The sequence below is a fragment of the Watersipora subatra genome, chromosome 6, assembly GCF_963576615.1.
Source record: "Watersipora subatra chromosome 6, tzWatSuba1.1, whole genome shotgun sequence".
NCBI classification, from domain to species: domain Eukaryota; kingdom Metazoa; phylum Bryozoa; class Gymnolaemata; order Cheilostomatida; family Watersiporidae; genus Watersipora; species Watersipora subatra.
The window spans coordinates 28456098-28528186 of NC_088713.1; the positions used below are offsets into that span (position 1 = coordinate 28456098).

At 35.8% G+C, this 72089-nt stretch overlaps 1 protein-coding gene across 1 annotated transcript; it reads left to right on the top strand.

Moving 5' to 3' along the window:
- Positions 1 to 904: 904 nt before the first annotated feature.
- On the top strand, positions 905 to 26544 carry LOC137398187 (uncharacterized). The gene is made up of 13 exons (XM_068084294.1): positions 905 to 992; positions 5137 to 5312; positions 5586 to 5687; positions 13190 to 13292; positions 13764 to 13952; positions 19728 to 19878; positions 20671 to 20845; positions 21973 to 22071; positions 22653 to 22727; positions 22958 to 23021; positions 23429 to 23485; positions 24964 to 25111; positions 26262 to 26544. The coding sequence occupies exons 1-13, from the start codon at positions 905 to 907 to the stop codon at positions 26359 to 26361; spliced, it is 1527 nt and encodes a 508-aa protein (XP_067940395.1). The 3' UTR covers positions 26362 to 26544.
- The last annotated feature ends 45545 nt before the right edge of the window (positions 26545 to 72089 follow it).

Below are 72089 nucleotides of genomic sequence, written 5' to 3' on the forward strand. Positions count from 1 at the left end.
TTCCTAGTTATTGCGTCCTACCTCTCTAGTTCTCGCAGTTAAGATGCCGCAATCCCCCTCTCTTGTCGCGAACCGGACATCCGGATCTCCGCATCACAAAACAATAATAATAAACAATAATAATAAACAATAATAATAAACAATAATAATGAACAATAATAATGAACAATAATAATAAACAATATTAATAAACAATAATAAACAATATTAATAGACAATAATAACAGACAATAATAAAAAACAATAATAATAAACAATATTAATAATCAATATTAATAAACAGTAATAATAAACAATAATAATAAACAATATTAATAATCAATATTAATAAACAATAATAATAAACAATAATAATAAACAATATAAATAAACAAAAATAATGAACAATAATAATAAACAATAATAATAACCAATACTAATAAACCATAATAATGAACAATAATAATAAACAATAATAATAAACAATAATAATAAACAATAAAAATAAACAACTAATATGTTGTACTATAAACCACCAACCATATACCATTAGATTCAGAGTTTGCCAACAACTATACATGGCAATTACTTTTTTCAATGCACATGCAACTGACCTTGATAGAGATCAAAAGATAATCTATTTACCTGCTTATTGTATTCTCAACTACGTGTAATTAATTTTGTGATGCTATTGCAACTCAATTTGAACAACTCTTTGATAATTGGTGACCCTGGGAAGGGCCATCAGAGTGTGTAAAGTGATTTTTGGGAGGATGCTAAGATGAACAAAGGAGTGAGTACTTGGGTGGTCTCATAATTTCTGACAGCGCTGTGCGTGTAGCTTAAACTGACCTGCTCTCAGAGTACTCCTGTAAAGCAGGTATATGAGTAGAGTAAAGGCAGCTCGGTTTGTCAGGTGCAGCCAATGAAAGGCTTCCATGAACCATCTTTCGGTGTCAACGACTACTTCTATCTACCGCAGGGCGAATACAGTATTTTAGTAAACTCTTCAGGTAAGCAGCAAGCTATTTGCCAAATTGTGGGACTTCCTATCTAAAATATTTCTTCCCTTTTCATTCTCAGGTGAGGCCGTTTAGATGGTGTGGAACGAACAAACATTATGTGTCTGCACCAATCGCATCTAAATATGGCAACCTTCCAAATTTCGTTGTCAAAGGTAAGCTATCTCTTACCTTTACACATGCCCTTCTCGGTCACCTTTGCTCACGCTAGTGTTTTACCCACAACACCTGTCCTTTGTTTGACATCCTTGTTTTTACACCTTTCCAAAAAGGTTTTAGTGGAGCAGCCAGAATAAGATTTTGAAGCGTTGTTGATGCTCAATGAGTCAATTTTATAATTATCTATCAATATCATACACCCTAATCAAAATTTTATGTGGTAGCACGAAACAACAGAAAAAACTGCATTATTCACTGTATTTCCATGCTTCAAATATGCTTCCTATATGTAATTGTATGTGTATATCTACTTATCCTTTGTTGGTCGTATATGTAATTGTACATGTATATCTACTTATCCTTTGTTGGTCCTATATGTAATTGTACATGTATATCTACTTATCCTTTACTGGTCCTATATGTAATTGTATATGTATATCTACTTATCCTTTACTGGTCCTATATATAATTGTATATGTACATCTACTAATCCTTTGTTGGTCCTATATGTAATTGTATATGTATATCTATTTATCTTTTACTGGTCCTGTATGTAATTGTACATGTATATCTACTTATCTTTTACTGGTCCTATATGTAATTGTACGTGTATATTTACTTATCCTTTGTTGGTTGTATATGTAATTGTACATGTATATCTACTTATCTTTTGTTGGTCCTATATGTAATTGTACATGTATATCTACTTATCCTTTACTGGTCCTATATGTAATTGTATATGTATATCTACTTATCCTTTACTGGTCCTATATATAATTGTATATGTATATCTACTTATCTTTTACTGGTCCTATATGTAATTGTACGTGTATATTTACTTATCCTTTGTTGGTTGTATATGTAATTGTACATGTATATCTACTTATCCTTTACTGGTCCTATATGTAATTGTATATGTATATCTACTTATCCTTTACTGGTCCTATATATAATTGTATATGTACATCTACTAATCCTTTGTTGGTCCTATAGGTAATTGTATATGTATATCTATTTATCTTTTACTGGTCCTGTATGTAATTGTACATGTATATCTACTTATCTTTTACTGGTCCTATATGTAATTGTACGTGTATATTTACTTATCCTTTGTTGGTTGTATATGTAATTGTACATGTATATCTACTTATCTTTTGTTGGTCCTATATGTAATTGTACATGTACATCTACTAATCCTTTGTTGGTCATATATGTAATTGTATATGTATATCTATTTATCTTTTACTGGTCCTGTATGTAATTGTACATGTATATCTACTTATCTTTTACTGGTCCTATATGTAATTGTACGTGTATATTTACTTATCCTTTGTTGGTTGTATATGTAATTGTACATGTATATCTACTTATCCTTTGTTGGTCCTATATGTAATTGTACAAATATATCTTCTTATCTTTTGTTGGTGTTATATGTATTTGTACATGTATATCTACTCATCCTTTGTAGGTTCTATATGTAATTGTACATGTATACCTACGTATCATGTACTGGCCCAGTATGTAATTGTTTATGTATATCTACTTATTCTTTACTAGTCCTATATATAATTGTATATGTATATCTACTTATCTTTTGTTGGTCCTATATGTATTTTTATATGTATATCTACTTATCCTTTGTTGGTCATATATGTAATTGTACATGTATATCTACTTATCCTTTACTGGTCCTATATGTAATTGTACATGTATATCTACTTATCCTTTACTGGTCCTATATGTAATTGTACATGTATATCTACTTATCCTTTACTGGTTCAATATTTAATTGTACATGTATATCTACTTATCCTTTACTGGTCCTATATGTAATTGTACATGTATATCTACTTATCCTTTACTGGTCCTATATGTAATTGTACATGTATCTTTAATTATCCTTTACTGGTCCTATATGTAATTGTATATGTATATCTACTTATCCTTTACTGGTCCTATATGTAATTGTATGTGTATCTTTAATTATCCTTTACTGGTCCTATATGTAATTGTCCATGTATATTTAATTATCCTTTACTGTTCTTATATGTAATTGTACATGTATATCTACTTATCCTTTACTGGTCCTATATGTAATTGTACATGTATATTTATTTATCCTTTACTGGTTCAATATTTAATTGTACATGTATATCTACTTATCCTTTACTGGTCCTATATGTAATTGTACATGCATCTTTAATTATCCTTTACTGGTCCTGTATGTAATTGTACATGTATATTTATTTATCCTTTACTGGTTCAATATTTAATTGTACATGTATATCTACTTATCCTTTACTGGTCCTATATGTAATTGTCCATGTATATTTAATTATCCTTTACTGTTCTTATATGTAATTGTACATGTATATCTACTTATCCTTTACTGGTCCTATATGTAATTGTACATGCATCTTTAATTATCCTTTACTGTTCCTATATGTAATTGTACATGTATATCTACTTATCCTTTACTGGTCCTATATGTAATTGTACATGTATCTTTAATTATCCTTTACTGGTCCTATATGTAATTGTATATGTATATCTACTTATCCTTTACTGGTCCTATATGTAATTGTATGTGTATCTTTAATTATCCTTTACTGGTCCTATATGTAATTGTCCATGTATATTTAATTATCCTTTACTGTTCTTATATGTAATTGTACATGTATATCTACTTATCCTTTACTGGTCCTATATGTAATTGTACATGTATATTTATTTATCCTTTACTGGTTCAATATTTAATTGTACATGTATATCTACTTATCCTTTACTGGTCCTATATGTAATTGTACATGTATCTTTAATTATCCTTTACTGGTCCTATATGTAATTGTATATGTATATCTACTTATCCTTTACTGGTCCTATATGTAATTGTATGTGTATCTTTAATTATCCTTTACTGGTCCTATATGTAATTGTCCATGTATATTTAATTATCCTTTACTGTTCTTATATGTAATTGTACATGTATATCTACTTATCCTTTACTGGTCCTATATGTAATTGTACATGTATATTTATTTATCCTTTACTGGTTCAATATTTAATTGTACATGTATATCTACTTATCCTTTACTGGTCCTATATGTAATTGTACATGTATCTTTAATTATCCTTTACTGGTCCTATATGTAATTGTATATGTATATCTACTTATCCTTTACTGGTCCTATATGTAATTGTATGTGTATCTTTAATTATCCTTTACTGGTCCTATATGTAATTGTCCATGTATATTTAAGTATCCTTTACTGTTCTTATATGTAATTGTACATGTATATCTACTTATCCTTTACTGGTCCTATATGTAATTGTACATGTATATTTAATTATCCTTTACTGTTCCTATATGTAATTGTACATGTATATCTACTTATCCTTTACTGGTCCTATATGTAATTGTACATGTATATTTAGTTATCCTTTACTAGTCCTATATGTAATTGTACATGTATATTTACTTATTCTTTACTGGTCCTATATGTAATTGTACATGTATATCTACTTATCCTTTGTTGGTCATATATGTAATTGTACATGTATATCTACTTATCTTTTACTGGTCCTATATGTAATTGTACATGTATATTTACTTATCCTTTACTGGTCCTATATGTAATTGTACATGTATATCTACCTATCCTTTGTTGGTTGTATATGTAGTTGTATATGTATATCTACTTATCCTTTACTGGTCCTATATGTAATTGTACATTTATGTTTACTTGTAAAATGAGTTAGCGAAAGTGATCATAATGTTGGTGAAAACAAGTCTTTTCAATCTGAGGTTGCAAGTGTTTAGTTTTTCATTAATTGTTTGAAAGACTCAACATCCCCAGAATTAATTGCTCGCTCAGTGAGTTCGTATTTTTATTGTAAAGCTGATAATCTCAATACTCAAATATTTCATCAAGTCTCTGTTAAGCTCCACTCAGGAAACAAAATGATTCCATTGCAGGTGCTGACTACAAACCTGAGGAGCGACCCAACCTGTCTATCTCCACAACAAATGACGCTCTCGTGAGATTCAAAGTAGCTCCCAAACTCTATTATATACTTTTCTACATTCTCCAATTCCAGAAGAATGATCCCGAAAATGGTCTTGGTTCTGAAACAGTTACTATTGTTACAAAGGTTTGGATCGTACCTTTGTCTGTCTGTCTGTCCGTATGTTGATGAAGACCGGTAGTTGCTGTAACAGTTGGTAATTGTTGTGATGGCTTAGACTAGAGAGTTAGTCCCGCTCATTGTTATTCTCATGAAATTTTATGTCACATTCGGATAATCAAGGTTTTTTTATTGCCATACAAACTTTTCTAAAACTAGTCTAGTAAAACTGGGTCAAATAAAATGAAATTAGCATTTGTCTACTTCTGGATGAAGTGAACAGGTGGTATCTATTTTTAGGTCTACCCAGAGGCGCGAGACGACTGGTCCTGGACAAACTTCACTCTAAATGGAAAGAATTTATCGAAGGTTTTCAAACCTGATGACGTAATTGTTGTAGAGGTGAGAGGTTATAGTAGTCGCTAGCTGTAACACGTGTTTTCAAATTTCTAATAAAGTATTCATAAATGCATTGGAAAACCTCTAATTGAACGTCAATTGCGCTCTATTTTTCAACTCTTCCCTCTCGTAGGGGCGTTCAAATAGAGGGGGCGTTCAAATAGAGGTGGCGTTCAATTAGAGGTGGCGTTCAAATAGAGGCTGGCGTTCATTTAGCATTCAATTTAAATGGTTGCGGTGCAGTTTTTACACGGCATCTAAAGATGTGTACCTGTAAACTTCTTTTTATGTTTGGGGTTAGAGTGATATGTGAGAAACTTAAACCATAACTGTCACGAACAACTTTTATTGTTTTTACAAAGTTGTTCGTGGCAGTTATGGTTTAATGTTGCATATAATAAAAAGGTATAAATATACATGTACTATATAAAAGAATTATATACAATATTAATAAATTTAAATAAGATTGTTTTATAATATGGTTGCTAATACGATTTTAACTATTCATCAAAATGTGCAAAGATTAAAAATCACTTATTCAACAATAAGACGCTAGGGATTATCCAGTACTTGTACACTTGTAATGAGGTCATTAGTTGAGGTTAATGTCATGCCACATCACCAGCATTGGATTCCTGTCGTCGAACTGCTTTTTGATGTTTTGTTTAAAACTGCAGAAAAATGTCGTATAGTAGTTTCCAAAGCTACATTCACAACTTCAAATTAAACCCAGGCGTCGTTTTCTGACCTACTTCATGACATGAGTTAAAAAATGTGCTTGCAGTTTTGGTACTTGTTCACTGCAGTTTACTGAATGCGTAACACTTTCTTTGGACTGATGAGAGCTCTCATAGGTTGATTGTCAGCCGTCATGTGACGACAGACACAGGAAGTAGACTTGACAAATGACTCGCATGGCTAGGTTGAATTAAATGTGTTAAGTGAATGGAAAAAAGGCAGACTCTGCTTGTACACACTCTCTGTAACTCAAACTCATTCAACAACAATTCAATGTTCAACATCAGCTTGGTAGACCAGAAAAAGAAAATATATGTTTACTATTCTAAAACCGCTGTCTGTCTGTTCATCTGTTTTTCCAAAGCCGAGGTTAGAGCTTAAATTAAAATAGCGGTTTCATCAAGAATCAAATTCGGCATATTCAGCTTGGTAGACCAGAAAAAGAGAAACCGATATTATTAAGGCTAACTATGGGACCCTTTTTATATAAATATCTCTTTAGTCACGGCAGGTCTATTTCCTGCTTCTGCGGTGTAACACCGGTGTAACTTCTGGTGGTGTAACACCGCCAGTCACCCGATACCAGATACACTTCTCGTCACCTGATACCAGATACGCCTCTAATCACCTGATACTAGATACACCACCAGTCACCTGATGCCAGATACACCACCAGTCACCTGATGCCAGATACACCACCAGTCACCTGATGCCAGATACGCCACCAGTCACTTGATGCCAGATACGCCACAAGTCACTTGATGCCAGATACGCCACCAGTCACTTGATGCCAGATACACCACCAGTCACCTGATACCAGATACACCACCAGTCACCTGATGCCAGATACGCCACAAGTCACCTGATGCCAGATACGCCACCAGTCATCTGAGAAATGCGAAAGTACGAAAGAGACCTGGCATGACTCCAGAGCAAAATGTCAACCTGGAAAAAGAAGTAACTTCAACCTATCCCGACACTAGTTATTTGTAACAATTCATACTTTTTGGTGCGTAAATGAATGTCGATCCATTGTAAGCCAAGTTTCGATAATCGCAAATGCTATCAAATAATATACTATAAATCTGAAATTTCATAAGTTATGTAATAGTAATCCATCAAATGCTACAAATATATATTCAAGAACAAGTGACATAAACAAACCGTATTTATAATACATTCAGAAACAAAAGCTTTTGCATCCCCTACTCGGCCAGTTGCATTCGAATTGCTGCTTTCGCTTGAAATCATTTCATAGTTTTCTGGCTGTTCAATACTTTCCACAATGTCTGCTGATCTCAACTCTTCTTCTTTTGCACTGCTTAACTTGTCAATTTTAGTGTCCAAACAGCTTAATTATCACAGCAATACTTTTACGTGTCGCTATTTAAACTACATTTTACCTAAAAAATGATAAACCTTTAGACGCATGCGTAACCTACAGTCTTTTCAAATGACAAGCACAATTTCTCTACTCTGAATCTTTAGCTATGTTCATTGATTGCTTTGAAACATCTTGGAATTTTAATAAACGAGTTTCTGTGATTTCAAATTAATTAAGCTACAAAAGAGAACTCTAAACTCGGATTTGAATATACCGTACTTTTAGGACTATAAACAGCACCCCTATATAAGCCGTATCTGCTTTATTTTCCAAAAAACGATAATAAAACAATACATAGGCTGCACCTTTGTATAGGCTGCAGAACTCAGGACGGTGCTTTTTAACGCGGCAGCAACTTTGCGTTTTAAAACGATGCTTTTAACCTAGTGTCTAACGGAACAGTACCATTAGGCATTGTTTCGTATTTTCTTTCACCGATAGAGGCGCACTAACCAGAGATTCTGGTTAATGCGCCCTAGCGGTGAAAGAAAAAGCCACTGTTCAGCCGCACCCTTATATAAGCCGCTTGGCTCAAATCGTCAAAAAAAGTAGCGGCTAATGGTCCGAAAAATACGGTAGCCTAAAAATTCCATCATAATTGTCATAAATATAATAAACCCTACTATATCTATGGTAATTGGTTTACGGGTTTTTCACATACGTCTGAGTAACACGACTGCATTAAAGATGTAGTTGCGTCAAATTTGAGTTGATTTTAAAAGAAAGTATTTTTCTATGTCTATCAGTTGATTTGTTGTTTGTTGTGTTAGGCGATCTCATTGTCAAGATATTTGAAGATTAAAATCGAAAAGACTCAATCGCGGTAAAAACGCTCAGGGCAAAAACCATGCCCAGACTTGCCCAAAGTGATGTAATGCGTGATACAACCTGTCACTAACTCTCGTAATCACATCGGCTATTGCGATAAAAGTCTAGTCCTACGTGGCTATATTGGCATAAATTTTATCTTATATTTGCTCGTGTTTGCTAGAATAAAATTTTAAATCCAGCTACAGATACATTATTACCAATGTCTCAAACGCCTCAAACAAAGCAAATTAAAAGCTTGTCATATTAGCTTTTTCTAAATGCTGTGTAAACATCTTTGTACCGACTACCAATTCTACCGGTCTACGGTAATTCTGCCAAGCAAACTATGTAGAAAAAGGTCTTTGTATCGGCACACTTCCGTCGCTACCCGCACTAATGATATACAGATCCCCAAAAGTCCCGCCCACAGGATGCCCACTGTCTATCCTTGGGGTGGTGCTGTATATCATTGCCCACACCGAAAACTAGTTTCTTACTAAGTAAAATAAGCTAGCTGCGTCTTTGAAAAGATTATGTGGCGAAACAAACTACATCCCTAAAAGTCATGTACATTGTATAGTCGACTGTCAACGTTATCGAGTCATTATTGGTATCAATTTGTAGAAAAAAAATTCACTGGTCACATTTGATTTGTTGATTCAAGTACTAAACCAATGGTCGAGCTATGCAAAAACGCCGGTCCAGGCAGCTCCGATTGCACTTCATAAATCCATCTATTAGACAAAATTTCAGCACAGGTGTCAACGGGGCTATGATGCATTCAATGTTCTGGAAATCATGTTTTGCATTATCTTCAACAATATTATTTTATTATATAATTTTTACAGGCAAAAAATTTTCGTCTCAGCAAAGCTTTTATTAAAAATATCCATCAAGTCGTGGCCACTCACATAGTTTCAGCTAATACAATAAGACAAACTCATCTACTGCAGCAAACTCAAACAAAACATCATGGTTTATGCAGCACACATTCAAGTCTCTCTCCCCATTTATGACAGTTTTCACACTGACAAAGCTGCTTCGGCTGGTGGGACCACATAAACATCCTGTAATCAATAAAACAAATTCAATAAATATATGTCATTCATAGATACGTCATTGTAACACGTATCTACTGATCAATCGATTTTCTTCACTTTCAACAAGTGAGAAGTAAACATCTAAAGTCAAATCATAAATCTAATTTACTAGATGAAACTGCCAAAGAAAATTAGACAAAAATATAGCTAGGTGAAACGATAAAAGATAATAACTATGATTGGTGATAGCATTAGGTTATAATATGATTAATTAGTACATGTATTAATAAGTACTAAAGTTATTACCTTTGGTATATTCATCAATCTAAGCCATTGTATTGCTAGATGCTATGGATTAAAAAGGAGCCATCAAGAACTCACTGTACATACGTCTCTTGCATGCGCGGGAAATTACATTATAACCTCAAACAATGAAATATAATCTGAATGTAAACTCAACAGTATATCTATAGGAGACTCAAAGTAAAAGATAAATTTACCTCCATTCTCCTATCTTCCTCCGTAGCACATTAACCACCTGATGCCCAGAAAACTCGAAGTCACCTTCGCAGTAACTTTACAATAATTTTTAGAATTTTGTTATTCGTCAATAAAACGTGTCGATCGGGTAATTCATTAAAGTAACGGTGTTAATTAATTTGGTAAATATCGATGTCCATGCGATTTAATAATAGAGTAAAATCCCTAAATTTGAGATCACAGACAACGCGTTTTACGAGTGATAATATTTATTACGACCTATATAAAAATTTCGTGCTGATGATTGGCTAATGAAGCGACCTTATATTTATCACTCGTGAACTCTTTTCAGATGTATCACTCACGTCACGAATGAAGCACCCGCTCGAATGTGAGCTTTTTAAAAGATGGCCTCATTCAAACGCATATATTTCTGGACAGGATTAGTCTCTAAAGACAAAAATGACATCAAATTGCAGCTGATGTTTTAGCCTTTTATTGGTCTTAATTTCATTAAATCGACCTTTTTGACGCAACCACATCTTTAATTAGGAAGCTACTATTAGCTTGTTACAGATGTTAATTGTTTCTGTAGGGTTGCTTTTAAATTTATAACAAAAAATCGTAAAGCTTTGGAGTTAGAAAAATGGACTTCGATATTAACAGCAACAACGAAGGGAATAATTGTTATTGATGTAACTAACTCATTATTAGTACGATTTTGTTGACAATTTAACTTTTTTACTGATCATTTTCTATGGGTTCGTAATGATCGAAGAATTTGGAAATGGCATGCAAATAAAGATGGCGTTCAAATATAGGTTTTATGGTGTATATCTGTATATATATTTCTCAGAGTTTGTCGTCTGTGACGTGTCCTTCGGTACGTCCAGCTATAGCTGTTAAAATTTTGGAATTAGAATTTCACATTCTGCTGAACTTCAATTCACGAAGATTGCCACCGCAAGTTTAAACTCCAGATAAGTGATAAAATTTTAGTTAAAGGTTTACTAAAATGTATACGAAAAACCTTTTTCAATTATGTTTTTATTAATCTAAATTCATATCAGTTACTTTATTCCTTATAGTTTCATGCTTGCTGTCAAAGTACTTTTCAAAGCTATCAGCAAGCATGAAACTATTAGTAATGAAATGTTTTGTCTAAAGTAATAGTCTGTTTTACTGATTTTATATATATACCAGCGGAATGCCCGGCGTTGCGCGAGTATTAAAAATTGGCTTATAAACAGTGAAAGGTAATGTAGTTGCTTACCACTTGCCATTAGCCTGGCACATTGCCAATGGCTAATTTGAGTAGACTAGCAACTTACTAATTAGAGCTGTTAGAGCAAGCTTAAAGAATAGAGAAAGCATAATATCATTATGCTTTATTAGTTATCTTGAGGTGTTGACTGATGTTCTAAAAAAAGAATCAAGAAAATTGACCCACTAGAAGCTGAGATATAGCCAGCCAAACACAGGTCTACCTAATAAAGAATCAGAGGAAAACCCTTCGAAAATCCCGAAAACTGTGACGTATAAAATCGAATTAATGTTCATGTGCCGGAGTTGTGCACCCTTACCGCCGTTACGCATAATGATTGTTTTGGCTACGAGATGTGAAAAGCTACTCGCGATAGTAAATAATTTACAGACTAGCTCTGGTTTCTCAGGAAAATCAAGCAAACATTATGTGGTAAAGGCATTTGCCCACAACCCCTCGACGTGATTTGTCAAAACAGAAGAGCATATTTTGACTATTGTGCTTCTAATTTTAACTCGATCTCTACGGATATGCTCCGAAGATCCTTTGTTCAACGAACGGCGCGTGTATAGTCTATATGCGACATCCGCGATTGCAAGTCGTTTAGAATAAGAAATGAGAATGTGAATTTTTGTTTATTCATCATTTTTCTATTGTGTATCTACCGCAGCATTTAGTTGATTTTCATGATTATCGTCACTATTAACGGACTGTAAGTTCACTACAGCCATAATCTTAAAAAGAATAACTTGACCGTGCTGCTCTTGCTGTAAAAAAAGAAAACGATAACTTTTGATTTGATTTTTCTATTGATCTATTATCTTATCTATGATTATTTTTTATGATAAATATTATAATCATAATGCATATTATACAAAATAATAATATAACTGTGTATAGAATAAATGATGTAACTAATATAATTTGTAGAAATTGATAGCAGAATGTTGCGAAATAATAGATGCGTGTAATTATTTTATTCTAAAACTAATCTACACGTCAGAGGGACTGGTTCGGAATTCTCAGAGCAATGATTGTTAGGCTCAATTTGATTGTTCTATACTTTCAGGGATTAAACCAATTAAAACGCCGTGATTGTTATAGGAGAGCGCATTAGTTGGCTTAATTGACCAATGGCACACGAGTCGATTTCATACGTCATATATTGATGACTACCAAAAAACTTATGTTTTTTGGTAGACCTGTGTTTGGCTGGCTATATCTCAGCTTCTGGTTGGTCAATTTCCTTGATTTTTTTTTAGAACATCAGTCAACACCTCAAGATAAATAATAAAGCATAAAAATATTATGCTTTCTCTATTCTTTAAATCACGTTGCGTAGAGCATAGCGGTGCTTTCACCCAAATAGTCACACATATCACCCCAAATATATCTATTAATCTCGTGTAGCGCAATGGTTTAGCTTCATCTGGTGAAGGAGAGGTTTTGAGATCAAATTTTCTGCAAAACAAATTCAAAAACGAAAGCAAAACAAATATTTTAACAGCTATAGCCTGACATACCAAAGGACATTTACACACACCAACACTGAGAAATATATATACATATATATGACACCTACAGCTATCAAACTGCGGACTGTGCATTGGAAAACAAAACATGTGTAGACCAGCTGTATGCATACCCGATTGCCTTTCATCTACTTTGTATAGGCATGTCACTGAAATCTGTATGAATTGTTTGTACATGTATTTAAGAACTTACATGGTTACATAGCTAGCATGAGTATAAGCACCTATAACTATAGATGTCTATACTCTGTATGCAGGTAAAACCACAGATGGCATTATGTCCTGTCGCAGGCCTTTGTGATATTGCTGGAGAGTGTAGACCTTGTTCTACAAGCAGGTCTTTAGGAGAAATAGTTCAAGGTAAATTTGTTTGAATTTGGTGAATTATCTACTCCTGATTATTACTATTTGTTATGATGTATGTATGCTTTGCTATATACTAGCATGCTGTTTAAAGTTTTACCTTTGTCTATATATGATATTGTACTGTACATAGTTATATTATTGCTGTTTGAAGTATTACCTTTGTCTATATATAATATTGTACTGTGTTTAGTTATGTTATTACTCTGTTTGAAGTATTACTTTTGTCTGTATATGATAGTTTAATTTGTACTGTATGTTTACATTGTAGACACCTTCTTACCAACTAAGGTTAACTCTCATTGAGCTCTCTTAGACTTTTAGTGCTTGTTTCTTTCTTTCCATCTGCCTGTGGATACCCAACCCAATTATAGTGCTTTATATGGCTCCGCTAAATGGTATTCACCATTACTTCCAGGAAGTACGCAAAGCACTCCATCTACACACACTCTCTCTCTCTCTCTGTAGACACAAGTACAGGAGAGCAAACAATTGGGATTGTGGCAGCAGTCCTCATGTTCATTGTCATAGTAGTTTTTGGCCTAATCACATTCATCTTGATTCGGAGGAGGCGCCGTTTACATCACGACTATGACTGTACACCTAAACTTTTCTTTTCTACAAAGAGATCAAATTACATGGCTCCTAAACCTGAAGGTAAGCAAAGAGAGCCAAGTACATGGCTCCCAATCCTGAAGGTGGGCAAATAGATCCCAGTACATGGTTCTCAATCCTGAAGGTAAGCAAAGAGACCCCAGTACATGGCTCCCAATCCTGAAGGTAAACAGAGAGATCCTAGTACATGACTCCCAATTCTGAAGGTAAGCAAAGAGACCCCAGTACATGGCTCCCAATTCTGAAGGTAAACAAAGAGACCCCAGTACATGACTCCCAATCCTGAAGGTAAGCAAAGAGATCCGAGTACATGGCTCCTGATTCTGAAGGTAAAAAAAGAGATCCTAGTACATGACTCCCAATCCTGAAGGTAAGCAAAGAGATACCAGTACATGGCTCCCAATCCTGAGGGTAAGCAAAGAGAGCCAAGTACATGGCTCCCAATCCGGAAGGTGGGCAAATAGATCCCAGTACATGGTTCCCAATTCTGAAGGTAAGCAAAGAGACCCCAGTACATGGCTCCCAATCCTGAAGGTAAGCAAAGAGATACCAGTACATGGCTCCCAATCCTGAAGGTAAGCAAAGAGACCCCAGTACATGGCTCCCAATCGTGAAGGTAAGCAAAGAATTCTACGGGCATGAGTACTCGGTTTGTGTGTTACCACCTCCTTTGTGTATTAACATGTGTCATTTAACTATGTTATATAGCTAGCCTCTAGCTGCCTAATCGAATATGTTATATAGCTGCCCTCTAGCTGCCTATTTGAATATGTTATGTAGCTGGCATCTAGCTGCCTAGGTGAATAGAAGTGTCGGCTTGATGTTCCAGTGTCTTGCACGCATATGTTAGACCAGTGTATCTATATATGGTAGACCAGTGTATTTATATAAGATAGACCAGTGTATCTATATATATTGTACCAGTGTATCTATATATGGTAGACCAGTGTATCCATATATGGTAGACTAGTGTATCTATATGTGGAAGACCAGTGTATCTATATATGGTAGACTAGTGTATCTATATATGTTAGACTAGTGTATCTATATATGTTAGACTGGTGTATCTATATATGATAGACCAGTGTATCTATATATGGTAGACCAGTGTATTTATATATGGTTGACCAGTGTCTCTATATATGGTAGACCAGTGTATCTATATATGGTAGACCAGTGTATCTACCTATATATGTTAGACCAGTGTGTATATATATGGTAGACCAGTGTATCTATATATGATAGACTAGTGCATCTATATATGGTAGACTAGTGTATCTATATATGATAGACCAGTGTATCTATATATGATAGACCAGTGTATCTATATATGGTAGACCAGTGTATCTATATATGGTAGACCAGTGTCTCTATATATGGTAGACCAGTGTATCTATATATGGTAGACCAGTGTATCTATATATGGTAGACCAGTGTATCTATATATGGTATACCAGTGTATCTATATATGGTAGACCAGTGTATCTATATATGGTAGACCAGTGTATCTATATATGATGGACCAGTGTATCTATAAATGGTAGACCAGTGTATCTATATATGGTACACCGGTGTATATATATATGGTAGACCAGTGTATTTATATATGGTAGACCAGTGTATCTATATATGGTAGACCAGTGTATCTATATATAGTAGACTAGTGTATCTATATATGGTAGACTAGTGTATCTATATATGTTAGACCAGTGTATCTATATATGGTAGACCAGTGTATCCATATATGGTAGACTAGTGTATCTATATTTGGTAGACTAGTGTATCTATATATGGTAGACCAGTGTGTATATATATGGTAGACTAGTGTATCTATATATGGTAGACTAGTGTATCTATATATGTTAGACTAGTGTATCTATATATGTTAGACTAGTGTATCTATATATGATAGACCAGTGTATCTATATATAGTAGACTAGTGTATCTATATATAGTAGACTAGTGTATCTATATATGGTAGACCAGTGTATCTATATATGGTAGACCAGTGTCTCTATATATGGTAGACCAGTGTATCTATATATGGTATACCAGTGTATCTATATATGGTAGACCAGTGTATCTATATATGGTAGACCAGTGTCTCTATATATGGTAGACCAGTGTATCTATATATGGTATACCAGTGTATCTATATATGGTAGACCAGTGTATCTACCTATATATGTTAGACCAGTGTGTATATATATGGTAGACTAGTGTATCTATATATGGTAGACCAGTGTATCTATATATGTTAGACTAGTGTATCTATATATGTTAGACTGGTGTATCTATATATGGTAGACCAGTGTATTTATATATGGTAGACCAGTGTATCTATATATGATAGACCAGTGTCTCTATATATGGTAGACCAGTGTATCTATATATGGTATACCAGTGTATCTATATATGGTAGACCAGTGTATCTATATATGGTAGACCAGTGTCTCTATATATGGTAGACCAGTGTATCTATATATGGTATACCAGTGTATCTATATATGGTAGACCAGTGTATCTACCTATATATGTTAGACCAGTGTGTATATATATGGTAGACTAGTGTATCTATATATGGTAGACCAGTGTATCTATATATGTTAGACTAGTGTATCTATATATGTTAGACCAGTGTGGATATATATGGTAGACTAGTGTATCTATATATGGTAGACCAGTGTATCTATATATGTTAGACTAGTGTATCTATATATGTTAGACTGGTGTATCTATATATGTTAGACTGGTGTATTTATATATGGTAGACCAGTGTATCTATATATGATAGACCAGTGTATCTATATATGGTAGACCAGTGTATCTATATATGGTAGACCAGTGTCTCTATATATGGTAGACCAGTGTATCTATATATGGTAGACCAGTGTATCTATATATGGTAGACCAGTGTATCTATATATGGTATACCAGTGTATCTATATATGGTAGACCAGTGTATCTATATATGGTAGACCAGTGTATCTATATATGATCGACCAGTGTATCTATAAATGGTAGACCAGTGTATCTATATATGGTACACCGGTGTATATATATATGGTAGACCAGTGTATTTATATATGGTAGACCAGTGTATCTATATATGGTAGACCAGTGTATCTATATATAGTAGACTAGTGTATCTATATATGGTAGACTAGTGTATCTATATATGTTAGACCAGTGTATCTATATATGGTAGACCAGTGTATTTATATAAGATAGACCAGTGTATCTATATATATTGTACCAGTGTATCTATATATGGTAGACCAGTGTATCCATATATGGTAGACTAGTGTATCTATATGCGGAAGACCAGTGTATCTATATATGGTAGACTAGAGTATCTATATATGTTAGACTAGTGTATCTATATATGTTAGACTAGTGTATCTATATATGATAGACCAGTGTATCTATATATGGTAGACCAGTGTATCTATATATGGTAGACCAGTGTCTCTATATATGGTAGACTAGTGCATCTATATATGGTAGACCAGTGTATCTACCTATATATGTTAGACCAGTGTGTATATATATGGTAGACTAGTGTATCTATATATGGTAGACCAGTGTATCTATATATGTTAGACTAGTGTGTCTATATATGGTAGACCAGTGTATCTATATATGATAGACCAGTGTATCTATATATGTTATACCAGTGTTTTTATATATGATAGACCAGTGTATTTATATATGGTAGATCAGTGTATCTATATATGGTAGACCAGTGTATCTATATATGGTAGACCAGTGTATCTATATATGGTAGACCAGTGTATCTATATATGGTAGACCAGTGTATCTATATATGGTAGACCAGTGTATCTATATATGGTAGATCAGTGTATCTATATATGGCAGACCAGTGTATCTATATATGGTAGATCAGTGTATCTATATATGGTAGACCAGTGTATCTATATATGGTTGACCAGTGTATCTGTATATGGTAGACCAGTGTATCTATATATGGTAGACCAGTGTATCTATATATGGTAGATCAGTGTATTTATATATGGTAGATCAGTGTATCTATATGTGGTAGACCAGTGTATCTATATATGGTAGACCAGTGTATCTATATATGGTAGACCAGTGTATCTATATATGGTAGACCAGTGTATCTATATATGGTAGACCAGTGTATCTATATATGGTAGACCAGTGCATCTATATATGGTAGACTAGTGTATCTATATATGGTAGACCAGTGTATTTATATATGGTAGACCAGTGTATCTATATATGGTAGACCAGTGTATCTATATATGGTAGACAAGTGTATCTATATATGGTAGATCAGTGTATCTATATATGGTAGACCAGTGTATCTATATATGGTAGAACAGTGTATTTATATATGGTAGATCAGTGTATCTATATGTGGTAGACCAGTGTATCTATATATGGTAGACCAGTGTATCTATATATGGTAGACCAGTGTATCTATATATGGTAGACCAGTGTATCTATATATGGTAGACCATTGTATCTATACATGGTAGACCAGTGTATCTATATATGGTAGACTAGTGTATCTATATATGGTAGACCAGTGTATTTATATATGGTAGACCAGTGTATCTATATATGGTAGACCAGTGTATCTGTATATGGTAGACCAGTGTATCTATATATGGTTGACCAGTGTATCTGTATATGGTAGACCAGTGTATCTATATATGGTAGACCAGTGTATCTATATATGGTAGACCAGTGTATCTATATATGGCACACCAGTGTATCTACATATGGTAGACCAGTGTATCTATATATGGTAGACCAGTGTATCTATATATGGTAGATCAGTGTATCTATATATGGTAGATCAGTGTATCTATATATGGTAGACCAGTGTATCTATATATGGTAGACCAGCGTATCTATATATGGTAGACCAGTGTAGCTATATATGGTAGACCAGTGTATCTATATATGGTAGACCAGTGTATTTATATATGGTAGATCAGTGTATATATAAGTAAAAAAAAAAATGAATAAAACATGAAAAATATATTGATTAATTTTTTAAATAAATTAATAATATACATTATACATACATTGTACAGTATTGTTTTATGTACCAGTCCACACCAGTAAACTAAACACTTGAATTTTTTTGCCAATGTAGGTTTTTCAGTTTTTTCTACTTCCTTGCCATTACTAGATGGTTGTCCCACTTGAACGCTGATCTCGTGCATGGCCTCGAACTCTTTCAAATTGGCAGTTTTAAGCTCCTCCTTGTGTTTGCTTTAACGAATTTCTTGTTTTTAATATCAATAATCGCAATTGGTAATTGATTGCAACCATATTTCTTGGCAATATTAACAATACAGGGCCTTCTTCCTATTTATTTATGACCTCTAATTTTCTTGTCATAGAAATCATTGTTCCTTTGTCTTGTAACGTTTGTGTCGGTGTCAGATTACATAGCTAACAAATTAAATGTAGTTATTTGTAGTTATATACGTTTGCTGAATTAAATATTTGGATGTTTATTTTAACATAAACATGTTAAAATGTTCTTATTTCTTTAAAATTTCTAGTATTTTATTATTTTTAACATAAATATGATTGTAATAGCTGAATGCCTGGCATTTAATGGATGTTAAACTTTCGAAAAAAAGATTTACTACAGGTAGATAAGCCGTTCTTATTTCTTTAAAATTTCTAGTATTTTATAATAACATTTGTTCTTATGTATTTATTTTATTGGTTTAATGAAGTTATGAGATATTTTTATCTTTTAACCTCAGTAGTTGTTGTTATTATTATTCAGTTAGTAGTTGTTTTTTGTAGATATGGTGGGAGGAGATAAAGTAACTATTTGCATCGCCCATACCGCAGATCTGCCACCAGAGTATCGTAACTTCGACTCGGTTCTCTGTTCTGTACTTGAACAATACTTCAATGCAGAGGTTATTCTATATACAGGAGATCTGTCTGATGAGTGAGTATCACAGAGTTCAGTGATGCCAGTCGATGTAAGCAGAGAGCAGTCGTAGCCTAGTGGTCTAGCATGCCTGATCTGTAAACAACAGGTTCAATTCCCATACCTTGTGACAGGAATGACAGGTGGAGCTACTGGGCATGTCTCCAGCTGTGCACTGGACTCAGACATGTCCAGACAAGTCATGTCATGCCCAGTAGCTGTCGTTCTTCAAGTTGGATTGCTCACACTTAGACATACTGTATTTGGTGTACTGTAAGTCACTCCAGAATGTAAGTAGTACTAGCCATGAAATGTACTCTCATGAAGTAATATAAGTGACAGTGGAGTATAAGTGGCCACTTTAGACAGCTTTATTTCCTAAAAGCCAACACCAAGAACAAATGTTAAAAAAGTTACTCACAATTATAATGGAGCCAACAACAGGCTGAACAGTTTGCAGACACTACATGACACAACTGAGCATGTTAATATAATATGCATACACTACATGACACAACTGAGCATGTTAATATAATACGCATACACTACATGGTAATATAGCATGTTTGGGATTATTCTGTTAGTTATAGCATAAATAACTTGCTTAAAACTGGTAATAATCTGTCAATAGTTTCACACATAACTCACTCAGAAGTATAAGATGCACTCCTGGCCGAACTATAAGAAGTCACCACATATAGTTCAGAAAATATGGTAAGCATTGCATCATCAATCAGCTGACCAAAGCCGCTTATACCTAGCCAATCATGTCGGAGATTACAAACTGTACTTGGTTGCTTAATCTTGTAGGGAAACATACAAGAACTGTGACTATGTGGTGGTGCTCTACTCTCCCAATCTTCTCATCACATATTGTCTCTTTTTACGGAATCCAGAAGAAGTTCCAATGGAACAGATGAGAGACAAAGCTGTCCTTGACCTTTTGCTTACTCCTCAGCCATCCTCCACTCCAGCTGTATTATTTGTGAGTTATTGTCTTTGTACCTACTTCTCAGCTAGCCTCAGCTCTAGTTGTTTTATTTGTGAGCTGCATTCATTGTAGGTTTCGTACACGCGCCCCTTCCTTTTAGATTCCCCTTCCTTTTAGAGTACATCACTTTCTATGCGCTGAATATTCAGTTGTAAGAAATTTTTTGTTTTAAACATATTCACCTTAAAGTGATTGCTTGATCAGTTTTTCTTCTGTCCTTTTTTCGACATTTGCTTTCAATCTAACAATTGGAAAGTTCCAAGGCTATACAGATAATTGATGAGTCAACGAGGGGAAAACCTGTTCATTTAGGTCTCTTGTTAGGTAACCATGGAACCAAAACTTTCTCTGTATCCATTCATTCTCTCTCAGGAGTCATTCTCTTTTGGCCATATTCACTCTCCATGTTTTAAAATTCAATGAAATGATATTGTCTCACACATGACCTTGTCAATAAACTAGAAACTGATAATTACTTCATTTGGCTTCTTCTTTGTTTCTATTTTTGTTAAAGATAAACTAACACAATTTTTTTAGTTTATTTCCTCCGAAAGTGTCGGTATTTTCTATCATTTGTGATTGTTTGTGATGTTTGATGTGATCTGACTACTAGAATATTTCAGATTAAAGTTCATAAAACTTGATCACGATTAAAATGCTCAGAAGAAAAAAGTGAGAAATGACATCACTAGTTGTTATGGTTGTGATAGTTGGTATCTGCTATTGTGTTCAAGTTGAAACATTGTGCATCTACATGTATATTCTGTCGGTTGATCACACTTTCGATTGATCTGATTATTTTAATCGATATGTAGTTTTATCGATTTTAAACTTGAAACATCCTGACAGTCAGATGACCTCAAACATTAAAAGCAATCACAAATGATAGCAAAATACCGATATTTTCTGATAAAATTTACTAATTTACTACACATTTTGGTAAGTTCATCTTCAGCTAATTCTGGTTGATAAGATATGCAGTCTGGCTTGTAATAGCAGAGAGTGTTCACTAACACCATACACATTTTCATCTCGCAATCAAACAAGTTTTCTCCATGTTTACAAAAACACGCTTGAGTGGTCTCATTGTAGTAAATACGAACATTACGTTTATTCTTCAGGTTGCGTTCGAAAACATCGCACTCAGGAATGTCAATGATTTGGTCAGCAAAAACTCTAGTCTTGCTATTTTTAGATTTCCGAATGACCTTCGACGATTTGTAAGTTATTAAACTCATACATAGAGACATATTTATAGATAATCTATGGATAGTTTAAAGAATATCATGTACTTGACTGTCAGCTACTTTCAGTTCAAGGAGACTTGAAACTGTGTCAAGTACAAGTTATTCTTTGACCTAATTATTCTTCGACCTATTTATTCTTTGACCTAATTATAGCTTTAGTTTCATACTTCATATTCAGAACTTATTATTAGTTTTATTTGAGTCATTATGCTTTAGACAATTATTATTTACTTCAACATTTATATAATATATACTGTATATTATATATGTTTACTATGTATATTATTTTATTATATTATTATGTTATTTATCATACTTATTTACATGATTAATTTATTTTTTATACACTATTATGTATTATTATTTGTTTTATTTGATATATTATATACAGCTCATGTATTTTTTATTCCAGTTGTCTGTATAGACATCCATAATTTGTTTAATATTCCAGTGTATTGTAGGGTTGCTCTATGGTAATCCATAAAGTTCTGGGTTTACTCACGTCTCTAAATTTTAAATGTTTATGATTTATGGGAGTTACACTCTCTTTGTAGCTAGCTGAGTTGTACCGTAAGGGAAGTAACCTCACATTGAAGCAATCTATGACCTACTTTGAGGGAGGACCTTTGGTAAGTACAATTTAGCTAGCACTCATTTGAACCCTTCTATGGCTGTCAGCTCTCATAGACATAAGCATCTGAACATATCCAAGGATGCTAGCTCTCATAGACATAGGCATCTTAATATATTCAAGGATACTACTAACCTTCATAGACATAAACATCTGCATTTCTCTATTTTGTGTAATAATGTTTGGAGGCCAGTTAAGCATCCTTTTAACAGTTGTCTATTCTTGCAGAAGACGCCTCTCATGGATGCCATGTCTAAAGTTACTTCCATCACTGACTCTGGACTAGGAGGAGGTAATTGCCTTTAGTCTACACTAGGATTCTAGGCAGAAAAAATCTCTATATCGTAGTTTTTGTAAACTTTTGTGCTCAACTGTTACTGGTCACTCATAGAGTTACCATTCATAGTTATTATTCACAGATGTATCATTCATAGAGATATAATTCATGGATGTGTCATTCATAGTTTTTTTTCATAGAGGTATCATTCATAGATTCATCGTCTATAGATTTATTTCCCATAGATTTATCATTCATAGATGTATCAACCACAAAGGATTAGTAGAACTGTAGTTCATTGAATGGTTATTTATAGACTAGTCTGGCATATTTACGAGTTTGCACGCATGGAGTTGTCATCTAGGAGTCCTGCACTTATTTACTCATCATTCGTTGAGTTATCATTTAAGTTATTGTTTTAGAAGTCCAAGAAGATGTCCGTACTATTAGAACTGTTGACCAACAAGATGAACGGATTGGTGAGTTTGCTAGTTGTTATGTGATACACTTAGGTGCTTGTGGAATATACGGTTAGATCATGTCTTTAGTTTGTTCTCACTATTCTTTCTGTTAGTAGTTCTATTTTACTTTTATTAGTTCATGTTATATTTTTAGTTTTCATAATTGTAATATCAATTCATATTACTCTCAAAGTAAATGTTGAGAGTAATATGTACTATATTTAGAATGTGAAACTATAGATGGAACTATATATGCGTAATGTTTTGACAAATATTTTTTTTGATTTATTGATTGCCTACAACAACAGTTCTGGTTATAAAAGGGACAAATCTGGTATAAATCTCAAATCAGACATAAAAATAGTAACAAGTATTGGAATAAGTACATGCAACTTGGACTGTATCTAGTGTGAGTTGAAACAAGTCACCCATCCTCACTTATTTTCTGAAACTGCATTTTTGAACCTGCACCTCTATTTACCTGTTTCCATAGCAACTAAAAAACCTCTCTTCACTAGTTGTTACTGTGTTAATGAAGTTTTACATTTAGTTCTGTCATACTGTTTTTGTTTGAACTCTGGAATGAGTTCTACAAAATTTAATCTAATATATAATATGATATAACAAATATCTTATATTATTTATTTGAAATTTTACAATAATATTTCCGCCTAAGAGCGTAATGGATTGATGTTGTATATTGAAGCTGGTCTGTACCTATTTCTGATGGGTTTGCTGCTAATTCACTAGTATGCTCATGATTTCTTAAGTTTCCATGCCGAGTTTCCTCGATATTTGTGTCTGGGCTCCTTCGCGCCATGTAGCCATCTCTCTATCGTATCATCAAAGTGTTGGCCTTGAACTTAAGCAACATGAGCGAAGATAAGAGAATACAACAGCGTAGCGAGACCGCCACGAAATAATAGCCGCTCATTTGTTTGCCAATCTGTTCTATACATGCTAAACCATTAGGCCAAGCGGGTACATTGCTATACAATGGAATAATTGTCATCCTAATTACATCAGTTACACAACACAAGCTTAAAGCGCTTAGAAAAATACTATTGGTTGTTGCTAGTATGCTTGAACATCATGATTGTGTTAGAGATCATTACGAGTAACAAAAACTACTATTAAGCTGACGTCAGACATGACTTTATAGTAAATGTTTAGACTAGCTTAAGTTACTAGCTTACATTGCTCATCTTCACTAGGTAATTATTATATTATTGTGGAACTCTGGGTATTCAGCTAGTCTATGATAAAGAAGCCTCCTTTGCTTTTAGCAAATTACCTTTTCAGCTGTTGAGGTATCATTTGAGAAAAATAGTTAGGCTTTATTAGTGTTGGTCTTGCTTATTTAAAAATATTTATTATCAATAATTCAATAGCCGTTGGTATTCTATAACTACAGTAGCTACAGAAATTCCATGGGTACAATAGTTGTGAAACCTTCATTAGCTCCACTGCCACAAAGCTTCTAATGTGTCATACAGAGATGGCTGCGGAGCTGGATGTCCCAGCTTCAGTGTCAAACTCTACTACCTCTATGGTTTTTGAGCAGCAATATATCCAGGATCACCAGGATTTTTCTGAGGCTAGACAGCCCTCCCAGACTCCATCCCAACCAGTTCATGAATATTTGTAAGTGCCTTATATTTGCTGTTTGTGTTAACTCCTCACCTTACATAACAGTGATCATGAGACATATGGTGGCGATAGACAAACAGGGCATTGCCGTAAATTTATTAACCGATATACTTGTGTGCATGAATATTCTAGAAATCTGTCTTGCATGCTTCTAGGTCAATGCACTCTTTTCCATTATGCTGGTTAATGCAGGAGTTTTGTGAAAATTAAGGAATTCTGGGCCAGAGGTCATAATGTCACACTCCTGGCTCGCTTAGTAACACATGCTCAAATCATAATAAAAATGAGTTGAGTGTGGAAAATGTTTAAAATGGAATGGCTTGCGTGGCATTTTCTTGCCCATCATTCGCAAGTGCCGGTTCCATCTTTCGCAATAATGAAACCTGCAAGTCAAGCGAGTAACAAAACTTGCTTGACTTGCAGGATTTTGATTTTGGGGAAAAACAACATCATAGAAATAAAGTGTTGCAGACTTACTGTCGCTGAATTAACAACATCATAGAAACAAAGTGCTGCAGACTTACTGTCGCTGAATTAATTTCATGTCTGTTGAGCTTTTGTAATAAACTACTGTTTTGCAAGGCAAATGAGCCCTGGTTTTATGATCTTTACTTACTATTTTTAGTTATGGTAACAAAACAAGAAAAATAGATGCTTTTGAAATAATATATTATTTAACGAATAATAATTTAAAATACATAAAATGAATAATAATATTATATTTTATTTACAATATATTTTTATCTATTGATCATATATAATAATCTAATATACATGTAATAGATTTTAATTATATTAATATGCAGTAAGTTATATTATATATAAATATTTTATAGATATTTATGAAATATTTATTATTAGTTATATATTTATTACATACAATATAATTATAATATAATACATTGAATGTTTTCCGTTCTACAAGCCTTTTTCTAGATACTGAAATCTATTAAAATTGCATCAAGAGATGATTTGGGTTATAATTAGAACCTAAAATATGGCAGCTTTCATATTATTATATTATATCATATTATAAATTTGATCAGTTAGTTACTAAACAGATAAGTTTCTGTTCAACTTCTCACTCCTGTAACATATTGTTGAAGCTTGTCATCAAGTACTCTAGGAGTTTGTCATATTTCAGGAGTGTCGGGATGCCATCTGCTCCGCCAGCTCATCTTGTGATGATAAATGAAGCAAACTCGAATAGCGGTAAGGCCAGCTCTCTCGTTCATATATCATAAAAATATCTTTTAGTGAACCATGTACCAAGTTTATGACTAAAGATGGTCAAGCTTAAAACATACACTTGTTTTCTATTCTGTTGCAGGACCATTTCATTTCAAAATCTATTTTATTTTTTTTGTAAAATGATCTGTTATGAGGAGTTGGTTTAGATGAGTCTTTTCACAGTCTCTGTTTATTTTAAGATCGTTCATCAAATCTTTAATATTTGACAGTACTCACTGGTGACTCTGTGGATGCTGACCCTGAGTGCAGACACGGCAGCAATGACCTCCACTCTGTCTCATCATCTGAGGACAGTTTCATGTGCTCTGAGCTGACTCCATCCAAGTTCTCTAGCACTGCTCAGGCATCAAATCGCCTTGAGACTATCGAGTGCTGAGCACTTGAAAAAAAGTATGCATATTTGGAGTTGTTCTCTCAGGTTTTTAAAGCGCCAAATTTCTATCTAAAAATTAACAAATTATTTTTGATAATAAACCGTCGCTGTAGTCATTTTTATTATAAATTATTCTTTGCGAATTGTGATCTATTTTTTAAGTTGCAATACGGGTTCATATGAGTTGTATTCTTGCCAGCTGAAATATAAAAATACTGTTTTTATTTATTAAACATATGCAAGGCTTAAAACAACCTTCACTTGCGCAACCAAATTATCAAAATATATTATTTTTATTATTGACAGTCAGTTTAATGTTAAAGCTGGTAGATTTAATTATTCCTTATTTTATAAAGCATTAACAAATTAAAATTAGCAAATAATTACTAACACTTCTGTATCTGCTATTTAGGGAACTGGGAAAACTGTTTTTTCGATCATCTTTTGATGTATGATTCAAATTCTTTGATATTGAAACACTTCATGCTATATTCATGTGTCAGCTTTTTTCAGATTTATAATGTATTTTTAATTTTCATTGCTATGAATTGCAGGGAACAACATTTCGCTCCACGTATTATATATATACATGCCATATACATATATATAAATAGCAGTCTACAATAATTTTCATGTTTCTATAAAACTTATTTTATAGAAAATATTGTAAAGGTCTGGCCCCGGTAGCTGAGCCAGCTTTACTTTTCCTAGCAAGGCAGTGTAGTCTGAACACTGGGCCTTCCCCCCGTCGGCCTGCCTGACACACCTAGTGGTCGGGTCAGGCCGCGGCTGGGTATCCGCAGTTCAGGCTCACTTGGAAGGCTAGCACGGCCTGCTCTCTGAGACCCTATCTTGGCTAGTTTAGGTCCCGACTACTTACTGGAGGGCCTGATCTCCAATGCTATCGCATTTCTGATCAGGTCCGATCGTAACGTAGCCCACCCCTAGCCTTCTTTAGGCGTCTCCCCCAAGCAGTTCGTGTTTCGAAGCCAGAGCAGTTCTGGCGGAAGGATCCTCCTTATGCCAACCAGGCAGGCATCAAGCGTAGGCAGTTTATAAGAATAAGTATAGTGTATTTAGCGTATATCAGTACATGTATAACTTCGTCTTGACAGTATAAAATTCGTCAGCAGAATCCCAAAGGGTTGGCTTATGCCTTCTCCTTTTATACTATTTGCTCCGCCCACAATTATATAACATTCATTGTTTCACATCAGGCCTGTGAGGCAGGCCCAGACAATAGGCATAATGGTGTGCTAGCAGGCCTGTGAAGCAGGCCCAAAAAATCAGTATTATGTAACAGTTTTACCAGGGTATTATATAACCGGTTAAGAAATATACGTAAGTGACTAGGCATAATGTAGTCTCAAGCACAAACATATGGTTTAGTATAGTCCCGTCCTCCACAATATGTTTTATATAATTATGGTGCATATATGGTTTAACTTTCCAGCCAATTGGAATGAATATTGATTCTAACATGGTTGTGGGTTACGTGAACTTTAATATTTATCCATGATTATATCTATGCTGAAGTTGTTTTAATATATTTACTAAATTTCTGTATAATTTTGAACTTCAATGCTCTGCGTGATTTCAGGACTTGGATCTTGATCTATAAGGTTGTGGTCGCTTTATAGAACAGAGTGGAAATGCAATTTACATTGATAGTTATATATTATTTGTTTTTTGATTCGTATTAAGTTATAAAATAAGAAGGTGAATAATATCAACCTCTGGTTCCTTTATTTCCAATGGTAGTCAAATATGCATTCAGCAGAATAGCTTCCTGACTTGCGTATACCCTTAACAGAGACGTGTAACTTGGCTTCTCAAGTTAAAAAATCCATGAAAAGTCCACCAGCGAGGCACAAAGACAAATCAAGACTTCTGAAACCACGTTTTCTCATAAATGTTTTCATTTTGCTCAAAAAACTCTATATTTTTAAAATTTCAGCTTTTATAGCACTTATTTTTACAGTTCTTTGTTTCCTGTTTTGTTCAAGAGCTCACTTTTTGGTACTGATCCACTGTAATAGTTCAGCCTCACTAGAGACTATTTCATGTACTGATCCACTGTAATAGTTCAGCCTTACTAGAGACTATTTCATGTACTGATCCACTGTAATAGTTCAGCCTTACTAGAGACTATTTCATGTACTGATCTACTGTAATAGTTCAGCCTTACTAGAGACTATTTCATGTACTGATCGACTGTAATAGTTCAGCCTTACTAGAGACTATTTCATGTACTGATCCACTGTAATAGTTCAGCCTTACTAGAGACTATTTCATGAACTGATCTACTGTAATAGTTCAGCCTTACTAGAGACTATTTCATGTACTGATCGACTGTAATAGTTCAGCCTTACTAGAGACTATTTCATGTACTGATCCACTGTAATAGTTCAGCCTTACTAGAGACTATTTCATGAACTGATCTACTGTAATAGTTCAGCCTTACTAGAGACTATTTCATGTACTGATCCACTGTAATAGTTCAGCCTTACTAGATACTACTTCATGTACTGATCCACTGTAATAGTTCAGCCTTACTAGAGACTATTTCATGTAATGATCCACTGTAATAGTTCAGCCTTACTAGAGACTATTTCATGTACTGATCTACTGTAATAGTTCAGCCTTACTAGATACTATTTCATGTACTGATCTACTGTAATAGTTCAGTCTTACTAGAGACTATTTCATGTACTGATCCACTGTAATAGTTCAGCCTTACTAGAGACTATTTCATGTACTGATCCACTGTAATAGTTCAGCCTTACTAGAGAATATTTCATGTACTGATCCACTGTAATAGTTCAGCCTTACTAGATACTATCTCATGTACTGGTCCACTGTAATAGTTCAGCCTTACTAGAGACTATTTCATGTACTGATCCACTGTAATAGTTCAGCCTCACTAGAGACTTTTTCGTGTGCTATACCTAAAATAAAGCTTTTGGTGAGGGAACCAAGGTAAAACAAATAAATTTAATTATTGTAGAAGAGACCATGCTTATGACTAAATTTTGCCCATTGTCGCTATAGTGACCTTCGCCACTTATACATTATTGAGACAATGATAAGCAATAGCCAACATAGTATCTACTTACTAAAGCCACTATATAAACTGTACTAACTAACCAGATTATACAGCCCCGACATAATGTATAATTCATTTTTAGCGCCTGCATGTCTACACGGAATAAGATGGTGCCTGACCTAGTAACATGTCTGGCACTTGCTGAACTTATCTGTTATATTGCAAGTAATTGTTTATCTTCAACTTTAAACATTACATACTGATGACAATGTCACCTCACATTGACAATGATTCAACACAGAGGTATCTTTGACAAATCCACTGTCTATCACTTGACGCTAGCATGCCATCATTTGCCTCACCTAATGCATCAACTTCCACTCAATGCTGTCCTAGCATTTTTACTGGCCGTGACACAAACTACCATAGTCCTTATAGCCATAAAGGGCTTGCAATTTAAATTCCAACACCATACACCTGTGAAGGATTCACCGCGAACCCTTTACTCTCCCGCATAGAACCAACTGCATTGTTTAAGTACATGTATAATGGAATAAATATTAATATACATCAAATATATATGAGATAAAATTCAAAGTTTTTGAGTACAGCCAACTGCATATGATGAGGCTTTCCTTGGTTCTGCCTTCCTATCGCTTGACTTGCCTCTTTTATACTGCTCTGGGTTTCCTAGGCTCTGCCTCCTTCTATTCGGGGTCGGATGGTCATCTTCTGCCAGCCCTGCATCTGGTCGGTCTTTGGCGCCAGCCGGTCGTTTTCTTATTGTCTGGCAATTGGCTGCTCATACGCCCTGCCGGCTCAATGGCATCTCGGTAGGGCTGGCACGAGTCCTGCTCAGCTGTGCCGGACCAGTCTCCTATCAGCTGCTTAGTCGGCTAGCCATGTGGTTGGTACTTGCCTCTTTGTCCGGTCATCCATTACACACTATTACACAAGCTCTATTCAATGTATTCGAGGAAATTGTGTCTGGGGTCTCCTTTATAATACCAATATAATACTGTTGGTAACTCCAAAACAGTTTGGCCTGGTTTGTCAGACACAGTATTGTAAAAAAGTCGGTGCCAGCTAGAAGTTGTTATATCATATCGACGGGTTGCTATGATATGTCGATGATTTGCTATGACATGTTGATGAATTGCTATGGCATGTTAAGAAACTGCTATGGTATGTTAAGAAACTGCTATGGTATGTTAAGAAACTGCTATGGTATGTTAAGAAACTGCTATGGTATGTTAAGAAACTGCTATGGTATGTTGAGAAATGTTTAGGGTATTTGGTGTAATTTGTGTGGTGTGTTGTGCAATTTCTATGGCACGCTGATGAATTGCTATGGAGTGTTAAGAAATATTTATGGTATGTTGAAGAATTGCCAAGACATGTTGAAGAATTGCAATAGTATGTTGACAAATTAATATATGGCATGTTGACAATTTGCTATGGCATGTTGATGAATTGCTATGGCATGTTGATGACTTGTTATGGTATAGTGAGAAGCCTTCATGCCATGTTGAGGAATTGCTACGAAATGTTGAAGAGTTGCTATGGCATGTTGACGATTTGCTATGGCATGTTGACAAATTGTGCAATTGCTTACATTGAGAAACAGCAAAAGGTTAAACATAAACAGCCTCACATAAGAATTATTTAGTAGATTGCAACTAGTAAACTGGTCTTCATTTGTGGATGTTTCATCTGTACCTGCAAGCACTTTCCACTTATAAAATATTTTGGTGCCGAGAAGTGCCCAAAAGCTTATCTATCACTAACGTGATTCTTGTTGGAATTATAACCAACAGTTGTTATCTCTGATTTCCTGTAGGAGTTTCCTTCATCCCCTTTTTAGAAAACATTTTAACAAATGCAAAATTTTTTGTAATAATTAATAAATTTAAAACGGCTATATCTAGTAAATCTAGATTATGTAGCAATAGATATAGGTAATTCGTTCACCCGCGTAAGTTTGGAACATTCCAGAACTTCTAACGTTTCATCTGTCCTTATAAGCATGTTTTCAACATATAAATGTATTTTAGCAAGTTAATCAACTAAAATCTAGCTGCAATCTAAAGATGTTTTATCTATAGTCTCTGTTTGCTGACAAACTAAACTACGACAGCAAAGCATAAACCTATTGTCAAGAATAGAGCTAAACCAACCTGCCTTTGTGAATCATAACTATTGGCACTCACCTACAAAAAGTTCATTAAACGTGAACAGAAACGAAGAAGTTTGAAAACCGCCATGTTCTGCTGTGACTTTTAAATAGAAAAACATTTACGGGTTCGTCTTTGGCAAAACAATAACCTTTTTTGTTTTGTTGTAGCAGATAATAGGGGAAACCTAATTGAGGCATCCTTTTTATTAGGTTTTTTAAAAATGGTGATCTGAATATCTGAAAGATAGATAGATGGATATGTACAGGCAGAGATGAGCACTTGAATTAATATGCTTACTCAAGGGAGCCCATGAGCTCAACTCTAAACAAATTGAACTGAATAGATTTTCTGCTCCCTTTTACTGATTTTAGAATTGATTGACTCGGCAGATCCTACCAGTAAAAATTGAATTGGATCGGCTCTTTACTGTCATCATAGGCGAATTGAAATTATTCATTCTCTACTTTTAGTAAACAAAATGACTCAACACGCATTAATGCTTTACTTTATCATTACTACAATATATCTATTATTATTACTACAATATATCTATTATTATTACTACAATATATCTTTTATTATTACTACAATATATCTTTTATTATTGCTGCATCGAGAAAAATGCATTATGGACAGTTAAATCCTAAGTAAATGGATCACTTATTTGAAACGTGCAGAAGCAAGGCAAGAATACCTCAATACCATTGTGTATATTCTATTGGTCGATAATATGTGCTACATACTAATATAATATCATTCTATGGTTTACCGTGCACTGCCAATAAATTTAGTTGTTCTGTTTTTATTGCAGTTCAACTAAATGTTATTATTTTAGTTCCGTATCATTTCGTTAGGTCTATATGGGCTAATCATCCAAAAGGGTGCATTTGTTTTTATACTTGCAATGTCATGCTTATATGTACTGTATTTACCCTCTTGAACTCATCTGCTAGAAAAGCTTTTATAACTGCTCGCCATGTAATGATTCGTACGCGTGGCTGTTCAGGTGATCAACGCATGGTTCTGGGGCTTCATTGATATCCTTTAACTTGGAGATTAGTAACGTTCAAAAAGAAACAAGTTGTTTCTTTTTGAGCGTGTGCAATTCAAGCAGCAAGGAAATGTTAGTACTACCCGTCCACTAGTGGTGGAACTTGACTACTAACTATAAGCCATTTATTAACACCCATAGTGGCCATTGCCAAACTCGACATTCCATTTGTCTAAGAGAAGTCGAGTAGTAATTGTTACCCTCAATCTAACAGTGCTGGAACTTAGATATACTAACTATAGATTAGTTGTAATACCAAGAGTAGAAGCAGAGACAACCCATAGTGGCCATTGTCAAACTCTACATTCCATTTATCTAAGAGAGGTAAGTCAAGTAATAATTGTTCCCCTTAATGGTGGTCGCTGGCCACTACCCATGTATGTTTCAATTGGCCAGAAAGCCTTTACATAGGCTTGCCTTACTACATGTGCAAAATATTGATTACAGATAACAGAGTCAACAGGATCACATAATCTTTTCCCCAACAAATTACAAATATTATTGTTAATTTAAATGGTTATTGTTTTGCCAAAGACGAACCAGTAAGTGTTCTTCTATTTAAAAGTCACAGCAGAACATGGCGGTTTCCAAACCTCTTTGTTTCTGGTTTAGGATGAGGTTTAGGATGAAGAGTTGTAAACTTGGTAAGTAACTGCATTATACAATAACTTAAACTGCATTAAGTAAACTTGACGCAGTTTTAAATTGCAGCAACTTAACTAACTCTATCTCTGCTAGTGAGCTTCTTCAACATTAGGCCTAAAATATTTCTTACTGATATATTTTATATTACAGAAATGGATGTATGCATTTTAGTCCTACTGTAAAAATAATAACGTTTTTTTGCAGCTGGTTACCCGGTTTCCGTGGACTACCAAAAATTTAAACGTTGCTTTTGTCTGTTCAATTTATTGATTCTCACGCATAATTGTTTATCGAACTTGAAAAACTTAAATACCAAAATAGCAACAAAAATACCAAATGTTCGCAATAACTTAAATGCGTGTGAATGAGCAAAAATTTCCATAGTGAAAGAGTTAATATTTGCTGCACAAACAGTCAAATGGCTTAGCTAATGCATGTAGTTAAGTAAGTGGTTGTGGCTTATTTGTTATTTTTATACATTGAATAGATCAATTTTTGTTAGTGTTGAAATAGAATTGATTTTGTATTTTTGAGTGAATTGAATTGTACTGATTTATTTAAACCATAACTGCCACGAACAACTTTTATCGTATTTACTAGGTAAATCAGACATGCTGATTCCGATTTTGTAATCAAAATAAAGATTAGGCCACTAACTTTCAGAGTAATGAAGGATTTTTTATAGCGTTTTAATATCGGTCTCAAAAACAACACGATCGGCATAACAAGCTCCGCCCATAAATACTTGACGTAACCTAGCTTTTTAGGAACAGAAGTTACGTAGTGATGTTTAGACCGATTTAGAATAATAGAGATGGCTGTTTTAAAATCTATTAATATCTAAATCCAGCTTTAAAAATAATATCAGTCTTTTCTGAAAGGTAGATAAGCTATTTAGCATTGCATATTTAAAAAGCGCGATAACAACGCTAGCTTGTGATAAAACTGCGCTTTTTGAGCTCATTTTTCTCGGCGTCCGGCCCATTTAAACGTCATGTAACAAGCTGCAAGCAATTTTAAATAGTTTATATCCCTTTCATAAAAAACTGAAACTATTTTACAGGCTGGATTTAGATAATAATGGGTTTTAAGACACCCATCTCTATTATTCTAAATCGGACTAAACTTTACTAACTTCCGTTTCTGAAAAAGCTAGGTTTTGTCACATATTTATGGGCGGAGCTTGTAATGCCGATTGTGTTGTTTTCGAAACGGATATTGCAACGCTTTAAAAAAGCCTGAATGACTTTGAAGGTTAGTGGACTAATCTTTATTTTGATTACAAAATCAGAATCAGCGTGTCTGATTTACCTAGTAAATACAATAAAAGTTGTTCGTGACAGTTATGGTTTAAGGATCATAAACTATTAGTTGTGTAAATGAAATACATTTGTAAATGAATTACAGTATTGAAAAAGAATTGATTTTGTATTTTTGAGTGAATTGAACTGATTTATTTGAGTTGGGATAGCTATAGAATTTAGCTACTTCAGCTACTTAGCTAGTAAATCAATACTGAATTGAATCAATTCTAGCATTTTTTATCATATGAAATAATTGAGAATTAAACTGTCAATTTCCTGAAGAGAATTGAATTCAGTCGAGTCATTTTTAAAGCCTTTAAAACATATCTGGTTACGGGTAAGTGCAGCTATGCGCTGGTAGGTACAGGTAGGTAGGTAGATACATGTAAGTACAGCTAGGTTCGGGTGAGTACAGGAAAGTACAGGTAGGCACAGGTAAGTACTGTTAGCTACAGATATGGATGGATAGATAAATAGACAAATAGATAAGTAGATACAAGTATAGTAATAAAACCATTTGAGAATTATTCCTATGATAGCACTAGTGAAAGACCCCAATATTATACTGGTCATTACATAGAATAACTCATCCATGACAATCTCAACCATGACAGCTCTATGACAGCTCCTTTATTGTGAACTTCTGTTGCTGCTCACAGTTGATAGTTTAGTAGCAGTCTAGAGTCTTACTAGGAGGTAAATCATAATTGGCTTCTATGAATCGCTGACTCAGCGCAGACACATGCTTAGCTGTGTCTGCGACACATGCTTAGCTGTCAGTTGATGAGCTGCATTGGACTTTCTACCAAAGATAAGGCAGAGCCACTATTGTGAACTCCGCATGAGTTGCTCTTACATAATCAGTAGATCATACCACTATTGATGCATCTTAACTGCTTGCATTCGTGTGGTGATTAAATGGTAGCCTATGCTTTTAATGCTGCCGTAGCAAACAGCAGTTAGGGTAACAGGTGAGTAATGTTCAAATTTTGCAATGCCAGATGACCAAACTTTCCCTAAATGCACAGTGGGTGTAAAGCATGGTTATTTTGCTGTGTGAAAATACTGCAGACAGTTCTTGACCATTATGAGAAACACTTGCGACTCCGTTGGGTACCCTGACCTTACTAGCACCCTTACTAGTACCCTTATTAGTGCCCTTACTAGTACCCTTACTAGTACCCTTACTAGTACCCTTACTACTACTAATAGACAGCATTAGATGAGTGCCTGCCTTTTGATACACGAATATAACTGTAGCCTGAGGTTTGTGTTCGTAGTTCAGGTTGGTTGGTTACATCTACTAGCCTTTTCTTTATAGGACAGACAGGATCATATAAAGGTGGGTATGTAACCACATGGAAATTCCAATGTGAACATATAGTATACAGTTACCATTATACAGCTACAGTATACAGAGCATACAGAGAGTGTCAGTCACCTCTGATACTGTACATATCGCCTACTATAATAATACGTACTGATCAGTACACAAGCCTTGAGATATACACAAGTAATAAACGCTTTGTTCAAATACAGCAGTTGACTAAGTTTCACTGAATGTAAGTGTGGCAGTAACTCTTATAAGCCTCTTATAGTAACTACTCAGTCTGAACATGGAACAAGGTCAAGAAGTAGAACAAGGATGAAGGTTGTATGTGCAGGTGTTGATGTCACAATCACTGGGCATTTGAAAATCATGTCATTTGGTGGGCTAAAATGAAATTAACTATCATCTGCCTGTCTTCATCAGTTATGAGTATTGCGTCAATATGGAGATTGTCTTCGTATGCCACTGCCAATTCTATACTGGATACGTGATTGATGCTGCCATAGGAATAAACTAATGCTCCACTGGGTCAAGTGTGACAGCCAATCAGAAAGAGATAGCGCACTCCCTGACTGATTTGTATCTGCCTAAACTGACAGTCACTTGTTTATACTAGCTCCGATTGCTTACATTTGGTAGATCATTTCTCTCCTGCCTGATGTTCTCTTTCTACGTCAACCACTCTGTTTGGCAAGAAATAGGACTCACTTCAAGGTATTTACTTGACTGTATAAATGCTTCAACTATTATCTGTTGTTCATCATGTTGTTTTGACAATTCTGTTTAGTTTCAATTAATAACTACTAATATTAGTTACAGCGGGTACTGTATTTCTTACACCATAAAAAACAGTGAAAAGCCTAAAATTTTCTAAGAATTGATGCTTTGCCCTTTAAAACGGTGGTGCGCCCATGTGGAGCCTGAGTTCTAAAGTTTTTGGTGTGACTTTAGTAATACAGCAGATGTGTGCTGCTAATTGCTATATACTGTTTAATAAGCCATCTAAAATGGCATCCATAAAGGGACACACTTATGAAGCTCAGCTTAAACTTGGAGCAGCGGCGAGCAAGTTACGCCACCATATGTGGGTGGATTGTTGGTGCATGGGCTAAGGTAAAGCCAGCCTCAATAGTCAGAGTTTTAGAGAAAGCCGGCATCAATGTTGAACCACAACCAACCATCGAGTCTGACTCAGACAATGGTGAGAAGTAACCCAGAATGTTGAACAGAATGTTGAAAGAAGAGTGAATATTTTATTCAATGAAGTTTACGGTTTTGCTTAACTTGTTGTTTTTTCAAATGCATCTTATAACAGGGACCAGGGATAATAATACTTATAATACGAGGGAATTGAGACTGTCCCCCCTATGATATGAGGAACTATACAGAGTGGAAAATACAGCTTTTATCATTAGATACACCTGGTGTTCTTCAAGTTATATAAACTTGCAGATGAGGAACTAATTTTAAGCTATAATAATACTACTTGTGGTTAATCATTTATTACTAATCTCATGCTCTGAATGGTACAAGTTTTTTTTGGTTTTAATATCTGTCTCTTATTCAAATGTACATAATTATACACCATTTATTATAAAAACTGCCATATAGTAACAGCTTTTTATGGCAGTTTTTAACTTAAAGCTATTTTATTTTTGGCAGTACGTGAGCTACCTGATTTCACACTATCTGTAATATATCATTGTTTACTAGTTAGATGTACTCTACTACATTAGAGAGGTATACCCTTTAGAAAGCTTAGAAAACTTTAGAAAGCATTAGAAAGCTTTTTGCTTCTGTTAATTGTTTGGGTTTTAAAAGTGTAGACATCATAGATTAACTGAACTATTTTCCGTGACCCCTACAGTTCCTTTTGACAGCTATGAGATAGATGGTATATTACTTTTATTCAGCAACACTATAATTAGTGGTTTTTCTATATTCTTCATATAGTTCTAGAGATGACGGATAAATAATTTTAAAGACTCAGTCAAAATAGCATAGAGCTGGTCTTGATTTGCTAGACACTTCATTTATTTGTAAATTAGCTGTTGGTCAGATATCGCCTGGCTCCATAAAAATTTCTAATAAAAAATGAAAAATGTTTTGTAAAAAAATTGATAAGAAAAATACTGTTTTTATAACTAGTATGTGAAAATATGATTCCGACACATATGGCAGTCATTTCTTGCTGGGCTTTGGAAATCTGCCTCCTTAAATATTTTTTGATGGGATTTTATGTTCAAATTTTTTGGGTCTTATTGGTGTGCATTTTAAGCGTGCAAAATATAACTGCATTTTTGCTGTAATACGATTTTACAAACAGGGAGACTGACAACAGTCACAAAACTTCTACAAACTCCAGACACTTTAAACTTAACAAATTTAAACCTAAAATAGAATATAAAAGTCTTTTTACACCTGCAGACTGTTGTTGTTGTGCGCCATCAATATAGCATTTGCTTCTCTGGTATAGATAACACCTCCTTCAGATATCCTGTATCATTCGTTGACCTTTTTAGGGGTCACCCAATTTACAAGAGTTGCATTCCATTTCATCTATTTTGAAGGCCTGCCTAATCTTTTGAATAACTGCTGAGTAGTAGGGTCAAACGTTTTATCAAGCAATTTGGAAAGGGTTAGAGAAAGTTGACGAGCTTTCGAAACAAGTTTGACCTCAAAGATAAGGCAGCACATTGAAGTAAACACTGAACAGCTAATGCCATGCCAGTTGAGATGAAGGCTATAATACTTGAGCGCCTGTTGACAATTTGAGAGCTAGTTGCAAAGTACGTAGTAACAGTGTTAAGTCTTGATGTGTTGATATTCTGGTGTTTTTCACAATAATCAGGCCTTCAGTATCTTTCTTAAGAACCCACAATGTTTTAAAAGACTCCTTGGGTTTAACATGTCTCGAACTAACTGATTTAGCTGAACTGATATTTTTAGGGGTCACCCATTTTACAAAAGCTGGGTTCCATTTCATCTATTTTGAAGGCCTGCCTAATTGTTTGAATAACTGCTGAGTAGTAGGGTCAAACATTTTAGTCAGAGAAGAGTTAGAGGAAGTTGATGAGCTAATGGAATTAGTTTGACCTCGGGTCAAGATAAGGCAACGCATTGACGTAAACACTCAACTGCTTATGCTCTACCAGTTGAGATGAATACTTGAGCATCTATTAATACTTTGGTAGCTAGTTACTAAGATGAAGTTTGTGACAATTTTGGACAGAGTGTTGAAAGAAGAGTAAATATTCTATTCAATAAAGTTGACTAAGTTTACTGTTTTGCATAACTTGTTGTTTTTTATATGTTTTATAATGCATCTTATAATATAGTGCACCTTATATATTGCTTAAGTACAGAACTTGACCAGGGAATTGAGACTGTGCCTTATGATATGATGAACTATATGGAGTGGAAAATACAGCATTTATCATTAGATACACCTGGTGTTCTTCAAGTTTATAAACTTATAGATGAGGAACAAGTTTTACGCTATAGTAATACTACTTGTTGTTAATCTTTTATTACTAATCTCATACTCTGAATTATACAAGTTCTTCTGGTTTAAATATCTCACTCTCCTATTCAAATGTACATATACAATTATACACCATCTACTATAAAAACTGCCATATAGTAACAGCTTTTTATGGCAGTTTTTAACTTAAGGCTATTTTATTCTTGGCAGTACATGAGCTACCTGATTTCACACTATCTGTAATATATCATTGTCTACTAGTTAGATGTACTCTACTACATTAGAGAGGTATACCCTTTAGAAAGCTTAGAAAACTTTAGAAAGCATTAGAAAGCTTTTCCCTTCTGTTAATTGTTTGGGTTTTAAAATTGTAGACATCATAGATTAACTGAACTATTTTCCGTGACCCCTACAGTTCCTTTTGACAGCTATGAGATAGATGGTATATTACTTTTATTCAGCAACACTATAATTAGTGGTTTTTCTATATTCTTCATATAGTTCTAGAGATGACGGATAAATAATTTTAAAGACTCAGTCAAAATAGCATAGAGCTGGTCTTGATTTGCTAGACACTTCATTTATTTGTAAATTAGCTGTTGGTCAGATATCGCCTGGCTCCATAAAAATTTCTAATAAAAAATGAAAAATGTTTTGTAAAAAAATTGATAAGAAAAATACTGTTTTTATAACTAGTATGTGAAAATATGATTCCGACACATATGGCAGTCATTTCTTGCTGGGCTTTGGAAACTTTCCTCCTTAAACATTTTTTTGTTGATGAGATTAATTTGATCTCGTTTGTCTTTATCAAGTTCAAATTTTATCAATCTGAACGGTGTGCATTTTAAGCGTGTGAAATATAACTGAATTTTTACTGAAATACGATTTTACAAACAGGGAGATTCATAACAGTCACAAAACTACTACAAACTCCAAATACTTTAGATTTAATACATTTAAACCTAAAATAGAATATAAAAGTTTTTTTACATCTGCAGACTGTTGTTGTTGTGCGCTCAGTGGAGCATTTGCTTCTCTGGTATAGATAACTCCTCCTTTGGATATCCTGTATCATTCGTTCACCCTTATAGGGGTCACCCAATTTACAAGAGTTGCGTTCCCTTTGATCTATTTTGAAGGCCTGCCTAATTGTTTGAATAACTGCTGAGTAGTAGGGTCAAACATTTTATCAAACAAGTCGGAAAGGTTAGAGGAAGTTGATGAGCTAATGAAATTAGTTTGACCTCGGGTCAAAGATAAGGCAGCACATTGATGTAAACACTCAGATTCTTATGTCCTACTAGTTGAGATGAAGGCTATAATACTCCAACCTGTATTGATAACTAGTTAGCTAGTTAGAAAATACATAGTAACAGTGGTAAGTCTTGATGTGTTGGTATCCAAGTGTTGTTCACAATCCTCAGGCCTTCAGTGCCTCTCTTAAAAATCCACAATATTTAAAAGACTCTTTGGGCTCAACAATGTCTCAAACTAAGTGATTTAGCTGAACTGACATGTTTCCAAAAACCATTAATAGCAATAGTTGTTATTTCAATATAGAACTATATATCAAAGTAGATCATAAATATAGAAAAAAAACTAATAAGGCTATAACAAACTTCTCTCACAAAAGCTTACGAGATACTTTTTGATAATTTCTGAGCTCCAATCAACCATCTGTGTTTGACAACCTATACCTACTTTTTACTGCTTACTCAAACCATATACCATCTAATGGTGGTATATGGTTTGAGTTTGAAGAAAAAATGGTCTTCACTTTAGTCAACTATCAATCGGCTTAGAGTAGCTAGTTCTTTTCATAAAAAAGATATATCATAAAATATATAAGTTGTATTGTTGGATAATGTACATGTATATAATCTATATGTATAATCAAATCTCAGCGTTTGTCTGTCTGTCATCTGTAATTCGTCTGTCCAGTTATAGTGATAAAGTTTTGAGAATGAAAAATCCATTTCATGGTGGATTTGATCACAGAACCTCCAGTTTTAGAGCTGTCAAGTTTAACTACTAAACAACGCAGTTAACTGAGCACTGGGAATAATAATAGCAAAGGTATTCATTACATCGATTTAAATATAAATAACGATGTTGCATCACTCGCTACGATTACCGCGGGTAATAAAAACAGCTTAAAAACAGTTGCAGGTAATTTAATGTAAAGGTAATGTAAGTAGAGTGATGTTTTAAGCTGCTTTTTAATACTTGTGCAACACCAGACATTTACCTAGTATAGACATATACCTATACGTATCTAGCAGTTCGCTGCGTGCTAAAGAGTCAGTTGACGACGCATGAACAAAAGAGGCAATTTTATTGTATTACACTGTTTTGATTTTCAAGAACTTTTATCAGATCAGTTTAATAACAGGTTAGATACCTCCTTGCACAGAAAGAATTACCTTCTCTCTTTATTAACAATCACGTCTAGGGACAAGGGACAAGCACTGTTTATTCAACATTCCTTTGCTTGTAGGGGGTGAACAGTCTATATGTACATGTAACCAGACCTCAAAGTCCACTGTGCAGTAATTGCATCAGCAACCACACACGTCTCAATGTATGTACTGAATACACAAAATATATATTTGCTAAAACATATTTGCTTTATACTCAGGATACAAGACAACACAGTAATTGGTTTGTGAGTACAAGTGATAAGCTGCCAACCTATATACATGTATAGTAATCACTTCTAGTTTGTGGCTTTAGCTACCAACCCCCCTCCCTTCCTCACCTTTGCTGTATCGTGGAACTTTGAAAATTGTGGCTACTTGAGTTTGTTCATCTTCAGTTGATACTGAAAACTTATGTTTAACATTTGTTTCCTTCGTTCACGATATCAGAAACGAAAATTCCTAATTTCTATTGATGGTTGCTTAGGTTGGGTTGATAGTATGTACACCTAATCATTGGTAATGGTGTCGAAACCGCTACTCGTTGCAGTCCACCACACAACTAAACCTTGATTTGAGTGATAGTGTACATGGGCCTTTAGTTAATGTTAGTTTAAACAGCTAACTACAACAGTAGAAGAGTGTGAGATGTCTTTTCTCTGCTACGGTTGTGACTATTATGAATGAATCATAACTGTGCATTAATTAGTACTCACTGAAGCCCAGACGTAAAAGGCATTGCAGTTGAAATAAGTTCTTGCCTGGATAGTAAGCATGTCACAGCCATGCAATAAGCATTATAATTGCATTAGGTACTTTTACTACTGTCTAGAGTGAATTATACATGCTGTACGACTATTTTCAACTGCGCAGTAAGCAATATTTGCGCAGTGACAATATTTCCTACTGCACAGTGTGCAGTGTTGAATACAGTGTGAGTGTTGCTAGTGTGCATTTCAAAATTCTCAATACAGTAGGAACTTTAGCAGTACAATTTAAAAACATGTGCTGCACATTTTTGTGAAAATTCATCACAGAATCAAGTAATGAGTTGACTTTTACATAACCCCAACCCAATTGCAAGATGTAAATGCTGCTCAAAACTTGATCATAAGAAGGCAAACAAATTGATCACAATTACCACATTGTATATGATTTATATGAAAATCTGTTAAAGCTTTCATATAATACGGCTATCCCATTGCGGTTTTGTAGAAATGGTTCAATGATAATAATGCCTGACTCCCTATTTTGAAATTATAAAGAAATTATAGCTGAAGTTCATGAGTTTGCTAAAAATAGTATCTGACACTCTTGTACAAGTGTCTGTACAATGCAGTACTGACACTTGGTAAGCCAGCAGTGTCAGTTGATCCACGGTATCAACTTTATACTAATATGCAGTTGCAGTACAGAGAGTGTTGATGAGCTGGTGGAACAGTTCAGCAAGTATTGATGAGTTGATAGAACATTTCAAAGAGTGTTGATGATTTGATAGAACAGTTCAGGGAGTATTGATGAGTTGATGGAACAGTTTAAAGAGTGTTGATGAGTTGACGGAACAGTTCAAGGAGTATTGATGAGTTGATGGAACAGTTCAGGGAGTGTTGATCAGTTGATGGAACAGTTCAAAGAGTGATGATGAGTTGATAGAACAGTACAGGGAGTGTTGATGAGTTGATGGAACAGTTTAAAGAGTGTTGATGGGTTGATGGAACAGTTCCAAGAGTGTTGATCAGTTGATGGAACAGTTTAAAGAGTGTTGATCAGTTGATGGAACAGTTCAGGGAGTGTTGATCAGTTGATAGAACAGTTCAGGTAGTGTTGATGAGTTGATGGACTAGTTCAGGAAGTGTTGATGAGTTGATGGGACAGTTTAAAGAGTGTTGATGAGTTGATGGAACAGTTCCAAGAGTGTTGATCAGTTGATGGAACAGTTTAAAGAGTGTTGATCAGTTGATGGAACAGTTCAGGGAGTGTTGATCAGTTGATAGAACAGTTCAGGTAGTGTTGATCAGTTGATAGAACAGTTCAGGTAGTGTTGATCAGTTGATAGAACAGTTCAGGGAGTGTTGATCAGTTGATAGAACAGTTCAGGTAGCGTTGATCAGTTGATAGAACAGTTCAGGTAGTGTTGATGAGTTGATGGAATAGTTCAGGGAGTATTGATGAGTTGATGGAACAGTTTAAAGAGTGTTGATGAGTTGACGGAACAGTTCAAGGAGTATTGATGAGTTGATGGAACAGTTCAGGGAGTGTTGATCAGTTGATGGAACAGTTCAAAGAGTGATGATGAGTTGATAGAACAGTACAGGGAGTGTTGATGAGTTGATGGAACAGTTTAAAGAGTGTTGATGGGTTGATGGAACAGTTCCAAGAGTGTTGATCAGTTGATGGAACAGTTTAAAGAGTGTTGATCAGTTGATGGAACAGTTCAGGGAGTGTTGATCAGTTGATAGAACAGTTCAGGTAGTGTTGATGAGTTGATGGACTAGTTCAGGAAGTGTTGATGAGTTGATGGGACAGTTTAAAGAGTGTTGATGAGTTGATGGAACAGTTCCAAGAGTGTTGATCAGTTGATGGAACAGTTTAAAGAGTGTTGATCAGTTGATGGAACAGTTCAGGGAGTGTTGATCAGTTGATAGAACAGTTCAGGTAGTGTTGATCAGTTGATAGAACAGTTCAGGTAGTGTTGATCAGTTGATAGAACAGTTCAGGGAGTGTTGATCAGTTGATAGAACAGTTCAGGTAGCGTTGATCAGTTGATAGAACAGTTCAGGTAGTGTTGATGAGTTGATGGAACAGTTCAGGGAGTGTTGATCAGTTGATAGAACAGTTTAGGGAGTGTTGATGAGTTGATGGACCAGTTCAGGGAGTGTTGACGAGTTGATGGAACAGTTCAGGGAGTTTTGATGAGTTGATGGAACAGTTTAAAGAGTGTTGATGAGTTGACGGAACAGTTCCAAGAGTGTTGATGAGTTGATGGAACAGTTCAGGGAGTACTGATGAGTTGAGGGAACAGTTCAGGGAGTACTGATGAGTTGAGGGAACAGTTCAGGTAGTGTTGATGAGTTGATGAAATGAAACAATGAAGCAATGAATATGCAACAGATGTTCAAGTTTCTTTTAAGGCTCACACCAACTCCTACTACTAAATGCTTTACTTGTTGGCTTTGATTGTTTGTAATAGCAAAAAGTAAATTTCAGAATTTCCTGAGCAGTTCTTTTTGGTGACAAGACTCATAGAAAAAGTGAATATTTACAGCATAATAATTGATTATGATTGTGACTTGAATAAGTGGCTGTTTTTGAAGACTGTAGGATAGAAGTTTATTTGAGTTTATCTTTGTATTGCAATAGAGGTATGAATCTAATATGACTTGAATTAACTTAATTTACTATTACAATACTTTCTTCTGTCTCAAGTCATTTCAATACATCTTTTGGCCAGTTGCCTTTCTCTCATCATTTTCTAGTTGGTTTTTGTGCCATCGTTTTTACTTTTTTCACACAATATTTAAAGCACATCAATTACATCAGTACATTTATCATATAATTCGGTACATCAGAGAGTTGGCTTTTGTATGAGCCTACATATATTCAATACACAAAGAATAATTAAACTATGAAAAACAGAGTGTCAAAAGTATGTCCTGCAACAAAAAAACACTTGGTTACGGTTGCCACAATGTGATGTCATAATTATCATTTAGCCTTAGGTCGTCAATTCCTTTCACTGCCATTGAAGCTGCGCTTTTCTGTGACATTCGGTGCTCTTAAACCTAATGAGCACTAATAATAAACTAGGATTCTAGATAATCAACAATGCCCGGAGATTGTGCTAACGCTCGACCAATACAAACACATGTTCTGGGTTAATAGATTTCGGGTGATGGTTAGATTTTGCTTTTTTTCATCTCTTTGTTCATTTTAAACATTTGTAGTAATTATTATCACATCGTTTCATATATAAGATTCTAAATGCTTTCTAAATATGATTATGGTTCAATAAATAAAGTGTCGTTGATGAAGGTAATGAAATCAGATTGAATAAGTTGTGATCTGCAGTAACGTGGCCTAGGACTATATGGAAATTGTTATTTCGCAAGATCACGTAATGCTTGAAATTAATTAGCCTCAGTCATGCCCCTCAACATTACAATAAAAAGAGATAGCTAGTGCATAATATCATCGGGAAAATATACTATGCTGCTTGGAATCTGAGCTATTTATCATAGAAATAATTTGTGCATGGAGAGCTAATGACACTGATTACTTTGTCATCTTCATTGGTTCTTTGGAGTTATCCTACCTTTGCCTGCAACTAGCATCATTATCGTAGTTGATCAATAAGCGGTAAGAGCAGACAACACCGAATATTTAAATTGTGACGTCATAACTTCCGAGCCTATAAGATTGAACTTTTTTTGCGGTAGAGCTTTGGGAATTCCTATAAACACCAACCAATGTCTGTCTCACCATGTCAAACAATGGCTCATTTGAAAGCCAAGATATTGAAGAACCTGCCTAAGCTGAAACAGTACTTATGTAATTGATGTGCTTCAATGAATTGTTACATGTATAAACAAAAACTTTGCTTGTGCTTTTTCTATTATTTGTCGTTTCATGTTTTAAAAACCTTATCTCATTTTTACATGACCACCACTTGCACTATTTTTCCTTAGATCATATTAAAATAAAATACAACGATGTGATATACGATGTGAGAAAGAGTTACTGTATGTACAAATATACTGATTTACAAAACATCAATGCTTAGAGAACTTGATGTTCTCCAGAACTGATTAGATATTAGATCATAAATAGAGACAAATATTTTTTGAAACCTTTTGTTGTACGCCCAAGAATTTTAAATAGGAATATGACAATCTTTTGAAGATTTTACAGTACTAGTGCAAATAGGTATGTACAGCCTTCTGTCAGTTGAAGAGCTGGTATTTTTAAAAACAGACGACAAGGAGTTAAGTTCTCTTGTTTTGAGTTAACTGGCTACTTATTGCATGCATTTATTTAAGCTAAATTTAAAAACTATAACTTTGTACTCACAGTTTGTAGAAACACCTGCTATGAGCTTGGCTACCTTTCTGAAATTTATGTGAACACAAAGTGAACCTAGCTTGCTTCCTAAAGATATCGGAGTTATTACCACTCATTCAAAGGGAGCACAACTCTTCCTAAGATGGGTAAGCATCAACAGTTCGCTGCGATAGCATCATATATGTGTCTACAAACTAACTAGATATCCCCAGATGTAACTAGCCATATAGAGCTACTCATTGTAATTGTAATATAGCATGCTTATACATACTGTTATATTACAATATAGCAGTATGTATGTATGTATGTACGTACGTATGTACGTACGTATGTACATATGTACGTATGTATGTACGTACGTATGTACATACGTATGTACGTACGTATGTACGTACATATGTATGTATGTATGTATGTACGTATGTATGTATGTACGTATTTACGTATGTACGTACGTACGTATGTACATATGTACGTATGTATGTATGTATGTACATATGTATGTACGTACATATGTACGTACATTCGTATGTACGTACGTATGTACATACGTATGTACGTACGTATGTACGTACATATGTACGTACGTATGTACGTACATATGTACGTACATATGTATGTACATATGTGCATACGTATGTGCGTATGTATGTGCGTACGTATGTATGTACGTACATATGTACGTACGTATGTACGTACGTATGTACGTATGTATGTACGTACGTATGTACATACGTACGTATGTACGTACGTATGTACATACATATGTACGTACGTATGTACGTACGTACATATGTACGTATGTACGTATGTATGTATACACGTACGTATGTATGTGTGTATGTATGTATGTACGTACATATGTACGTACATATGTATGTATGTACGCATGCATGCATACATGCATGTACGCATGTACGCATGTATGTACATATGCATGTGTGCGTGTATGTACATATGCCTGTATGTATGTGTGTACATATGCATGTATGTATATGTGTACATATGCATGTACATGTATGTATGTGTGTACATATGCATGTATGTATGTGTGTACATATGCATGTATGTACAGATGTAGGTATCTATATGTATGCAAGTAGGTGTGTATGTACATACATATGTATGCACATATGTAAAAATGTACACGTGTATGTATATATTTGTATGTATCAATGTGTGTATGCATGTACATATGCGTGTATGTACATATGTAAGTATGCACATATGTGCCTTTGTATGTATATACACGAGTACAATGATATATGATTGTACCGCTGTACGATTTATTTGAAATACGACATGAAAATTTCTAAAATCATTGTTCTGGCACACAACGAAAAAATGGAGATACAAGTCAATGATCGTCGTGAGTGCTGCTAAGAAGCAGTGCATTTGCTTAGCCTGTTTGGTTGTTGCCGTCGCTCCAGTCACATGTACTTGCTTATTCCTTGGGTTTTGTTTCATTTTGGAGTACATACCCTCACTATGTTATCAAATGAGTTTCCAGGCTAAAGACTCTCATTATGTTATCAAATGGGTCTCAAGGCTAAAGACAAAAGGTTGCAAAGAAAAAGCTTAAGAAAATGACATCAATGGATGCTTAGAGTGAAATTATAGCAAAGCATGAGCGTGATGTTTGTATCATCTACTTGGCAAATGAATATTGTTGCGCTTCTGCAAAGTTTTAGCAATGTTTTCATTAGTGTTTGTTTAGTTATTAAGTGTCTGTCATTTTCTTGAAATGAAACAGTTAACAGTTATTAACTGTTTCATTTTTTTGGTTATTATTTTACTATTTGGTATTAACCGTTTCTAACAGTTCTTTTGTAGCTTGGCTCTTTTCTTTCTTGTCCCAGGGCCAAAAAAGAAAAGAGCCAAGCTACTAAGCCGAGCCGAGGAGACCGCTTCAGCCCTTGCGCAAAGAAAGATATTGTGATCGAGAGAGGAGGGACCAAGCTGGCTCTCAGCTTGGTCAGAAGTGCTACAATCTCTTGGCCTATTGGATTGGCCACCAGCTCGTTTGTAGGCTGACCTGCTACCGAGTCAGGCTCTGTGGTCGAGGGACGAAGCTTATTGCTGAAATAAATATATAAAGAGCGCCGATGAACCCGATGAATTAGAGCACCTGGAAGTGTCATACCGTGCAGTTGACTGCTGCTTGTTGTATACTCTCAACTGTACCATTTGTATATTTGAGAAATATATATTGCTTTTGTACTCAGGTGACTCAGTTACTTGTGAAGCAGTAAAGCTTCTTTTTATACTGGGGCAATGGAGGGATCGATCAGATCCCTGACTCCAAAAGAACCGACGAATCCGTAGATGTACTAACTGAGGCTACCCTAGAGGTGGTGAAGGGAAAAATCCAGGAAGACTGAGTAATCCAAAACAAGATATCCTATGGATTTGGGAAAGCCTCGCTGCCTTGCTTAAACATGGCAGACTGCCTCCAAAGATCAGAAGCATCTCTCTTGAAAGAGTAAGCACCAAAATGGCCACCAGGCATGCTTGGAGCGTAGATAAGAGTATGAATCATTTTGTCAAGGTACTGGAGAGGATGATGATGCCTCTGACCCCCTATTCGCCAGTTCAAGTCACCTCAATATTCTACCTCGGAAAACATAGTGTAATTTATCACCTGTTTTCCGGAAGTAGCTAAGGCCAATGTATGGACTGAAAGAGGAGGCAAAGCATTGTGGTCCAGCCAACCATGTAGAAGCTGTTTTTGATGCTTAACGAGCTTGGTTCAGTCTATCTCCTTAGCAGGCTCAGTCTAGCTACCAATTACCAAGAACACACCATCTTATAGAGCCGCAAGTCCAGTGGTTTATGGCAACTTACCAAACCCTCACCAAACCAACATGGGCCAAAAAAATATTTTGCAGTACACTGAAGAACCTTGGCTGGCAGAGACACCTGCTAACGGTCTCTACACATATATTGATTTACATGATCAAAGTCAGCATGAAGTATTGAAGTATCTCCGGATTAAGTTTGGAGAACGACAGTTGATCACCACCTGATCTGTAGGGAAAGAGCCGGCAGAACAGACCGTTGTGGTGCCGGACAAAACCAAACCATCAGCCAGCTCACACTAATGACGATGAAGCAGGTTCAAAAGCTGCAAGATGAGAGGCACGAGCCCAAAGGAGCCTCACCTACCGAATTTTTTTGATGTTGGGGGTGTGGGGAACAAGGATATGTTCACAGAGACTCCTCAGCAACAAGAAGTTAGCAGAATGATGAAACGGCAAAGAACCGCGACAGTGGTGCTGATTGCAAATTGCAATAAGGGCCCCAACTGTTCTTGCCCTTGCAAAAAAGCACTCTGATCAGGCAGTCGAGAACCCGAGCCCGGTAAAAATTCAGCCAGCAAGGTTTCGAGGAATGATGGGAAGATGAAACAGAGATTCTTTGCCATACCCCCTCAGAACGGGGAGAGATGACGCGGCAACCTTAAATCATAGCCACCCATAATGGGAAGGCGACCAGAGGTTTCCTGCCATATCTACCTGAGATGAGGAAGTGACATGGAAGTCTCTTGCCATAGCAACTCAAAATTATTACGAGGCTTTGGAAAGGCTGGAACTCAAAAACCTGAAACCCAGCCTGGTTGTGGAAACACAACTGGAGCACTAGCGAGCTACTCCAGGCTGTGTCACCAAGAGTGTGATCGAAACTGGACCTAGAAAAAACAGACCAGGAAATGGTCGTAAGTTTGCCTTCAGGACGGCAGAGCTGACTCTGTCAAAGCCCGTTTTTTAGGCAAAACTAACACACCAGAAGTCTGTTCTGGCAGACTCAAGAGTGCTCACGTCTTCTTTAAGAAACTAGAGGAGTGACCCAGACAGTTTCCAATTGACACTGGGTGCACCTTGAAATTGCTGAACAAGCAGAAGAGTGACAATCATGATTTCTTGGCCGATGGAAATTGGCCGCCATTTTAGGGGGCCGCAAGCTTGCTAATACGGCTTCAAGATGTAAAAGCTAAGGAGGTCTTTGTGGTGAGCTACATCAACAAAGTGGCCATCTTATAGATGCCACTCTAGGTGGCCCATCGATGCACTATGCATTTTCAGCAACCTATGGTTTTCCTAAACGGGTGATGATTAACTTGGGTAGATAGACATGGGCGGCTGCTGCTTAACAAATTTTAAATGGTGAGGCTATGGTTGGGCTGGCTAGGACTGAGATGGCTGTTCCATGTTAATTCATCACCTGGAACTGCTGTTTATTGGGACTAATAGAGGGTTGCCCAAGGGCTTTTGCTTGCTACAAGCTCGAGCCAGCCTAGACCGTAGGCGTGTAAGCACATGGTGCCTGAACCTCACAGACCTACCTCTAAAGCTCCAAGCCTGAATCACGATCAGTCCTTATACAAAAGTTGAGGACTACCAGAGAAATGATGAACCATCTCTCTCTGGCTCGGGTCTCACAACAAAGTGCAAAAGCATCGGATGTAGGTGTGCCAACTATCCTAGAGGACCCATTTTGGGAGAAGAGAAATTGCATAAAGCCAAAACAAGCTGAATGATTAGCAAGGTTGCTAATGCTCTACCAAAGCACATTTATCATGGGCAAGAGACATGCGGGTCGAACCTCTGAGATGGAACACTATTCCACTGAAAGAGGGAGCCCGACTTATATGCCAACCCCTTAACGAGCTCACATCAAAGAAGAAGACCCATGCGAAATTCCAGGTGCAAGATCTCCTCAGTAAAGGGCTTATTGTGCTTGCTGGAGGCGCCTGAAGTTTTCCTATAATGTTGGCCCAAAAGAAGGATGGGAAGTACCAGTTCTGTGTTGACTACCAATGGCTGAATGAGGTTACAGAGCAGGATGCTTTCCATCTTTCCCGGCTTGAAGCTAACTTCGATGCTTTTTCTGGTAGCAAGCTCTTCAGGACCTGGTCTGTGGCTACTGGTAAAATCCCTTAAATGCAGATGCTTAGGAAAAGTCAGCATGTCCTACCCGCTCCAGTTTGTTGAAAGGTCTTGCCATTTTGACTTACCTCTGCTCTAGTCACCTTTCAGAAGCTGATGGAGCAAGTGTTGCACGGCCTGCATTGGCGGACGCTACTATTCCACTTGGATGACATCATAGTCATTTCACCAATGTCATTGACATCATAGACATTTACCTGGGGAAGTTCTACATGGCCAATCCCTGCAAACTCCAGGAAGTTGAAGGGTTTCCTAGGCATGGTAAGATACTACTGTCAGCACACCCTGAGCTTTGTTTCACATCCAAAATTAGCTGCGAGCCTGAGGAGTTTTCATCTAAAGCTTCTCGAGTTGCTAGGGCCCACAACCAAGAAAGAAAACAGCCCAACTACCAAGCCGAAGAGACCGATGGGGCTCCTGTGAAAAGGAAGACATGGCGACTGAAAAAAAGAGTGACCGATTCGGACCGCCGCCGGCCCAAAAGCGTGACACTCGAGAGTCAAACAGAGTTGGTGGCCGACTCGGTTTAACTCTTTAAAACATATTTAACATTTTATAAATATTTTCTATATTTAACATTGTTGAATAAAAGCTCATTGCACTCTTTGATATGTTTGCTACAGTTTGCAGCAAAAACTAGCTTTTTATGTGTAATAGAAATGGAATTATAAGCATCGATTCATTGTAAGCCGTGTTAAAATAGCCGCAAGGATGCTATTAAATAACATGGTATAAATCTGCATATTTATAAGTTGTACAATAATAATCTCTCAAATGACACAATCATATATTCATGAACAAGTGACATAAATGAACTATACTTATATTACATGCAGAATCGAAGATTAACTTTTTTGCTAAAATTTGCTTGGATAGCTGCATCTTGATTGTTGCTTTCGATGGAACAAACATCTTCTAGTTGTCCAATACCCTCCACAATATTTTTTGGTCTCAACTCTTTAATTGCACCGCTGAACTAGTCGATATTAGCGTCCAAACAATTGATTGGCAGAGCAAAACTTTCATGCTCCGCATTTAGCACTAATGCAAAGCGTAAAAGTTTGCTTGGTTTAATGTAACCTTTGGTCCAGATTTTGTGAACCGGTTTTTGTATGCATGTCTTTGGAAGTATTAAGACCACATTAAACAAGGAACTACTATTACCCTGAGACAAATAGTAGATATTTCTATGGTGTTGCTTTCAAAGTTCCATCTACCATCTTAAATTTAAACCGGTTTTTATACATGCACAATGTGCATGTACATGTGCATTGCACATGTACTTCGGAGTATCAGGACTGCGTTAAACAAGGAACCACTATTAGCCTGAGACAGTAATTATTTCTATAAGTGTTGCTTTGAAAGTTCATCTACCATCGTAAATTTAAGCCGCTTTTATATATGTAGGCTACTTCGAAGTAGAAAGATCGCGTTGAACAGAGAACTACTACTAGCCTAAGACCGCTATTGATTATTGCTATGGTGTTGCTTTCAAAGTTTTTTAAAGCAAAGCTTTCAAAGCTTTGAGAAAAAAAGCGAAAAGAAAAAAACCAAAAGCAAAACTTTGGGTTTAAAAAAAAAACGAAAAGCTTTGGAATTGGACAGCGAGAGAATTAATTGTTGTTGATATAAACAATTCATTATTAATACGATTTTGTGAACACTTTCCTACTGGGCAGGTGGCATTGTGGGCTCATAAAGATCAAGTAGTGTACGCTTTCCTATTACTCTGACTACGCTAACTCACTGTTCCTTAACGCGTTAACAGCATAAGGTCATCTGACACTTATTTGAAAATAATCACCAATCACTTGCCAAAGCATTGGGAAAATAGTTGGCACCGAGCTGTATTATTTGACAATAAGTTTTGGCACTCCAATTGTTAACTACAGATGATGTCCCACTACATCATGTTGTAAAATATCTATTGCAGGTTAAAACCCATCTAATATGTGGACTACATAATGTCAGAATTTCCATATGTAGAATGGCTAGCAAGAAACTACAAGTCTAAAGGTGAAGAGTCTGGCTCCTGGAGAGACTATGTGCAGGTAAATTAATTTGATTCCCTCATGCATGTAATACAGCATCTTTCTATTTGGTGACTTCATCAATGAGATGATGTTTTCAGCCATTATACCATGTGTAGAAAGGCTACTTGTCACATCATATCACTCTCACTGTGTATATAATCATCTCAGATCACTTACGTGTTATGAAAAAAATTGAAGCACATTATTTTTAAAATCTCAAAGTCTAGTTTGAGTCTTATGTAATTTATTTTCAGAGCTTCTCGACTTGTGTGCAAAATAATTTCAAAGAATTGGTCGTTATATTACGCGTTCACTATTTTGATCATAAATCAAAAATCATTATTTGGTCTTTATGGGCTGTAAATATAAACATAGGAGTAGAAAGTTTTCTACAAAATGGTATTAATAATGACTAGATTACATTAATATAAATAAACTTTTTCTAGCGAAATTGACTGTGCTTTGCGCTCACTGTTTTGGTCAAACTCAAAAACTGCATGTTTGATCTTTATGAACCAATCATAAAATGATCAGTAGAAAATCTCTTACAAAATGATACCTATAAAGACTAGATTACATTTAAATATATATGAGCTTTTGAAGGATACAGTTGGTTTCAATATATTATTTTCAAATGAGGCTACTCAGCCGTAGCATGCCGGCAACATCTACATCTTGCTAAGGTTCACTTGTAAAATTATAAATAATTGGAGGCATATGAATATTTAAACTACTTTTAGCTACTGCAACGATGTACAGTCATACTTCAACTTACGAGCTTAATGCGTTCCGAGACTGAGCTCGTATGTCAATTTACTCGCATGTTGGTGCAATTCATTTATATATAGAACAATTTAAGATATATTGATTGGTTTCCATACTCTAAAAAATGCAAATAAAACACTCAAAACAAGATATTGTAACAGAAAGAACATGTTGGTTATTGTCCTTACGTACTACATGCTTTCAAAAAGCAACAAATAATAAATAATGCAAGAAAATGTGATTAATTAAAATGTAAAATTAAATACATACAATAGCAGTTAACACTCGCATTTGCCAGGGAAGGAGATATAAGTTATCCTTCGTTACAGCAGTTGTCCTTGATAAATTTGGATTTTATCAAAGTGTTAAAAGACAAACTTAGAAGCAAACCTAAAAGCAAACTTTCATTTTCAACTAAACGTAATTAAAATTTCTTCGGCGTTCATAGTTTGAAATTTCTCGCTGGTTAGCGAGAAATTTTTCCTTTTTTTCGCTTTCACGACTAGCCGGCCGTTTTAAGATAAAGCTATCTAAGGCCGTTTGCCTTTGTCGCCCTTGCAACATGTTGCGATTAGGACGAACACAGGTGTCGTCACAAATGGTTAACGCACGACCACTAGCCAACTTGTCCGAATGTCTATTAAACAGTTTGGATAGATAGCGCCGGCCTTTTCACATAGCATCGTTTCAGTTACGCTGTCACCGGCCAATTGTTTGTCCAATGCCATCAGCGGTCGTGAAGATCGCTGCACCGTTTAGAAACTATGGTTAGTCCTTTTGCGAACTAAATGCCCTGAATATAATCATTCTGTTTGATAATTATGAATGTATTTATGTCATATTGCCGAGCTAGCTGAATCACGCATACGCATTTCGCATATTTTTCAATATTTTTCCGTTTAATATTGACTGTTATCATTTGCTTTCTCTTTGTATTATCTTTCATTTTACTGGCAAACTTTCGGTCTACGCACAGTACTTTTAATTCACATAATTCTGCACAGAAAATCGTGCACAAAAAAAAACACGGTACAACAGTATAACCTGAGCAGTTGAAAAATACAGAGTGATGCTGTTCTCATAAAACACCTCCGGCATACTTGGCAACTGACTCAAGTGCTCGTATCTCAAACATGGCTCGTATGTTAGTGCTAAAACTTGCTTGAAAACTGGCTCGTATCTCAAGTTTCTCGTACGTAGGAGCACTCGTAAGTTGAAGTATTACTGTATTACCAACATCACTATTGCCTACTAACTGTTGTCGATGCCGTGATAGTAAATAGAACATGTCTGATGATATCAATTGTTAGAATTACCATAACTAGAGTTACAATTGAAATTACTTGAGATCCTGACACCCTAAGCTCAAATTGCTCCTTGGTCAGTTCTTCTCTAGCCAAAGGCCTCGGTACATGGCAGCAATGGGTTCACAACCAATAGCCTGCTTCTGTGTCAGCCCTTGCCAACATCATCTAGAGTCTTCACCCGAGCTGTTCCACAAAATCCCAAGATGCCCTTGGCCAGTTCTGCGTCAACCTCCCTTTCGCTACTGCACTAACAGCGGGTTGACCCATGTGATTGATCCCTGACACTGACACCTCTGACAAGTACTGGCTCGTCATGGTGAGCTTCTTTAAAGTAGAGCTCCTTTTCAATCTACTTTCAAGCCATCCCTCAACTCAATGAGCTCACACTGCCGGCAGTTCTGACAGGAATGTCGTCTAAGCCCATTGGCATTCCCATGGTGTGCTCCAGTTTGTAGTTCTGGTGTATATGCCATGCTGCTGAGATCTTCAACCATCTTGCCACTTAGTTGAACGGCTTCTTCTTCTTGCATAGCCAATGAAGTAAATAACAGTAGTTTTGAAGCAGGAACTGCCGGCCATACAACTATGGTTGAAAATTCTTGATGGCTTTGACTACTGCCAGCAACCCTTTTCGTGAGATGCAGTAGTTCATTTTAGCAGAGGGCTAGGTTTGGTTGAAAAAAGCAATCACCCTCTCTAATCTGTCTTGGACTTGGAACAGTACTGTTACCACTCCACATCTTCTAGCGTCTGCACTACGATATACGACCGACTTGAATCAGGATGTGCCAGGATGGGTGCAGAAGTGATGCATTCCTTCAAAGCTCAAAAGCAGCCTGTTTTTCTTCTACCCATGTCTATTTCTCGCCTTTTCTTCTCAACTTGTACAAAGGCTATGCCAAGGCACCAACGCTCGAGATGCACTGACAGTAATACCTTGCTAAGTCCAAAAAGCCCTGCAACTTCCTGAACCGTCTAGGGGTCTGCCACTCTTGGACTGCCTCAGTTTTCTCAAAGTCAGTAGCCACTCTTTTTTTGCTTACCACATGGTTTAGTTAGCACACATATGACCGTGAGATTTTGCACTTGGCTGACTTGAGCTTGAGTTCAGCTCCTTTCAGTTGCTGGAACATATCTTCTAGTCTGTGAAGGTGGCTGTCAAAGTCTGGTGTATTGTCATATGATGCCACAATGTTAGAACAACAGTGTTCACCATTGCATGTCGTGCAGCACTAGCTCCATTAGCCTCTGGAAGGTGGCTAGCAAGAAAGTAAGTCCAAATATCAGGATTTTCTAGCTCAACAAATCAGAGTGGATTGAAAAAATAACGTTTCTTGGGCATTGGCATCCAAAGACACTTACTTGCCAGTAACCGCTGATCAGATATAGCACACTGAAACACTTACTGCTGGGAAGGGACACCTTTCTTGGATGGGCCATAGCCTCATTGAGGCTATCATCAATCCGGGAAAGGCGGTAGGCGCTCTGCTCTGTAATCGCGTTCAGCTGGTGGTAGTCAACACAGAACCGCCACTTCTCATCTTCCTTCTGAACAGGTACCACCGAAGAACTTCTGGCTTCTCTAGCAGGCTCAATAAACCTCTTACTGAGGAAATTTTGCACCTGGTTTTCTGCCTTGGCCTCCTTCTCTAGGCCGAGCTAGTGGGAAGGTTGATGTATAGACTAGGTCCCTTCTTTTAATGAAATTGAGTGTTTCACCTCAGAAGTCTGACCCACATCTCCCTCACTTGGGCTGAATGTGCTTTGGTAGCAGGTTAACAACCTTGCTAATTGTTCAGCTTGTGCAAATGATGTAATTCTTTCTCATTGCCTGGAACAGGTCCTTTCGGTGGGTTGGCATCCCTGCCTCCAGTTCTTTCGCACTCCATGTCGCGAGACCCGAGCCAGAGAGAAGTGATTCTTGATCTACCTAGTGGTTCTCCACTCTTGTATTTGTGTTGACAATACACTTCTCTTTGACCCAAGCCGGTTTAAACTTGTAGCCAGTGATGGATCACCTGGGCAACCCTCTCTCAGTCTCAATAGAAAGTAGTTCTGAGTGATGAGCCAACATGAAATGATCACTTCAGTCTAGCCCGGCACCGCCATGTTGCATACCACGTGAACTTTGCTAATCAGCAGCCACCCATGTACGTCTGTGCAAGTTACTGTATTTCACCCATGTATGTCTGTGCATCCACATCATTGTGGATGTGGCTCATCACAAGTCCCTTTTTGGTCTTTACATTTTGGTCATACGCTTGTGGTATCGGCAAGAGTACGACCCTATAGAATGGCAACCACCTTACATTGGCCATGGGACCATGACTGTCACTCTCCTTAAGCAGATCCTTCATTCTTTGAGAAAAAGTGTCAAAAACTTGTTTGCTCAGCAGGTTTTTGGTGCGCTCAGTGTCGAGCTTTAACCGCCTGAGCCTCATCTAGTTTTCAAGAAGAAAATAGCTTGTAGAGCTCAAGTTGGTCTAACTTTGTAACCTGAATGGCTCAGCACCATTGTTACCCCACAAGGCAAATTTACTAACACCAGGCCCTCCTAAGTGTACCGGGCAGACTTCTAGTTTGTCAGCTCATCTCAAAAAAGGGTAGTGACCAGGTCAGTCCTATTGGTTTAAAGGCAGGCTTTATCTCATTTGCAGGCCTGTTTTCTCTGAGTCTTGTTTAGAGTGCATTCCTGTTGACAGTGCATTTACGATAGTGCGCTCCTACCTGGTATGGCCCAGCCAGGATATGGCCTTGTTTATACAACAAGGTTGGTTTCCAGGTGTTCAGGCTCCAGTTTTTCAAGGTTTTGCAGTACTTTCTGATGGATATGACAAAAGACTTTTTTGTCCCCTTCTCATCTCAAGAGGATATGGCAGAAAACCTTTGTGTCACCTCCCCGCTAATGGTGGATATGGCAGAAGGTAGCTGCAACACCTCTCTGTTACAAGGGAATCTGGCAGAAAATCTCCGCATCATTCCCTTGTTATTTTTTGAAACTTTGCGGGCTGAATTCCAATCTGGCTCAGTGACCCCAGCCAGCTTGCGCCAGAGTGCCTTTTGCCGGAACTAAGACAGTTGGGACCTTATTACAACTAGCAGTTGACACTACTGTTGCGGTTCATAGCTGTTTCCTTAGCTCAGTAGCTTCATGTTGCTGAGGCAGTCTCAGCGGTCATGTTCCTGTCCCCCACACCCTAACATTAGAAAGGTTTGGCAGATATAGTTTCTTTGAACCCGTGCCTCTCATCTTGTTATCCTGCAGTTGCTAAGCCTGATTTTTTGTGTGCTTTTACACCAATAGTTTGAGTTGACAGATGGTCTGGTTCTGCACAACTGCAGTTTGTTCTGTTGGCTCTCACTCTATGAACTACAGCTCTTCAATGCTGTTCTTCGGAGGTACGGGAGATACTTCATGCCAGCTCTGACTGTGATGGTTAACATGGGTGTAGGGACCGCCAACAAGGGTTTTTGCACACCAGGATTGTTCAGCGTATTGCAGAACGTTTATTTGGCCATGTCGGCTCGGAAAGGATCAGGTAAGTTGGTGTAAACCACTCGAACTAGCGCTCGACTCAAATGACATGTTCTTAAAGGGTGGTAGTCGCAACCTTTCTCATGATACTCAGCTTGACTTGAGCCTGCCAAAAAAGACCGATACAATCTCATAAAGCATAGGTAAGCCTTAAGGTAAAAGTGGAGGTAACAACGACTTTTACCCACTTAACTTGCCTGCAATTCTCAGCCACCTTCTTCAGGACCTTCAGAAGGAGTAGCAAGCTTGCCGTCTTGGTTTATCTATATGCCTCAGCTACTTCCTGAAAACGGCCGATACGGTACTCCACCTTTTCTGAACCAAAGAGCTGAAGTGACTTGAACTGGTGAGCTAGAGCCAGGGCCCAGAGTGTTATTAGCATCTTCTTTAGTACCTCTGCAAGATGATCCGTACTGCCATCTGCAATCTGAGCATGTCTGTTCGCCACCTCAATGCCTTACCCTTACAAGAGATATTTTTTGGATCTTTGGAGGCAGACTTCCACATTTTAAGAAGCTAGGCTCATTCGAGTGCCAAGGTATCTTGCCACAGATTACTTGCTTTTTGGGGTTTTCCTTATTACTACTAGGTCGCCTCGATTGGTACATTCAAACATCAACCGGCTTTTGCGGAGTTGAGGATCTGATCAATTCAACTGCTGCCACCAGCGTAAAGGAAACCACTGCATTTCTAAACAGAATCACTTGAGTACAAAGCAATAAATATTTCTCAAATATGTAAATGATACAGTTGAGAGTATACAACAAGCAGTAATCAAATGAAAAACACGAGACTCTCAGATGCTCTGATTCTTGGGACTCATCCGCGCTCCTTATATACATATTTTAGTAATAAGATCTGCTCCCCGGTTGCAGATGCCGACTCAGTAGCAAATCGGTCCTCTTCAACTGAGTCAGTGGCTGACCTGGATGGCCTAATAAGTGTCGCACTTCTAGCCGAGCTGTAAGCCGGCTCCTCCTTATTGCTTGGTCGCGATCTGTACCGTGTTGTAGAATCCGAACCGGTTTCTTTGGTGCCGTTCAGTAGTTTTGCTCTTTTCTTTTTTGGCCTCGGGCCCTAGTATCTCACTGCCACATTGTTATAGATTAAGTTACTAGCTTAAGTTACTCAATTTCCTTTGACAAAAAACTTAGCCAAAAGCAACTAATATACCTGCCACTGTTTATAAGCCGTTTTACATCCTGAACAAATGCGTAGCATAAAAAGTAAGAAACGTTTGTCAACAACCAGTTTTAACTATGACTCGAGCTTTCAAATATTTGAATTATGCATTGCTTGAGCACAGAGAAATAAGCAAACACTTTTATTTGAAAAGTAGAATGTTAAATGTTGTATATGTCTATAAAGAATAATTTTCTGTTCAAAAACCTTTTTAATGTTGTACAAAGCCAAGAATTTATCTAATTTAGTTTATTTTTCACTTGTTGTGAGTTGATTAACAATGATTTGAGAAAAAGACAAACTGGAATCCATTGTTAAGAAAACTAAGTTTTCATTTCTATCTTTATGAAACTCAAACAAAAGAGCAACACGATACTGAAAGACACCAAAAATGAGATGCGAAACTTCTGACTTGCTCCTCAATTTTAAAATTTTAAATAAAACATACATTTTATTCACCATTTCATTACTTTAGAAACTTAAACAGACATTTTTGAGTTACAAATGATAAATTGGAATAAATACTGAAATGATTAAATATGATAAATATTAACTTGTTCATTCAATTTTATTAATTTGTATCATCTGATAACGCTGTTTATAAATTCTACTTTATATTTTAGCTTTTTATACAATTTACAGGCTCATGGTCTGGCTAACTTCTGTGTGGCAGAGGATCCACTACCTGATAGACATAAGTTAGTCTATGAAATAGAAGAGAGTTGGTACAAAGGTAACCATCCAATCAGCTATGATGAGCATCAGGAGTTAACTAGAGATCACGGGAAGCTTCTCGACGAGTACCGAGAGAAGACAAATGAAAACTTCAAACTCTTAAATGATTCTGTTGATGAACTATCTACCGATGATATATTTAATGAAAACAGCAAGCAACAAGCCAAAGTATTGTGCAAAAGGGTGTTTGAAGCAAGTAAAAAATGCACAAAAGGCCTCATCAATGTTTCTAGGAACATCTTAAAAACAAGTGTTAAACTTCTTAAGAGGTTGAATGAAGATTGCGATGGAAAGTTTGTAGTCATAGGTCTCGGTTCAGTTGCTAAAGGTGAGGCAACTCCATATTCTGACCTAGAATATGGAATAATAGTCGAAAAGAACTCTAGCTACTTTGAAAGATTAGCCGTAGACAGCTACTTCCGTATAGGGAATCTTAGGGAGACACCATTAAAAGCTTTTGATATTCAGGAACTGATTGAGAATGACTACTTGGATCATCAGATCTCCACCGATAACGTAGTTGTTGGCTACAGAATTGATGGAATTACACAAAGATCAGGTAACATACCAACAGGAAATGGCAAAGGAGGGTATAAGTTGACATTCACTGTAGACGAACTCATGATGCTCTACCAAAATGAAGCTGAAAAACAATTTGATAGTTATGCCGCAGACAAGTCAGACATGCTCTCATCAACTGTTGTTATTTTAGCTAATGAGTCAATATCTGACCCTTGTGAGCCGTACCGATTGTTTCAGTCAGCCCGAAGAAGTTATGAGAATTCTGTCCCTGCAGACAAAATTAACGTCATGCAGAAGCGTTTACAATCATTTCAACAGGACATGCAAACATACTCATTTCTTCTTGAATTTACTAAATTTCAACCACCAAAAAACCAGAGTGTAAAAGTTAAGGAGAAGTTCTTCCGCTATCCAACCTTACTCGCAAACAATATGAAAATGTGTTTGGGGCTTGATGCTGCTTATTGCTGGGAGGTCTTTTCAACCATGCAAGAAAATGGCCTGTTGTCCCATGAAAATCATGAGTACTTGAACATTCTGTTAGCTTCATCAATCTACATACGTACATCTGCTTACCTCAGACTGAAAGCTCAGGCAGAGTTTATTCAGGTTGCTGCCGATCGAACTGTAGCGCAGAGTGAGACTTACATTGCACCCCCTCAGTTAATCCTAACCATGGGGTGCTTGCTTGCTCCAATCAAACAATCCGTAAAAGCAGGTGTATCAAGAGCCACTCACGCATTTAAAAAAACTGGAAACGTTGCCATCTCAATCTCATCTATATGCAAAGACATTTCTGTAAAGAAAAATGACCACTGGGTGAAAGCTGCGGTTTTATACTTTATGGGTAAATACTCTGAGGCTAAAGAAGAGCTAGAACAGGCAATCGGTGAATCCCTAGAATCTTCTGAGTTGGATTTCTTCCTCAATAAAGTAAAGGAACACGCAACGAGTATGTCTGATGGTGAATCCTTTGTGCGCAAGAACACTGAGCTTTGTGCCTATCTGCTGTACTATACTGGGGATTACCAACTTGCTCTGCAGTATTTCAGCCATCTCATCGATAGCAATCAAGCAACCACAGAGCTATTTAAACTTTTAGCTGGGCACTGCTATAAAGAGATTGGTAACTTGATAGATGCTAGAAGGATGCTGCCAAAGGTGAGTGTCAAATAATGCTGCCAAATTGTAAACTAATGCTGGCATAAATTATGTTTTGGTTGATTTGATGCTGATGAGTTCAGAATAGTTTACAATATTAATATGGTATTTGGTTTTGCACATTATACTGTATAAAGGGTTCAGCCCTCTTGTCATGGTGATTAACTTGCATCTTTTGTAAGCATTTTTGAGCCACCAACATTTTGATCCAAGTTCCTGTTTTGACTTTTACGATGCATGAAAGCTAAGTTTAGTTTAACCTTTTGAGGGATTTGCAGACAGAAACTAAATCCTTAAGTTGTTGGTAATTATTTGTTGTAAACTAATTAATCATTTTGGTAAATTTGGTAGACAGATCAATTCCAAATTTTGTTATTTTTACTTATGAAATGATAGACTATCGATTATTGATTGATTATCATGCATCTTTCACTTGTTATTTTATTAGCTGGACATTTTGAAAAAAAATTTCTTGCATATAGAAAATTGTGTTACATGAAATTGTTTGAAAGTTGATAATTTAATAAATAAACTAATAATATAATAAATTGTAATATAAGAAAAAAACTAATAAGGTGTTACTTTGAATTTTCATTGAAATCATAGTCACTCTTGACTTTTTAGATCCATGTTTGAGCTACTCTTGAGTAGATCCATGTGAAAAAGAAGTATAAACTATTTGAAAAATTTCATACCTAATTTTGCAAATGATATAATTTGTAATAGAAAATAATGTTTTTAATTATATCATATGTCTGATGACACTAATATAAACTCTGTTTAGCTGAATGCTGCAATCTCTACTTTTATTTTACACAAAACTGTTTCATGTTCTCTTATCAACATTTCCAATTTAAAATAAACCAGCATGATTTTACCAACTACTAAATAAGATCACATAATATATATTGGCCTATGATATATTATATATAATATATTGTACATGTATATAATATATTATATATATATTGTAATCCTGGCAGGTATAATAAGTAATGAAGGGAATAGCTGTCAGCTGCTGGTTGTGTTACTATGTATATTTAAATTTATTTATACATTTTTTTATATTTATATAAAAAAATGTACATGTATGTAGCTGTTGCAGATGATATATCTCTTCATCACAAGTTTTTAGTGATTATTTTCAAGTGCGCTAAAAAATTACTCTGTTAGAACAAAAATGTAAAAGAAATTTAGACCCAAAATGTAGGCCTAATTAATATCAGAAATTTCAAAAAGTTTACCAAGCTAAAAATTGTGTCAAGTGGATTGTTGTCCAAATTCTTAACCTATGTGATTCAGACACAGTTTTAATGCTAAATCCTTTAATCTGCTGTCTGCTGACACATAGGTTGGTATAACCAGATCTGAACTGGATTTTTATAGACATTTATAAATGTTTATAAATGAATTGTTGCTAGCAATTACTACCAAGTTATTTTACAACCATGAACAACTTTAAATGATTTATATAAAACAACAATAAAGAGCATGCTAGCACTAATAGATTAATAATATTAAATAATCCTAAAATTAGTTTAATGTAATAATAATAATAATAATAATTTAATTTAAGAATTGTTACCCAATGGGCTAACCTGCTAAAAACGTATTTAGTCTTACAGTCAGTCAATTATCGTAGTTATTATTGTAGTTATTAAAGACAATATAAATGTAAATAAAAACATACACTAAAACTACAACTAATACTTTATATGATATAGCGTATTATACTTTATAGCATTGTAGGAAAAAATTCTCTTTGTTACTCTATTAAGATCACCTTTTCACATTTTTACTAAATACACAAAAACATCATTTTGCTTGTACAACATTTAAAATCATTTTAATTTATTATATCATATCAAAGTAACTTTGGCGCATTTACTAAAATATGGCTTGAATGTTCTCAATCTTGAATAACTATTACTAAAGCTGCAATCCAATCATAATACTCAAGTGTTACTTAGCTCTGCAGCTAAACAAACAGTTTACATCTGACATCTGTCAGACTTTTGTTATACATGTAATATAAAACTGTATATGATGGGCCGAGTTCAATGGATGGTTATATGCTAACTATATGGATGGTATAAGCTGGTAAATAACATGAAAAATGATGATGCATTATAACCCTAATATGATTGAGTGATATTTTAGGGCAAACGGAATAACACTGCATTAGATATAATAAAGTGTGACTTTCACGCTGGGACTGATCACAGAGATATATCTACAGCATACTCCAACATTGGACTGATGTATTTATCATTAAGTGAGTACAGACCTGCCTTAGAATTTCTGACTGAGGCCTTGGATATTCAGAAATCTGTGTATAGAGAAACTACTATTCGTTCTGATATTGCTCGCAGCTACATTAACATTGGTTGTGCATATCACTCACTGGGTGACTATAACACAGCATTAGGATATCACACCAAGTCTTTGGTTATGATGAAAGCTGTGTATGAAGAAACTGCTAGTCACTCTGATATTGCTCTCTGCTACAATAACATTGGAAATGCATATCACTCCCTGGGTAACTATAGAGCCGCATTAGAATATCACACCAGAACTTTGAATATTAGAAAAGCTGTGTATGGAGAAACTGTTACTCATTCTGACATTGCTTGCAGCTACAATAATGTTGGTAGTGCATATTACTCCCTGGGTGACTATAGAGCCGCATTAAAATATCACACTAAGTCTTTGGATATGAGGAAAGCTGTGTATGGAAAAACTGCTACTCATTCTGATATTGCTTGTAGCTACATTAACATTGGTAATTCATATAAATCCCTGGGTGACTATAGAGCCGCATTAGAATATTACACCAAGTCTTTGGATATGATGAAAGCTGTGTATGGAGAAACTGCTAATCATGCTGATATTGCTCTCAGCTACAACAATGTTGGTAATGCATATGAATCCCTGGGTGACTATAGAGCAGCATTAGAACATTACACCAAGTCTTTGGATATGATGAAAGCTGTGTATGGAGAAACTGCTACTCATTCTGATATTGCTAGCAGCGACAATAACATCGGTAATGTATACCACTTCCTGGGTGACTATAGAGCCGCATTAGAATATTACACCAAGTCTTTGGATATGAGGAAAGCTGTGTACGGAGAAACTGCTAATCATGCTGAAATTGCTCAGAGCTACAATAACATTGGAAATACATATGACTGCCTAGGTGATTATAAAGCCGCATTAGAATATTACACCAAGTCTTTGGATATGAAGAAAGCTGTGTATGGAGAAACTGCTAGTCATTCTGATATTGCAAGCAGCTGCAATAACATTGGGAATGCCTATAAATTCCTGGATGACTATAGAGCCGCATTAGAATATCACACCAAAACTTTGGATATGAGGAAAGCTGTGTATGGAAAAACTGTTACCCATTCTGATATTGCTAGCAGCTACAATAACATCGGTAATGCATATAAATCCCTGGGTGACTATAGAGCCGCATTAAAGTATTACACCAAGTCTTTGGATATGATGAAAGCTGTGTATGGAGAAACTGCTACTCATTCTCATATTGCTAGCAGCTACAATAATATCGGTAATACATATCGCTACCTGGGTGACTATAGAGCAGCATTAGAATATTACACCAAGTCTTTAGATATGATGAAAGATGTGTATGGAAAAACTGCTAATCATGCTGATATTGCTCGCAGCTACAATAACATTGGTAATGCATATAACTCCCTAGGTTGTTATAGAAAAGCATTAGAATATTACACCAAGTCTTTGGATATGAGGAAAGCTGTGTATGGAGAAAGTGCTACTCATTCTGATATTGCTAGCAGCTACAATAACATTGGTAATGCATATGAATCCCTGGGTGATTATAAAGCCGCATTAGAATATCTCACCAAGTCTTTGGATATGATGAAAGCGGTGCATGGAGAAACTGCTACTCATTCTAATATTGCTAGCTGCTACAATAACATCGGCGGTGCACATTCATCTTTGGGTGACTATAGAAAAGCATTAAAATATCACAAAAAGTCGTTGGATATGATGAAAGCTGTGTATGGAGAAACTACTAGTAATTCTGATATTGCTAGCAGCTACAATAATGTTGGTAGTGCATATTACTCCCTGGGTGACTATAGAGCCGCATTAGAAAATCACACCAAGTCTTTGGATATGAAAAAAGCTGTGCATGGAGAAACTACTAGTAATTCTGATATTGCTAGCAGCTACAATAATGTTGGTAGTGCATATTACTCTCTGGGTGACTATAGAGCCGCATTAGAATATCATGCCAAGTCTTTGGATATGATGAAAGTTGTGTACGGAGAAACTGCTAATCATTCTGATATTGCTTGCAGATACAATAACGTCGGTAATGCATATTACTCCCTGGGTGACTATAGAGCAGCATTAGAATTTTACACCAAGTCTTTGGATATGATGAAAGCTGTGTATGGAGAAACTGCTAAACATGCTGATATTACTAGCAGCTGCAATAATGTTGGTAGTGCATATTACTCCCTGGGTGACTATAGAGCCGCATTAGAATATTACACTAAGTCTTTGGATATGAGGAAAGCTGTGTATGGAGAAACTACTACTCATTCTGATATTGCTAGCAGCTACAATAATGTTGGTAGTGCATATTACTCCCTGGGTGACTATAGAGCCGCATTAAAATATTACACTAAGTCTTTGGATATGAGGAAAGCTGTGTATGGAGAAACTGCTAGACATTCTGATATTGCTAACAGCTACAATAACATTGGTAGTGCATATTACTCCCTGGGTGACTATAGAGCCGCATTAGAATATCACACCAAGTCTGTGGATATGATGAAAGCTGTGTACGGAGAAACTGCTAGACATTCTGATATTGCTCGCAGCTACAATAACATTGGAAATGCATATTACTCCTTGGGTAACTATAGAGCCGCGTTAGAATATTACACCAAGTCTTTGGATATGAAGACAGCCATTTTTGGGAAAACTCCTACTCATTCTGACATTGCGATCAGCTGCCTTAACATCGGTACCGCACATTATTCCCTGGGTGACTATAGGGAAGCATTAGAATATTACACCAAGTCTTTGGATATGATGAAAGCTGTGTACTGAGAAACTGCTAATCATTCTGCAATTGCTTGCAGATACAATAACATTGGTAATGCATATTACTCCCTGGGTGACTACAGAGCAGCATTAGAATATTACACCAACTTGCTAGCAGCTACCTTAACATTGCCAGTACATATGACTATCTGGGTGACTACAGAGCAGCAGAAGAATTTATCACGAAGTATTCAAATATGATTGAAGCTGTGCAAAAAACTCTGTTCATGTCTTGATAACAAAGGCAAAAGGAATATTGGCAAAACACAAAGAAAGATTCATTCCAAAGGATAAAAGAGTACATATATTGTTACCTTATAAATAAGTGGTAGTTGTACTTACTAACACTATATACATAATAAAATATATATATTTTCTCTTGTAGTCAACCCAGTAATACAGTGTCAGTATTGCTTGTAAGGATAGGCCTCATTACACATACTTCCTTTGTAAATTATTAGCCTGCGGAGTTCTGCTACAGGAAAACTTGATTGGTAACACTAAATTGAATAAACCATTAAAAAAGCATGAAAATACATACACTAGATGAATGCCTGATGTTACATGGGTTATTAAAAGTTTTCAATCAAATTTTGTCAATCAACAATTTTACTTCTTATGCTTCCCGTTTGTGCAGGATTCAGAACAGCCTGTAAACAGTGACAGTTAATTTAGTTGTCATTGGCTAAGTTTCTTTACCCAATGAACTTGAGTAACTTAAGGTAGTTTAGATCTTGACTATAATAACAGCTGTGTTTGTTCGTATGAAGCCAGCAATAGCAAACAACGATTGCACCAAGTTAGGTGATTGGAATACTGGAATATTGTAATATACTGTTTTAGGGGCTTTTCAGAGTGTCGGAACATATGAAGTTGTATTTGGCTATTTTATATTGGAAAATTTGCTTCCAGATAGAAATGAATATTAACTTTATTTACTAGCAGTGGGTAAAGCCAATAAGGTCATAGAAACTAGAATAAAATACTAAAGGGGGTTGCTGTCTATGAACAAAAGAATAAAACAGTGATTTGCTCATCAGAGTAGTGTGGCAGTGCGTATTAAATGTGTCACTTAATATTATACAGTGATGCCTGGAGATCCGGTGAGCAAAAGTATGACAGCTTGTTGTCGAGGGTATTTGACCTTGAGCACATAATTTACACACATAAACTCTAGATAGGTGTTTATCTCTGTAATGTTGGCTATATACAACCACTCAGCATAGGATTCTATCCATGGGTATATGATACGGAGGCTTGGGCTTTGATGCTCATCTAGTTGATCTTCTGATTGTTGCAAAACATAGCTATATGAGCTGCATAAGACAGTACTGGAATTATCCATCCTTGATAAAATCTTACAAGGCTCTTGGCGATTACTTTATGACGTGTCAGGGTAAGTAATCTATTAACAACAAACCTAGATTTATCTATGACTGAGTTAGCATACTGATTGAAGTTCAAATGAGTATCCATGTTCAGTCCAAGAAGCTTTGGGAATGAGTTGGAAGGATATGAATTTCATTGATTTTTATTTGTGCTGTGAGTTGTTTAGCTGTAGAGTAAAGAACATGTATTGTGTTATGGTAGTTTTTAGTTGCTGGTGGTTGGTGTTGCACCAGAAAACTGTTTCATTAGCTACGCCCTGCATGTGGTTCTTTTGTAATGAAATTATATGTTCTCTCCCTGATTTATTGTCTTTTAGCACATTATTCTTTTCAACATGTTGATTAAGTGTAGTGCCATCAACAAACATTATTCTTTTATCAGTTGGTGATCAGATACACAAATATTCCACAGAGTTGGTATCAGTACAAAATATAAGTGAATTGACGAGCTCGATCCTGAAACACATTAAAGCTGTATCTCAATGTACCACTGCACACACTGTTTAGCACAGTTATACATTAATTTTATAATTAATTTTCAATTATAAAATTAAGTAACTTTAATTAATGAATTAATTAACTGAAAATAATTAATTGATTTGGCAATTAACTAATTATTAACTAATTATAATTAAATAATAATTAATAACTAATGATTTAATTAATTAATTGGGAATGAAAATCTTAGCGACTATGGAGTGACTATGTGACTAAAGACAATGGCTATAAAATTTAATATATCCCCAATATTGTATAATATAACAGAACATAAATTTTATCATCAGATTGTTCATATTCGCGTGTTGACTCCGTAAATGCCAGAAAAGAATGGAAGACTTTTTTTCTCTTTCTTTTTAATTATTGAATTGATCAATTAATTTAATAAATAAAGATCTTTTTTCTTTTCTCTGAGAAAAGAAAATTAAAAGATAATTAAAAAGAATTTTTTTGTATTAAAAAATTAACTAATTTATTTAATTAATTAATATAGTTAACTATATAGTTTGCAATTGCAGCTACAGTTTTGCAATTACAACTGCAATCTACATGCATTGCAAACAACAGTTTGCAATGCATGTAGTTTGCCGAGCATCAATGATAGTCTAAACAATGTCCATCATTTCGGCGGTGGGGATTCGCTGTCGTGGATAGCTTCATCTATATATTTCTGTTTGTGATAGTCGCTGCGAGATTAGTATCTGATTCGAGCACACAACAAGAAAGACATTACCTCATGCAAAATTATACAGAAAAGTGGAAACGGAAGCAAACAACAGCTTGGGTTTATGATAGTGTGAACTTTGTTACCACTGGTGATCACCGAAGTACTGTGGCATCAACGCCATGATAAGACAATATAGTGAACCAGCTTTTAGTGAAAATACTCGTAGCAAGGTACTCGAAGTGTGTTATGACATTGCTGACAGGTGCACGGATCAACAAAGAACAATCTCCCTATAACATTTGGTCTCAAGGATCTCCTATCTGAAGGTGGTGTCAAGGGTCTCTGGAGAGGAAATGGAGGGAATGTAATCAAGATAGCCCCAGAAACTGCCATGAAGTTCATGGCCTACAAACAGGTAAGGAACTCTCTGGTAAAATGATTGGTCTTTTTATAAGGATCAACTTGTAGTTTTAAGGATATCTCATTCTCTGCAGTTGAAAGGACTGATAAAGGTGGTGAAAAGAAGAGAGAAGATAACTCCTTTTAGAGTGGGATACGAACAGGTAAGGAACTCTCTGGTAAAATGATTGGTCTTTTTCTAAGGATCAACTTGTAGTTTTAAGGATATCTCATTCTCTGCAGTTGTAAGGACTGATAAAGATAGTGAAAAGAAGTGAAATGATAACTCCTTTTAGACAGATTCATTGCTGGCTCGTCAGCTGGTGCCATTGTTCAAACAGTCTTTTATCTATTAGAGGTGAAGGGAGACGATAACTCCTTTTAGAGGTGGGACACGAACAGGTAAGGAATTCTCTTTTCTCTTCATTCTTTTCCTTTTTAATTTTGATCATTACTTCTTTTCTTCTTATTCTATTAGAACTGAATAAGAAGTACGCTTGACTAATATAAACCTCTAAACCAGTTTGTAATGAGTATTGTACCTTTATGGAGCCACCTTGTAGCTTTATGAGTCCAACTTGTAGCTTTA

Coding starts and splice junctions, on each gene's coding strand:
- LOC137398187 (XM_068084294.1), top strand. CDS start 905: ATGAAAGGCTTCCATGAACCATCTTTCGGTGTCAACGACTACTTCTAT. Junction 23,486..24,963: donor CCAACAAGATGAACGGATTG/GTGAGTTTGCTA, acceptor TGTGTCATACAG/AGATGGCTGCGGAGCTGGAT. Junction 25,112..26,261: donor CAACCAGTTCATGAATATTT/GTAAGTGCCTTA, acceptor GTCATATTTCAG/GAGTGTCGGGATGCCATCTG.